The 72,089-nt window shown below is 48.6% G+C and overlaps 1 protein-coding gene across 2 annotated transcripts; it reads right to left on the minus strand.

Annotated features, from left to right (window-relative positions):
• Positions 1-28,584: 28,584 nt before the first annotated feature.
• On the minus strand, positions 28,585-48,453 carry VEGFA (vascular endothelial growth factor A; the record flags this gene model as incomplete). 2 transcript variants are annotated; one of them, XM_080615502.1, is made up of 8 exons in its annotated part: positions 28,585-28,606; positions 30,842-30,973; positions 32,118-32,189; positions 34,875-34,907; positions 35,319-35,395; positions 37,182-37,378; positions 42,432-42,483; positions 48,388-48,453. In XM_080615502.1, 8 exons carry the CDS (start codon positions 48,451-48,453, stop codon positions 28,585-28,587), a joined length of 651 nt encoding a protein of 216 aa, XP_080471628.1. The 2 variants fall into 2 exon arrangements, with proteins under 2 accessions (XP_080471628.1, XP_080471629.1); XM_080615503.1 differs by lacking the exon at positions 32,118-32,189.
• Positions 48,454-72,089: the final 23,636 nt, after the last annotated feature.

The following is a 72,089-nucleotide window of genomic DNA, read 5'->3' on the forward strand; positions in this document are numbered from 1 at the left end:
CTGACAAACTATATGGCACTTGAATGAACAGCTTAACAGTAAACACAGAGCAGGACCAAAGGTGAGGTAAACAGGAGGCCGTGAAAAGCAAGCAGCATAGCCCAGCAGCTCTCAATGATCTGGGAACAAGGGGCAGAGTTAAGGTCCAGGAATTGGACTGAGGCTGATGTTTGCTTGCCCCTGAGATCACAGGACACCGTTTTGAGGACCCTTTCCACAAGGTTCCTTTAGGAAATTCACTGGCTGTTAACAGCAATGTAGAAGGGAAGAGCAAGACGAATATCCACTGCCTGGTCATCCATCACCCTGGCCTTGTTAGCAGGAATGGGGTCCTCCTGTGGTTTATCCTCCCTCCGCGAGCATACCTCCCTGGGTCAGGAGTTTCCTTTCACCAGGTTTGCACAACACACAGATCCAGCGAGAATCAGTGGAAATACTTACTAATAGATAAGTGTTGTTTTTCTAAGAGCAGGCTTGCATTGCTCTTGGCAATATTTGACACAGCCAGCTTCAAAATGCTTGCCCTGGCCCAGGAATGTGGAAAAGCTCAGCAAGACCACACCAAGAAGGCGCCTCATTCCTTGCAGAGGAGGCTGGGATCAGTTGCTACCTCTCAACAGCCAAGACTACCTGCAAGACCTGAGCTCACTTGCCTTCCCCCCAGCACCTCCATGAACACACGTGGCTTCACGGTGCAGTGAAGAGAGGCATCAAGGGCGCAGCCATAGATCCAGAATGACTTCACCAGGTGATACGCACTTGGAGTGCTGCATCTGCATCACACCAGCGCAAATCTGCCAGCAACATGTTGGTGAAGCTGCTTCTGCATTATAGAACCACAGAATAGTTTGGGTTGGAAGGGACCTTCAAAGGTCATCTAGTCTAAACCCCCTGCAATGAACGGGAGCATCTTCAACTAGATCAGGTTGATATTTGTCTCCATACCACACCTAGAAGGGCCACAGCTGAAACCAGTGTCTACAGGCAGAGCAGGCTGGAATGCTTTTAAACACAGCTTTTCATCCTAAAGTATGTTGTGATTAAAAGCATTGTTTTTAATAATCAGATATTGATGTCAGTGGAAATTTCCTCTGGCAAAATATATCAGTATGGGCATCTTCTTTGTTCTGGGTTGAGAAATAAATCTTCATAAATTTATAAAATTCAAAATTTTATCCCAGTTTTCATTGTAAAGCTTTTAACTGCATGAGAGCTTCTCAGCTTGCACAGACTTGAAATATTGGAGTTTTATTTCCTTCCTTAAATCATGATGGACAGCTGTTATTTATTACTAATTAAAACACCTTATCTTTATTTCACAGATCAAAGTGTCTCCTGTTTGTTTTGTTTTGTAATGAAGCAGTTTGACACTTTCTGTGTTTGACACTTTCTGTGTTTGACACTTTGTCAGACTGTTTCATTACAAAACAAACAAAGGTCACTTTGATCTGTAGAAAAAGATAAGAATTTTCTAATTAGTACTGTATAACGGCTGCCCTTAATTGGGTTTAAAAATAGCAGAATAGAAGGCTTCAAACCTGTTGCCATATCTTCTGCACTACAATTTTATCCTAAAACAGGCAGCAATCATTGTAAAACATGAAAAGGGCATGAACTAGAATTTCTAACTGATGTTTTGAAATTCCAAAATGTGAATGAAATACAAAATGCAAAACCCAAGATCCCAAACTGGAAACTCTGTGAGAATCCATTTTGTAAGGAAATTCCAAAAAATATTGATTTGACTTGCAAATATCTTTCAGAACGCCTCTTCCCAGGGAAAAGTTGAGGGCCTTACCCTGAAAATCAGCAGGCTAAGAAGAACTTACATCACTGGCCCAATTTTTTGGCATGTTAGGACAACCCATGGCCTTGGTGTTTCCACAGCTCCTCATCGCTTCTAGACACTGAAATAGCCACATCTGTGAGATTCATATCTGCTGCTCTGAATGAACATTGCCTCAAGCAGCAGAGTCCCAGTCTTGGCTGGCACCTAACCGTACTGCAGATGAATAGCAATAAAGCATCTTTTGGCAAGGCGACAGCACTTCTTTCCCCTCGGGTTCACGTTTTGATGCAGCCTTTCCAGAGACAACCACCCCTGAATTTATTCCCCCTAACTTTGGGTTGGGCACCAACTTCAAACACCAGATTCTGAATCTCTGCACCAGCACTGTATCAAATTTTGGGTCAAATCCAGACTTTCAGCCCTCTTCTCCAAACCAATTCTCCAGCTGGGCGATAGCTGCCTAAGGGAACTGCTTCATGCTTTCTGATCGCAGCGGCTCCCAGCGGCAGTGATTCACCCAAAAATCTGTGTCTCGAGGGGAACGCCGATGTCTGCAGCAGATGGGCGTCTTCCCTGCTGCTGACTCCTACCGCTGGATTTTGCTCCTGCAGGGAGCCAGATGAATGACTACCAGCTTTCACATGTCCCAAGGCCAGAGGCATGTCTCATTTCAGCCAACTCACCAGAACACCACCGTGCGTGCCAAATAGAGCCGTCTCTTCTGAGAGCATTGAGGAGGGTGGTCTGTCCCACTCACCGCTGCACAGGTCCCCGGCACAGCTAAAGGACCTGCTCCACATGAAAGGGATGGATGGAAGATGGAAGGGATGGCAAGGGAAAACAGCAGTGTCCCTCCCAGCAGCCCATCTCTGCTAGGAGCCAACACCACATGCTTCCTGGGAGGTAGTAAAACCCTCATAGTGGACAGTTATGCAATAGGCTTCCTTGTCTAGCTCGCAGCAATTACTGTCGTGCGAGATGAAGATTTATATCCCATGTAGGTTTTTATCCCAGCTGGTGTAGGGGTGGATGATATTTTTATTGCTCCTGCATGGAAAATGTGAAAGTAATGTCTTCCCAAGCTCTTGGCCCCAGTCGTATTTTCAAACAGTGAATTCCACAGGTTACATTCCGAGTAACACAGCGTGTTCCTTTATTAGTGTTGCAGGTGCAGTATTTTAAGTCCTGAGCTTTTTCTTTCTCACTCTGGTATTTTAACAGAGGTTAAATAGCAGGGTCTTGTATGCCTTCTCCCTGCCATTGTTCTTTTCATACCCCTGTCACATCCCTCTCACTAAATTAATGATCCTGATCTTTTCTTTGTGAAATTCTCCTAGGTCCTCTAATAATTTGGATCATCTATCTTTAGATATCTTCTATTTCTGATATGTCTTTCAGAAAAGTGACAAAATCTGTGCACATCTTTTCAAATGTAGGCATCATTTCGGTTCATAGGAAGGTATTATAATGCAACCTTTTCAGTGTTAACTTGCTATTGCAATCACTGTTGCTCAAGGAGCCTTAAAAGGACCTTGATGTTTTCCTGAGTATGAAATAATTAATTTAGGGCCTGTCATGTTACATAAGTAGTTTAAATTCATCTTTCATGTTGCATTACCTTGTACCTACCCATGCTGAAATTAAACTGCCAGCTGCCTGCTCTGGAGATCCTCATACTCTCCCCTTTCTGAGTCCTCTCAGCATCATATATAGCCCTGGAGCCATGTTGAGTCTTACAAAACCAATGCCCAGGGCCCAGAGAAGAGCAGCAGGTGCCACACAGCCCTCTGGCAATCTTACAGTGAAGTGCAGCGGGTAACGTTTCGGCCATTCTCCCCCCACTGCTGGGGAAACAGCCACTGAGTGCTGCTACTACACCACAGGCAGGTCTGCGGGGAAGGTGATCTGAGCCCACAAAGAATCGTTGCTATCTGAGTGGCTAAATCCTGACCTCTGCATGCCCACAGGGATCCTCAGGCACTTTTAGTCCAATTTCTGCTTTATACTTGCTCGGTGCCAATAATAACATTTCTGCCAGTCTTCTCTTCGGCAAGTCCTGGTGATTGCTGAGCAAGATAAAGCCAAGTCAGTCAAGCTCAACTTGAGAGTGCAAGGCTTAGCGATCCCACTCCATTGCTATATATTTCTCCATGAGTTAAGCTAGAATTTGGCACATAACTCTAGCTCTGTACATTGGCTCCCACCTGAAACTGTTGCCTGTGGGGCTGCTCATCTCTTTACGTTAGCTATTTGGTTTTAATTGTGATCACTGACTCAGCACAGGCTGGAGGAGTTGCATCAGCAAAGTTGAGAGGAGTGGAAAGTGAGTTGGCTGAACCTGGATCACGAAAGCTCTGTACGTTCTTCACAGTGACAAGAAAGAGCAGAATTTAGAAGACTATTGGCACGGATCTATAGCTCATCAAGATTTATCTTTTGGCACAAATTCTTGCTGTTGTGAAGGGGGTTTAATTAGAGTTATCTATATAAACTTGGCCAAATCCTCAGTAGTTATAAATCAGCATAGCTTCAATTACTTCAATGAAGCTGTCAATTTACAAGCTAGATAAGTATCTAGCTTGTAGTACATTCTTGAACCAAACCAGATCACCTCCTTTTCATAAACACCTGGCTGGCAGTTTTCTATCCAGGGTCTTTGCGGACTTTTCCATCTGGAATCTAGCAGACTCCATGTTCTTGCTGTCTTGCTGGGCATGAAGTAACACCTGAGTGTTAGCTCCATAAAAAAAAAGCAGCACACATGGTTCTTTTACAACAGAGACCTATTAGCAAGTCAAAGCAACAGCTTGGAATGGTGGAGGCACATACGTAAGGAATCTGTGGTATTTGTAAGAAATGCAGATAGCAGAGGATTTGACTTATTTCCAAATACTACAGCAACTGTTCCCTTTAATGCACAGGGCTCTGCTCAGCCGATTGCATAGCCTGCAATAGCAATGTATTTATGGATGGCTGGAGGCAAATACACAAACCTTGCAAGAAGCTCTTGCCCCATATGCTACAAGGATAATAATTGTTCCTTCAAATCACCTTTCACCAGCAGACTTGTGGGCACTTTGTAAACAGCAACTTCAGCATCAGGGAAACCCTCTGTGAGGCAATTAATTGGTGTTGCTGTACTAAAAGAGTGATTCAGTAGGTTTCTTTAGGACAGTGGGAAAGGCAGGAATTAAACTCCGCTAACCCTCTTTTCAGTTCCAGGCTACAGACAGTTACTTCCCAAGCCTGGAACTAGAACAAAAAATCCTAAGTCCCATCACCAGCTACAGTATCTACTTCTCTTTTTACTGGCAGAGTAATACCTGCATCTCTCAAGCCCTGAGTCCTCACTTTAAACCCTACACTCTTTGTGGAATGTCACACAGAAAGATGCCTCCATTTGTTTTTAAATTATATAAAAACAGGATTCCCCTGATCATGTGGTGGAGAGCAGCTTTCTGCTCTTCTGTTTGCTTTGGAAGGCTCCAGAGGAGATTCCTGAGACGAGAAAGAAGCCTGAGTTCTCAGAGACAGACTACTCAACTATCCTGTTTGGTCAAAAGTTGGATAAATTAATTGCAGTTCAATCTGAGTCTCTGCTGCGTTTCTAGTGATGATGTTTCAATTCAGTCTACAAAAATAGTGAGTCTCATTCCAGGTGACTTCTTTGCCTGTTTTCTGCTTTCATTTTCTCTACCTCAGATAGATATTTTTGCTGTCTTCTACTATCCATTGCACCATACCCCCCACATCTTTCACCAGGTCTTATTCATCCTTATCCTAACTTTTTTCACTTTCTTTCTAATTCTTTCTCTAAATTCAGTCTGACTTCAATGTAAACTCTCTTGCCTGGCTTCAGGGTATCTGGATATTTTGTCTTTTGTTTTCCCTGATGCTGTTTACTGCATCTTTCCTTACCTCAATACTCCTGTGCAAAGTTCCAGATGGCGTTAGCTGTGTCTGTTCTCCAAGGTGTAGGAGCATTTCCCACTTTACCTATCGAAGTCCATATCCTGGCCTCATCCTGATTTTCCACTGGGACAAAACCTGGATATACTTGATTCTCAGTCTCTCTCCACTCTGCTCATGCCTGAATGTCCACAGGAACACAACCAAGTTGCCCGGGCAGGAGGATACATCTCAGTCATACCTCTGCTCTGATCACTCATAAGGCACAGGACCAGAGACTATACCTTAGCATACATCTACCCATAGTGTAAACCAGGTTTTCATAACTATACCTGAACAATGCCACAAAAATGCCACCTAGTCAAATATCTATATCATCTCTTCTTGCAATAACTTCAACCAGATATTGCACATGAGATGTGCTCAGCACCTCTAAACATAAGATCAGCTGAGCCAAGAACTGAGGTAGAAGAAGACCCCCCTCAATCAAAAATACAAAAGATGGTACAAATATGGAGCCTATCATGACACAGCAGATCAGCATTAGATTAGGTACACACCAGATCTCCTGATTGTCCCCACTGGTGCCCTCACCACAGACTACATATAATTTCTCTCTCCTTACTCTCTTCTCATCCACCTCTCCATCCCCCCTAAGCCACTCGTCTCCTTTTATTTTAAGAGCTGACTCTGCCATTTACCATCTATAAGGTGACATACGAAAACTTTCTTAGAAAACAGTCATAAAAAGAAAAAGAAAATGAAAAAGAAAGACCCAATGGAGAGCAGAAAATTACAGTGTCTGGGCTGTATTTACAATAATTATAATTATTATAAAGCACAATAGGGTGTAGAAACCCATAATTCTCCTGGTGCTTTCTGATTTTTAGATCTATGTTTAGAAAGCACATGCCAGAGAAACAGTCAGAAAAGGAATGCCATGAAGTCACTTTCCTCTCTGTGTTGCAAAAGCATGGGGTGGAATATTTGTGTCTGCAGGAACACTGGAACGAACGTCTTCAGAAATGAGCCCGTCATTGCCTCAGGGTGACGTACCACCTGCTATATTGAGAAACGAAGCCCTCTCCTGACACCACTTCACAGGAAGCTGACCTCCTTTCTCTGCCTCCGTTCATGTGTCATTTTCCTAGGACCAGACATTTCTCCCATTTCTGATGCTTTGCTGACCCCGATGCCAGACTCCACACCAGCAGCTGTGAACCCCAGCCCAGAGTAATGCAAACTTGGAGTTGCTCCCTTCCTTACATGAACAATTCGTGGTGGTATCTATCTGAAGACCTCCTAGTAGCACCTGAGGCAGTCTGACTAACATCTGCCCTATGGGACTCCTTTCCTCATTCCTCTCCCACAGGCAGAAGTATACAGGCAATGGAAGCGGTTTATTTTGCTCACCAGGTATCACAGCCAGAGAAAGTGGCTTTGAAGAAATGCCATCATGAGTAGGAAGGCTTGTGATGGTCATTTGCTCCTGCAGATAGTTATCTAGCCTACCAGAAAGTTCTCTTCCCTGCCCAGAAGAGCTTTCCCCATTTGACAACAATACTATTGCTCATTTCTGCAGCTTTGCTCTTAAATCCCATGCAATCTCTTCAAGGAAAGAGGCTGAGATCTTCAATTCTAATAGTAGGTCTTTTATATGCATAAAAGCTCATATTCTTACCTAATCCTGCATGGCTGCTCACCTTGGAGCCAAAGCAGTTCGTTCTGATGTACTCAGGGTGACAGTATGAGACTTGTCTCCTAAACGAAAGAGAAAGGTCTCCCCACACAGCTCAATTATGTCCACAATAATCTGTGTTGTTGGAAAGCATATGCTTCAGCATCCAGTACAAGCTGGATTAGTTTAGTTCCACAGATCTCCCTACTCTTTCCCACATAGGTTCAGATTCTGCCCTCCATACCCTGACTCTTGAGCTCTACTGTCCTGTTCCCCTAAGCAGCACATGTTCCAGCTGGTATGATATACACCAACATCTTCTGCAGGGCCACAAACACAGCAAAAGCACCGTTAGAAGTGCTATGGAAGTGTTACACTCTTTCAGGGCTACCCAGAGAGCTTGGGACACCTTTTTAGGCCAAATAGCTGGAAGCAACCACTAGACATGGCTATCACTGTTTCTATTGCTATTGTTTTATTGCATGTCCATGGCTGTTGCCAATGGACAATGAGGACCTTTAATTGTCTATACTAATGAGTGGGTGATAATAGCACCTGAACGTGAAAACCCACAATGAGTTATGACTGGGAAACCTGTGAGTAACAGAGCAATGTTTAGTGACATCTGGGTAAATAGGTAGGGAATCAACAGGGACCGGCTGTGAAGGAAGAGGTGGACTGTGGTTTAAGACAGGAGTGAACACATTCTGCCCCCAAGCACCAGTTGTGGCTGGGGCTAGGTATAGGAATCAGTTCTGTTCATTGCACATGTTATATGAGTACGTACATGTATGCTTGTGTGTGTGTTTTTCTTTGAATGTTACACATTTTTGCCCAGATAAGGGGGGGTAGGACTGCAGCATGAACATCTGTAACCAGAAGAAAATGATCCTTAAAATATTTATGCTTACCTGAAAAATTCCTCCCAACCCTGTAATACATGTCAAGATCAGGCTCGGATAAAAAGTCATAGGATTACCTCGAAAGTGGGCTGTTTCGTATGCCCTCCCCAGGCATCCCCTCTCATCTGGTGCAGGCACAGTGGAGAAGAAGGATGAAGAAGCACCGAGACACTCGGAGAAGGGCTTCTTCTCAAGCTTTGCTGTTTCCTAAGGGGCAGGTGGAGAGTTTTGCATGGAGCTTTCAGCAGCCAAGATGAGCTCACTGTGAGAGATGGGAAGGTTGCCAAACCAAAGAGTCTTACCCCAAGGAGGGCTGAGTGTCACACCTGCCCAAGTGTTCCTGCTCTCTCATGAAACTGGCTCCCACCCCACCTCAAATGAGACAGCCTGAAATGGGGAGAGAGGGTGATCAGATAGATGCACATAGAGGTATCTCAGATATGCACCTGCCACTCAGACAGCGCCAGGGAGACGCCGGGCAGAGAGGGAAATGTTTTCTTTTTCTGACATTTCTAGCGTGGATAACAGTGCAAGCAGAGCAGAGGAGCCCAGCGATAATGGCTTCTGTTGCCTTGAGCTAAGCTGCTTAATTGCATGGGACTGGCTGTTCTAATCAGGGAGAAAGGTGAAACACCTCCTTGCTTGCCCCAGCTGACTTCCTCAACAAGCAAAGCCTGTGAACAAAGTGCCAGGTGGTCCCCAACATCAGAAATAGCTGAACGGGGCAAAAATAGTCCCACTAATGTAATCCTGTGGGAAATAGCATGTGAGCACACATACACTAAAATAGCTTGCAGACCAGGCTGAACCTAAAGCCTAGTAAGCCATGGTCTTCCCAGCTCACTGGAAGCACATCGCTCCTAACTTATCTCTTCTCCCCTTCATGCTTAAGGGGCTCTGGGGAGCAGCAACAGCTCCCAAATGGCTGCTGGTACCTAGAGGAAACTGCTGAAACAGCTGAAATCAGGATCCTTCTTCCACTTTGGCTTCTCACAGTTCAGGGCCATTTTCTTTCACCCCTGTCCTTCCCCTGCTTTGCAAGACCTTGGCTTTTTTCTGTTTAAAGAACTTGTAATCACCATAAGATATAGTGTTCTGCCGGGATGTATAACTAAATATCTTGATGTACTCCAAATAATTGTGGGTAGCAGAATGAAATAGCTAAGCAAGAATGGCCCCAGCCTGGACTGGTCTGATTTGTATGTCCTGTCACTCAAAGAACTCAACTGTGCAGCAAAACTGGATGATACAGGGTAAAGCCTTGGAAGTGTGAGATCAGGGCAGGGCTGAGGGGTCTCACTGACCTACAAGAATGTGTCCTGCAGCAGACAGAGAAGCGTAGGTAGTCTGGTTTAATTTTACTTTGGAGCCACACTCAAGGCAAGGCACGTATCCAGGGGTGGGTTTTGTGCCAGTCCAGGCCCTTTGCCCCATGGCAAACTCTACATTAGTCAGGGACAGAGTACAGGGGGACCAGTGCCCTGTGTGGAGCCTGACCCGTGGTCTTCTCTCCCCAGTGACTGATGCAGAATCAGATACCACAACCTCCCCAGGCTTAGTGACTGATGCTGTGGTCTCTCTGGACAAGGAGAACCCACCTGCAGGTACACAGGAATGTGTCACCACATCACTCCCGTGGCTGCATGTTTATCACCAGCATCAGCGACAACACCTGCCTGCCCCTGGCTCCAGTGGTCTCACCACCCACCGCAGACAGTGCCACCAACCCCTTGTCTGCTCTCCAGGCCTGCTATCTGGCCCGTGCCCACCTCCCTGTTCTCCCACCCATGCCCCCAGCTAGTCCAGGCTTTTCCTGATGAGCTGTGGTCCATGCCAGGGGAGGCAAACTCCCTCCTGCAGCCTGGGGATGAAGAGGAAGGGTAGGCTGGAGGGTCCCTGTCCCTGGGACAGGTCCAGTACCATGCTGTGCCAGAGCCGTGCCATGGAGCTGACATGTATCCATAAAGCAAACACCACGAGACCTGGCTTCACATCCTTGATGCTACGACTCACCCAACACGTGGCCCTGGGCAAGCCTTTGGCCACTTCCTTCTTTCAGTCTCCCTCCCTATCTGCCTTGTCTAATTAGGTAAAAGCTTTCCTGGGTAGAGATCGCTTCTTCCTGGGCAGTGACTCGGGGTGGCTGGGAGCGCTCCTAGACACAATGAACACCCAGCAGAGCAGGCCCGCTGGACATGATGCTGTCAGCAGGAGCCAGCGTCCCTGATGCAAACTTTTATCTTGTCTCAATTAGCGAGCAGCAAAATCTCAGACCTTCTGTGGTTTGATTGGAAGGCCAAGGCTCTCCACTGGAGAACCAGTCCCCAGCCGAGGTCCCCTGACCTTAACATGCCAGCAAAGCGTGGCTTCTGCAGGACCTGCAGGATGCATCTCCCCTCTGAAAAGCCTTGCAGGCTTGCTTCAGTCACAGAGCAGAGGCTTTCTCAAGCTTTGGTGCTGCTAAAGGAAAGGCTTTGCCTGCTGGCTAAAGACAACATGAAGTATCCTGGAGCTCAGCCTATCTCACAGGTAGAGGCACACAGGCAGCAGGGAGAGAGTGACCCTGGTGTGGTTATTACAAGGGCTTAGGGCTGCTCGCCTGCGTCATGGTGGAGATAACATCAGCCCACTGAAGACAGCCTCTGTGCAGCCTAATTGCTCCTGCAGGAGAAGGAAAATGTGGGCCCCAGGAGCCACTCGGGCTCTAACTAATTGCCGGGCAGTTGTACTGGCAGGGATTGTGTATCCCAGAAGAAAGGCTGCTGAGGAGGGATGCCATGGACAGCCAGCACTGAGATGAGCTCCATTTAAACACCAGGAGGGATGAGTGGACAGAGCAGGACTCAGAGGACGAGGCTCAAATCTCTGTCACCTGCTTCTCCCTGGGGAGGGGGCTGCAGGTTGGGGTGCTGTGCCAAGGGTGGCGGTCACCATCTCAGAAGAAAAGGCTCTGTTGGAGGATGAAGAATTGTTGAGAGGAGGGGTGTGATGGCTGCTAGGAGTTTAAATAGGGGAGCTGCAAGGGATCCAAAAGCACACAAGGTCTCCCTCAGTCCTTCACTTCCCGCCTTATTACTTCATTGCTGTTTGCGAGTAGATTTGAAGACATTAAGAAGAGAATGTCATGAGACTACCACAGCTACAGACATTGCTAACCTCAAATGCAATCACCACAGACAGCATTGCAGAATGGCAAACCCGAGGTGTGCGGACATACCAAACCCAGACTCTCCTCACTAAAAATCCACATGCTCAGGATGTTTCCGACATGGCTTATAAATAACACATTGGCCTTAAATATTCGGAAACCCACAGTTATGTCCTCTAGGATTCAGGCCAAACAAAATAAGCGAACATTTTGAGATTATATAGGTCTCTGCCTTTGAAAGCTGCATACTAAAAGCAGTAGCAGCAACAAATGTAGTGTTCTTTGTCTGCCCAGTGGGCATACAAGGAGTAAAGTGTGTGTCAGGTAATGTCCCTGCTAAGACTGAAACTGAAGGTGGCTTGAGCATGTGAGTTCTGGGCATCTTCTCTTCCTCTCCTCCTGCCTGGAGTCTTCCCCCTGCTCTGAACAGCCCAGCAGCTTGGATTGTGACCTTGGCAAGAAGCACAACAGGACATGTTTACACTGGCTAGGACCCATGTGCACTGACCAGGACCCACACGGTCACAGTCCTGTCAATTGCAGGACAGGGAGCTGAGCTTTGTGGAGCTTGTGAGGCAGCAAGAGCTCAAGCAGTCTTCCCAGCAAGGCCTTGAGCTCAGTCGCAGAACGGGAGCTCAGATCCTCATCAACCCACAGCCTCACCAAAAGGAACCTGGAAATGATCTGAGGGAGAGCACAGATGGAAATCATTGTCATCAAGGAGGCCAAGAGCTTTGCAGGAAGCACGAAAGGATCAGATGTTTCAATGGATAAAAAAGAACATTCAGAGCTACACGAGATAGAATTAAAACATCAAAGATGTAAGCCCTCTTGCTGCAGGATACAAGCCTGCCCTGACTGACAGGGATTAAGACAAAATGACACATCTGAGCAGGCTGTTTCGTAATTACCTGCATCCACATTTCCTGCCCCTCTTCTCTGCAGTGTCTGGCACTGGCCCCATCCCAGAAGCAGCTCTGAATTAGACCACTGAGAAACCGGCAGGAGTGGAAGGAGGCTCCGCCGAGGGGAGATGAGGAGATGAACTGAGAAACCTCAACTCTGGTAGAGCGCACTCATCCCCCCTCTTGTTCTCTTTATCCCCACCTTCTCCCCCTTCACTTCTGCCGAGGAAAGCTGTTGCCAAAGCAAAGCTCTGATGACAGATCAGCCTGGTTGGGATATTTAGGTAGGCAAGGGAAAAAATTAATTTTCAGACCATCTGTCCTGTCCAAAGAAGAGCAGCCTTTCCCGAACTGAACTGACTCCATGCAATGGCAACAGTAAGCAACATGATATTAAACAATAATAAATCAAAGCTGACATCATTTGGAGCACGGCCGGACCCTCCTCTGTGGGGGTATCACTCTTCTGTGTGTCAACAGAGGGAAAAGAAAGCAGAAAGAAACCTAATCTGAATCCAGCAAAAGACGGTGGGCCTAGGATGATGTCCTGAGAGAGAAGACCCCTCCTAAAGACTTGCTGAGAGCACCATGAGGACAGGAGAGAGGGGTACAGGGAGGAAGGATGGAACATGATGTCCTGTCTCCTTTGTGGCAGATAATTGCCTAGAACAGCAAAGCCACTTTCGAGGCAGAGAGCTGGGACCATCCATCCCTGCTACAGCACACAGCACACCTTTCTGAGCCCCTGCCGTCGCAGTGAGATCCCTTCTTCCAAATTGCAGAAGAGCTGCGCACCTTGGTCCCAGACAGCAAGCCCAAGAGCTCAGACATGTATTGGCAGCAGCAGAGCAGAAGGGGAGCACTTGTGGTGGCTCCAGACTGGAGGATGTAGTGGGATTTTGACAGGGATGTGCCAAAACAGCAGTCCAAAATCATTAGGACGCTTGGGGAGACAGCCTTGACCCGGCTTTAAACTAGCTCAGGACTAATGGTAGAGTATGAGCAGCAGCAGCAGACAGCTGAGCTTGGCCTAGGAGGGGTCTGCAATGCAGACATCTCAGTGACACACTGCTACTGGTACCCACAATAACAGGCAGAAAACTAGGTTAAAACTCAGACCAAAACCCAAGCTCGTTAGGGTGTGTTTACCAAGCTGTGATCCCACCTCTGGAATGCAATGCGAACATACCCAGGGGATGAGTGGATTAAGCTATCTCCTTGTAAAATACTAATGAAGAAGTGACTTAAGGGAGTTTTACTCCAAGGCCAGCTCTAGAACTGTATACTAAGCACTTCAAAGTAAACCTATGTTCAGTATCTTACATGGGAGCAGAAAAATGAAGCCATTTTCCCAGCGATGTACCAGCAAGGGACACCAGTGTCGGGGCTGTGTGCTGCAGACATGCCTATTGCTCTTGTGTCCACTCCCCTAGGTTGGGGTATTTATACTGAGACACATAGAAATCTGCTCTCTCTCTAGTTTGGTGCTTTCTCCAAGGGCATGTCCAAGAAACCAGCCAGCAGGCAAGGGCAAGTTGGCAGATGGATGGTGTTCAGGCAGCACACCTTCAACTTAAAAGCTGAGGGCATCCCCTGGATGCAGCTCTACAACTGTGCTACAGACTCTGCCAGCCCAGTGCAGGGTTGTACACAGCACACCGGGACAGTACCATCCTTCAGCTACTTCAGCACGCATCAGGGTGGATGAGTCTGAAGAAACCAGAGTCCAAGGCAGTGGCTGAAAAATGAGCTTTGGATCACATCCCTGACAAGCCCATCAGGATGAGAGAGCTACTGGGAGCCTGGAGCTGGGCTGGCAGGGGCCACAGGGCAGGAGAGAGGGGCAGAAGCAGGAGGCCTAGGGCCAGGCTCAGAGGGAATTCAAAGGGATTAAAGTGATGGGGTAAGGAATTATCCCTGTTACCTTGTTCTCCCACCTCCCTTTCCCTGGCCATGTGCACTCCATTATAATGACTTGGTTCCAGTCATGCTGGAAGATCTTCAGGCTACGGACTAATCTTCCAGAAATGCCGTAGAGCTCCAAGAACCAGGGATTATGATGCACAGCGCTTCTCTCTGCTGCGATCACTGCAGGCACTGGGATGTGCACAATGGGAAATGATATGATTTACAGCAAAGAGAAGAAATAAGGTGCTTTAGCTTCTTCCTGTCAGTTTTAATGGGCTTCTCGTAGGTGTGTCACTGCTAATGAGTGTTGAGTCACGCTGGCCAGAGCTTTCTCTTGCACAACCTGCTTCCCTATGTTGCTCTGTATCTGCCCTCTGATACTGCTATACCTGATGACTAGGGCAAGCACCGCTGCCAGCAGCAGGTTTTACGCAGTATTTGCTGAGCTTTACCAGGACGGGACCTGATTGTTTCCCTTCGGCAGCTGTTTGTTCGGCCAGCTCACTGTTTGCTCGCTGCGCTCCCTCCCGCCCCTCCACAGCCCTCCGCGCCTGCCCTTGCCTCGCTCCGCGCAGCCGCCAGCGTCGGGGCCGCTTTGCTCCCCTCTGACATCACCCACACCCCACCCCGGCTCCCCCGCGCCCGCGGACCCACTCCCTGCCCCTGGGCTCAGGAGGAGGCACCCACCTCACCCCATCCCACCCGAGCTGCGCTGCCAGGGCCAGCGCCGAGGCTGCGGGTGGAACCGGCTCCTTCGCGGTGGTTCGGACCCTCTCCCATGCAGAACCCTCGCGACGTGGCACCAGCCCCCTTCGGCCCTGCCTGGGCATAGGCTAACCCCAGCAGAGAACACACCAGGTCGAGGCAGGGATGGCTCGCACCACAACCAGGTGGAAGCAGATGGGAGCTTCAGTACAACATGACTGGCACCCGTACACGCTTCATTTTCATTTCTCTTCCTATTGCTCTTCCAGGCTGCAGGAAGCGGAGTGACACGTGATGGGCAGGACCTAGGCACTCTACTTAGGGGCATGGATCCCACCAGGACTTCTTGATGACCTCTGTGCACAGAGGAGCATATGCTTGAAACCTCCTGTACTAGGACTGTGAGTCCAAAGACACTGTGTAAATAGGTAGCATTCCCTTGCTGATTCAGCTAAATGTACTGGCACATCATGGGGAAAAAGCTGAAGTATTTTCACTGACTCACACAGGTCCAGAGATCCTGTTAGGTCTATGGCAGGCTATGAGAGCAGGTACAGCCTATCTCTGAGTCTCAGTACCTTGGGATTGCAATGGGTGGAAGAGGAAATTCCTTGTGGGGAGGAACTTGGATCCTGCCTAATGCACCAAGGAGAGCAGAGACCTTCCACCTTGTGACAGGCGCAGGATGCAGGGCTGCTCAATGCAGTGCCTTACGCCAGTTTAGGCTTGTCTCTGAATCCGGCCTTCAGTCTCCGAGTGGCTCCACATGCCAGGGCACAGTGTCCCAGCATTAAAAATACCAAGGCTGACAGATAATGTTTATTAATAGCACAAGTGGTGTTTATTGCTGAGCAACAGTCAGCAGCTCGGAGGTTACTGCTGTTACAAGCCAAGGTCTGAAAGCATTGCCACATTGCTTTGGTCTCAGGGGAGAGAGGCTCCATCTTTGGTGGCAGAAGCCATGGGGATGGGGGATGAGGTGGGTGCCTGGCCGCCTCGGGGACCTGCTATGTGCAGAAAAGGGGGTTACAAGCAGAGCATCCTGACCTGAGGCACAGGGCAGCCCCTGTGGACTGGGAGACCCCAGCTCCTCGGGGTGACCTGCATAGCACACAGCAAAGCTTGTGCAAACAGGTGCAGAACAGACTTGACAGCACTGAGCATCCGCTTTCTTCCCATCACCTGCACTCTGCTACGCTGGAGGCACCATCCCCTGTCCATGAACAGTTCTGGTCTTCTGGGATCTCACTCAGACCTACATGTGCTCCCTCCTCCCCCTGCACCCTTCTCTGCTCCTGCCTCTCACTCCAGGCACTTATTTCCAGTCCTTGATCTTACCCTCCCTGCAGACTTTGTGTAATGCTTTGCACTCTCCAGGTTCCTCTCCTCCAGAGCCACACTCCATAGCTCTTACCAGTTTATGGCTAAAACACTTCAGCACTAAAATGCTACAAGCAACAAACCACTTTGTTCTGTTTCTTCAACTTCTTTTCCCTTTTCTGTGTCATCACATGCAACATGTGGGGGTCTCCTAGAGAACATTAGCCCTGGCTTCTCTCTTTACATATTGCTTCAAGGGAAGACATTTGCAGCCGGGAAGCTGCTCCATCCTGCCCAGACAAACTGCTGCACACCTGGAAACATTACATGACTGCTGAGCACTTGTCTTAATCAAAGTGTGACTTTCCTCTGGAGCCACGCAGAGGGCTTTGCACTGCACACAGAACTTTGGCTCGCCACTCGCTGCTTGCTATCGTGGAATCTCTGAGCTCTCAAGAGGCTACCAATTAATTCTGCTTTAATGCCTCGACATGAATTCACTCACAGATCATCCCCCAGGGTAGCTCAGTCCTGTTATCACCACTGCACTGTTATCACCGCTGTACTGTTATCACCACTAACAGATTGGGAAACTGAGGCACAGATCAGAGCAATGATTATCACCGCTCTTCACAGGGCTGTGAAGACAACCCAGGATTCCTGGCTCTGGCACAGCACCAAGGTACAGGATCTGCAGTACATACTGCACACAAACCTGTAACTTTTAGCTAGTTTCTTTTACACCACACCAAAGCACAGGGTTTGGCAAAAAAATCTTCTGTAGAGGCTGAAGCTTTGGTTCATGTTGTCTAAAACATCCTATCTAAAACTCCCTCCATTCTCTGAAGTAGCCTCCATGCAGGTTTCCCATCATTACTCTGCCTTCCATCTTTACCTGCACCATCTCACCCTTACCAAGTTAGAGACCAGTCATCCAGCGCTAGCTAACACCCCGGACTCAAAGGATCCACTGGTGTTTCGTGCAGGGCACGGCCTGCCTGACCACCTAGACTGGGAGAGCAAAGGGCCTGGTTCAGAGGTACCCACAGCGTGAGTTTTGCCGCTAACATGTTCCATGTTCTTATCGTCTGAACAAGAAAATAAGGAGGCTCTGGATGCATCGTAGTCCTTGCATACGGGCAGGTCTGCGTGGAGATGCTGAGCAAGCGCACAGACCTCTTGTGCTCCCAGCACAGCAAAAGCGAGGTGCCTCCTCTCCTCCCTCAAGGACCCCAGCTCGGGTCAGGGAGCCAGGCCATGGATGTTTAGTCTGGAACGGTCTGCGGGACACGATTTGGTGGTGTTCCCGTGATACTTCACACAATAAGCTTAGAGAGGACAATGCAGTTGCTTTGTGAGACATGGTGATGCTGTGTCTTGTGACACAGCCTATTAGCAGATTGGCTAATGCTGGGTGTGCAGCTGCTTTCTGTCACGGGAAAGGCTGAAAGCAGCCAGAATCCTGTGATACCTGTGAATCCTGCTTCTAATTACTTACAGCAAAACACACTGTGCTCCTGGTTCTCCCATACTCGAGTACCTTGCACACACATGAAAAATAAGTCAACCACCAGAATAAAAATCTCCCTTTATGCCTTACTGGAATCCTGCTCAGTAAACAGGATTATGCTTGAAACAGGCTGTGATAGAGACATGAGGACAGACAGACAGGTGCACACGTCTTTTCATGAGAACAACTTGCTAAACAGCTGAATGGATTTTGCTACCTCTGCATAACCCCAGATGCCTCTGCACCCCCTCTTTGAAACATTCTTCCTTTTCACGGGGTCTGTCTAGCAGCTTTCCATCACTGCCTAGTTTTGCTGGGGTGGGATGTGAAACGGCCCTAGGAGGGAACATAGTTTTTCCCGTAATTTCACCAAAGACAAGATTTCCCCTTCTTGCTGAGGGTGGCTTGGTGGTAACAAGGATCCCAGCAGTGAACTTCCTGTGAACTGATGGGAACAGCCCTTCTCCCGGGGCGAGGAGACAATATCCGAGGGCTGTGGATGGAAAAAAGAGGTAGTTGGCTAATAAAGAAAATTAACCCAGTAGACATGATTTGCCCGCATTCTCCAAGCATGGAGTTCTTTCATAAGGCTCTCCGCAGAAAGCTCTTAAGGATAACAACTAATCCCTGGATAAGGGTCAAAGTTCTTGCTGGGCATTAAAACTTGGTGATGTGATTAAAGAAAAAGTGAAAACTGGCTGCTTGGAGCAGAGCCTCCAATGAAGAAGCCGCAGGGTGCCAGTGCTCTGCTTGCTGCTGAATGATCCCAGGACACTGAGGATGAGGAGCTAATGGGTTTGGCTCATGGTGCATGGATGTCTGAGGAGGCTGAAGGGGATGTAAAGATACTTTGGAGTGAATCAGCTCAACAGCCCTCTGAAAGGGTGCCTGGATAGGTGCAAGGTGACGTACCCTGGCACAGAACAGCCAAAACTTCACCTCCTCACCAACAGGTCTTGAAGGTCTCCTCTGGAAAAAATATTTAGCAGTTGCTGTGGATGCCTCTGATTGGATGCCTGGGTTTGTGTGAATCTACAACCCAAAAGGCAAAAAGGGCTCCATTGACTTAAAACTGGGAGAGAAACTGTAAAATCTACCCACAGGACAAGGAAGTATATACAGTCCTCTTCCAAGCCTAGCAAAGCTCTGAGATTGACAACACCAGAAGATGGGGTGGGGATTAAAAATAGGGTGGAACCTGGGCATAAAGGGATATGGTGAGAGCCTGGAGAGCAGAGCCTAAAGGGTGCCCAAGGGGACACACCGGCAGGATTTAGGCCAGGAAGGAAAGTCATTGCTGGCAAATCACCTGACCTGCTGAACCCCACAGTGCTTGAAAACTAATGCAACCTGGGGATGTTTGCCTTCGGAGAGTTTGGAGTACATTGGGGTCAAGCTGGATTTGATTTTTTCATGAGTATGAAGGATTGAAAGCTTTTTGGTTTGACTAGAAGCAGGTAGCCTTGCACACTGCATGGCTTTTGTGCTGGTGTAAGTAGCACAAGAGTCTCAGCATTGGCCACTCCAGGCTTTAGCCTCTTTGTCTGCATGGTCACCCCACACGGGGGTGGCTCCACGGAGTCAATAGCCATGGAGGCAGCCATGCGACATCTCACACCTACCTTTCTGCAACAGAGCTCTCTGCGGCACGGGGAAGCCGAAGGGCTGCTCCCCCGGTGCTGGTGAAGCTCTGGCACTCCTGCAAACCTTACCTATGAGTTTTCCAACACTCAAATCCATTCACACCAGGAGAGATGTGTCCATGGGAGTGCAGGAGGTTTCATAACTGGGAGGGTTCCCTGTGCCTGGCGCTGCCAGATGATCTCAAGCCTGCCCCACCCCACTCTTGACACAGCCTATTCCTCCTCATCTTCCCACCTCACAGAGCATCCCTTTACTGACTGACCTCATCACTTTTGCACTGTCCCCCACCTCCCCCAGCCACCAAAGTCCCTCCTGAGCTGGGCCTTGCTGTTTCCCTTCCACCCCTGTACCCCTTATACTCCTGTCTCCTTTCCCAAACAGCAGACAGAGGAGGCGCTTGCTGCCAGTACCAAAATACATGTTGGGATTCTGTCTCCAATGATGGAGAGGAGCAGGAAGACATGACTGCAGCTGGGACTGGATGGTGAGGGGACAACAACTTACCTGCTTTTGGGGAAAGTGCACAGAGATGCCTGACAATTTCAGCAAGATGGGAAGCCTTCTCCTAACTGGCAATAAAAAAATAAGCAGTGAATAGCACGTGATCATTGGTCAAGAGTCCCAAAATAGGAAGATGGAGAAATCAAGGCAGGGAGGGAAAGCAGAGCACCAGTGTCCCTGTTCACTCACTCACCACACCTTTGCTCAGCTCTACAGCCTAGGACCCACTGACTCCCATTGCAGCTGTGCTATGCAATTCCTATCTGATGGTGAGGGAGAAACAGCTCACCAGGTGATTGAACACATCTACGTGCAGGGCCACACCTGTGCCCACACTGCGGGGCATCACCACCACCACCAATGCTGGGAGCCATAGCGTTCTCCTGACTCAGCTGCACTAGGAGAAGGTTCCTCCGTGAACTCCCCGAGCTGGCACCATGCAGCAGCGATTGTGAATTCCAGCACAAACTGAGAAATCCTCCAAAAGGATTTAGAGAGATTAGAAATGAGCAGGAAACAAAATGAGATTTAACTTGGGAAAAGATAAGCTAATGTATCTGGGGCAAAGCTGCTTTGTGGTGGGAGGGAGGGGACACCCTGGAAAGCAGAACTGCCAGAAGAGGTTGAGAAAGAGCAACCATGGAGAGATGCTCTGAGGGAGAGACACAAGGGGTACATTCAGAGCCAGCTGCCTGTTTCCTCTTCTACGGTTCTGGAGTGATCCACCACTTCAGCAGTAGATACCTTTTGAGGGAAAGGGAGTATTACTGTTCTATATGAAAGGTGGTGGGAGATGAGGAACAGGAATGATCAAGGGCAGAACTCAGTGAGCTAATGCCAGGGGCTCTGAAGAATCATTTTATGTCACTGGCCAAGAAGAAATGTCTGCAAAGGAGACATGCTGAGACTCCACAAGCATCTGAGGGGTCAGAGAGGAAGGGAACATATCTACTGCACATCTGAAAACTTAGAGCAGCAGGGTGAAATTAAGGCAGAGGAAACAGAGGCTTAAAGAGCACAACAGAGTCCAGGCAGCGCAACAGCTCAGGCTGTGGGGTATGACCTGCACAAAGATAGGCATGTTCAGAACAGCAGCACATTTGCAACTGGTTGACAAGACCACCTAAACCCAGAAATTGCTCCTCTTGGGATGTCTCTGAGTTCGTGACTGGTCCCAGCAGTTCAGCAGGGGTGTGGATCACACTCAGTCCCACAAAGTGACTCACGAATGTCACAGCCTCTTGCACTTACATCCACCCACCCCAGTAGTACTGGTGCAGAGGGCAGTGCCACTCCCTGACTCATGAGCACCTCCTCCAGCAGCCCAGCCAGTTCTCCGAGGTGCTGTGTATCGACGAGGTCTGCGCTGTACATTCACAACACGGAGCCCTGGCAGGCCAATACCGCAAGCAAGAAATTGGCCCCAAGCCTCAAGACCAGCCTCAGATTAGTCACCGAGTAACTCAGGATGATCCTATGACTCACAATTTACGATGCCTGTGGAGACTGGAAACAATCAGATCCAGTGCTGTTGACCCCCCATTTGCCACACTTCCAGAGGTGAGATAAATCCAAATAAGTAGGACTTGGCTTCTTATTCCCCAGGAGCAACAACAACCTTAGGAGAAACGTAACCTGCTCAGGAGGCTCCAGGCTGCTCCTCCCAGACATGAGGTCCTTGCAATGCAAAAAAAAAAGCGGCTTCGAAAAGCTGGTACCTGCACTGGCCTCCGAGCAGCTAGATGAGGGGTTTCTTGGAAAAGAATCAGCCCATCGTAAAGCTCTGTTGGGGCTTTTGCTTCTGCACTCATGGCGTCAGAGTCAAGCACAGGCAGGAAGGGCAGGGAGAGGTGCTGGTGGGAGTTCGATGACGCAAATACATACTCCCTGGGTATTGATACGTTTGTGGCACAGTGCTTGCAGGTTCTCTGTAGGTTAGAAGAACAGGAAGGCCAGGCAGTGAGATGGCAACTTGGATGCCTTTCCAAAGTGTACACCATGTCTCAGGTAAGAGTTATGGGCAAGATGAAGGTGAAGGACTCTGGTCAGCTCAGGCAGCTCATGCTTCTTGCCTTAAAACCTCTGAAGAGGTGATGGAACTAAATTATTTGCTTAAGCTGATCATTGTACTCATCTTGTGCCACGTCTCTCGAGTTGTCTGTAAGGCTTGCAGCTAAGGGATTAGGCCTCTCTCCCTTTTGCTTGGATAATGCTCCCAGGGCTGCATATCAAAGGGCTTGTGTGCAACACACTCTTCCTTCACCACAGACGCATTCAACCACGATTCATTACCATCTAGAGCCAAAGCTTCTCACCTGCAAGGCACCACACATGATGGGAGCAAGCATCCCATCATGCATCCCAGATTATTTTGGCATTACACAGGCCTCCCCGGAGAGTGCTCCACAGGAATTGCCACTCATCAGCATCAGCATCATCAGGGTGCTCAGCAGAGCCCGATGCCTTTCCCAACCCGGCTCCTACACACAACACGCTCCAAGCAAGAGTACACCAACAGCTCCCAGAATAGCTGGCAAAGGAGATGTCAAAGTAACCTTCCCAGCTAAACCCTTGCCATGCTGGCATCAGGCTTGCAGCATGCCTTCCCCCTGCTGTATGCACCAGGCTTGGCCAAGAGGCAGATAGGCAGCAGAGGTACCTGGTGCTAAATGCACATAGAAGCCTGGGGCAGCAGGCTGCAGCAGACAGCCCCAATGCCTAAGGAGATGCTTGGGCACTCTCAGGTTAGGGAGGGATTGGGCTTTCTTTTTGACCCCCAAAGAAGTGTCTGGGGCATCTGAAAGAGTGACGTAAAAATGAAGAGCAGGAGCCAGCAAGATTAGCCCCGTATCACAATGTACAGATACAGCCCAGAAGTGCAGATATTTCCTAAGATGTGTCTCAGCTGTGAATCCGCAGCATCACCCACCTGGATGTATGGAGGCAGCTCAGGCAGCAAGCTGAAAAAACCTTTATGGGAAGGAGGCTTTTTTGGCCTTGGGAGACCAGCCTTAGGCACATGCCCAACAATCCCATTGCCTGTATAAGCCTGCAATTCCCTCACACAGACAGTGAGCTCCGGGAGACACTTCACTTCCCCTTTCCTGATGCAGGCAGCCAGCAAATAACTGCCATTTGAGGGGGAACTTGACCCTTGTCCTCCCCATGTGGTGCAAAGCCCCAAGGGTTCCCCAGCTCCCCAACCAAAGGAAAAGCTTTCCCCAAATTTGCGGTCAGGCGCTCTTTGCATTCCTTTCACTCCCTCCTTTGCTGCTGGCACAGGGGTATCACATCCCAGCTCTTATCCACAACTTGCCACCTCCTATGAGATAAGGGGTACTTGGCTGGAGGTCCAGGCACAAGCGCCTGGTCCCTCTGGGTTGGCCAGCAGCTCAGCCGCCCCATTGTTTTGTAGGGTGTCAGGTGCTGTGGGGCACAGTGGGAGCCAGCAGGAGCCAGCAGCTGCCTGTGGGGTGGCACGGTGCCACTGGGGATGCCACTGGGCCCATGCTGGTCCAGCCCTGAATGGGGAGCTGGGACTAAGCACGGTGCTTGCACAGACCTGGACTGCAGATCTTGTGCTGGATGACAGGGATTAGCCTTGAATCCCAGGCGTCCCAAGCACAGAGAGGGTGTCCACACACTGACCGCATGGCCTGGGATAAAAATACCTATCTCTTATTACCAAAGCTCCTGCAGGCGAATGGTGGAGGACATGTGAGACAGATTTCCTTTGGGCTCCCAAGGTCCTTTGTGAGGACTGAGCTGAAGGACAGAAGTTTTACAGGCATTCTAACATAGGCACTGCAGGCAGTGATGGACCTCAAGCAAGGGCTGGCTGACTTTACAGACCCAATCAGCAGCATAAGACATCAGCAACAAGGGGTTAAACCAGCTAGCCGGTGCCAAATAGGAAAGAGAGAAGTAGTTTCCAACCAGAAGCACCATTTTTTCCACTGCCATTGGGGTTTCCTGGGTTTTCAGCCCAGGGCACCCTTTTCTGCCTTTCACGGTGCCTCCACAATTTGAATCCCACAGAACAGGTGAAGCAGGCTCAAGGAAAACACCAGCCCGCTGCCTGCAGATAACATTTTGATCAGCCAGCCCCCAAAATGCGGATGTGACTGGAAGCCTTTGAAGCAAAGTTCTTGTGCGCAGGGTGAAGGGCTGTGTGCAGGGATCAGAGCGCCTGCCTGCAAACCTGGCCTCGCTCCATGTGTCCTCGCCTCACCTCAGCACAGGACTCAGGTGAGCCAGGTCCTGGGCAGGCTGAGGGGCAGCCACACTCCTATGTCCCAGCCCCTGCAGGAGCAGTGTCCTCACTCAGGCACAGCCTTTCCAGCCAGGCTGAGCTCCCCTCCAACATGGAGCTGCGCATTGCGCTCCTCACGAGAGAGAGGTGACAGCCCAGCCACATCCACCCTGGAGGATAAAGGAGAGGAGCTGGACTGCTTCCAGGGCCCCAGGTACCTCATTCAGAGCTGGCTTGGGCAGATTCTTGCTGCAGTGGTTTGAGGCAGCTACCCCAGCTCCACTGCAGCCACACAGAAGAGAATTTTCTGAGCAGGCAGAGCTGTCCCAGCTGAAACACGCCATCCACCCAGGCACGGCCACTGTCTCAGAGTAGGTGGCTATCATGTCAACCTGGCTCTTCAGATGTCCGGCTTCTCCTGAGCCCTCAGAGGTATGAAAAGAGTGGGATGCAGCATACTCTTATCCTCCAGGAGCCAGGAGTGACCAGCCCAGCCCACCATGCATGGCAAGGTTTGATGTGTTGCCACTGACAGCTCGGACCCACTGCACCATCCATCGCTCGTGCTGAGATTTCACATCCAGCTCAGCCCAAGGGAGCAATAGTGACCTGCTGGTTTCAACCTTTTCAGTTTGATGACTTGTAAACATTCCCCAGGCAACAGAGACAATGCAGGTCTATTGAGGATAGACTCACTGTCTTTGTCACCTTGCACAGCCATTGTGAAACAGCCCATAGATCCTCACAAACCAAATGCTGGTGATGAATACGCAAAGGAAGCAACTTCCTGGGTTCCTCGCAGCAGCATAGAGAGACAGCCCCTGCTCACCTTCTCACCTCTCTATTGCACTCGAGATGTTACTGAACAAGATGAAGCGGAGCATCCTTAAGTACTTGTCATCTTTCCTCCATTCTGCCCTTTGCAAAGGCTGCGACTGCAGATCCACCTCTTGAGCTACCAAAGTCCATCCCAAATGAAAGTCAGATCCTTCACCTTTGCAAGAGCAGGCCTGATGCAACCATGAACTTAGTGGTCTACATTAACCCAAGTGGGTCGCTTCCCAGACATCCAGAACATCCTGTATGCTCCTTTCCAGTGTGACCAGATGACTGACATGATACACTCACCTCCATGGCTGATAAGGAAACACCACCGCTTCCAAAGAGCTTTTCCTCCCAAAGACCCCAAAGCATTTCACAAGAGATGCAATGGTATCAAAATCCTTCAGGAAATGACGAGCACATTCAGAGCTGGACAGTTCTTTGTTCAGCGATGTCCAGGATGGTGAGGTCCTGCTAAGCCATTGCTGACAGTGGGTTACACACACTGCTCCAACTGCAAACACCAAGTCCATCACCAGTGACAGGCAGGCTCAGAGCATTGCTTTCATCTTGGATTGTAAGCTCCACCAGGATCACATCTACTCATGCTTGTACAGTGCCCAGCACATGAGGCTTGGCTCCCAAGAAGACAGAGGCAGGCCTGGGACCATCATCACCATGCTCCTTGGCATCAGAGGCTGGGAAGGAACCCAGAAGTCCTGCCCCTCATTGCTGCCTGTAAGACCACCCTCTTCTCACTGAGCAGGGAACTCGGGCCAAGCTCCACACAAATATTTTTGTGCCTACCTCCTATTCATCTCACCAGGCTTTAAGTACCTAGATGCTTTTGGAGGCTCTGGGCCCAAATCCAAGAGTCCGGCTGGCAGGTTGCTGGTGCCCCGTATCCTCCAGAGGCAATGCTGGAGGGACTGCTACACAATGGAAGAAAACCAAGATGCAAGGCAGAAGGAGAAGGCAAAGGAAATCAAGGTCAGAATTAAATTCTTTAATACAAAAAAAAGTTTGTTTGTCGTCGTCGTCGCTGTTTAAGATATATCTGTAATTTCTTTGTTTAAAAATAAATAGGTACTAAGGAATATCTTGAAAAAATTCACTAGACACAATATGTAGTGTTAATATCTTTTTTCCCCGCAATTATTACAGATAAACAGTAGCACCAATAAATAAAATGATAACAAATATTAAAATTAAAAAGGAGAGAGATTCAAGATGTAGAATTTTCTATTTTTCCTGTTTCTTCTTTTTACATATATAAAAAAATCGTAGCGTCTATTTAATCCGAATCACACATATACATAAACATATATATATATACAAACACATAGCCAAATATATATATAGTATGTAGATGTATATCTAACTCTTGTCTCAATAGGAATGTGTAGGGGTAGGTGTTAGAGAAATTAATTAAATAACTGCCCATAACATGCTACTGACTCTGCCAACAATTGGGGAGAGATGGGACGGGACAAGGGGAAGGTTAAATTTATAAACAACCAGTACAAATAAAAAGAAAAAAAAAAAGGAGGTACGGCTTATAAATAGTTGAAATTAAATATTAACAAAGAATACTGAAAAATCCCTACTCTCTCATTAAATTATCTGTTTAATTTCTAATTTAAAAAGGGATATTAAATAAGTATATAAAACACTTTCTCTTCCCTCCCCCCGATCGGAAGCCTCTGTCTTGCGCACGATGCAGCATGAGTATTACACATTGCAGATGCAAGCACCCACCCGCGTGTTTTTCCTCCTCCTAAAAGCCACCAGTCGGATGGGGAGTTCCTAGTGGTTAGTAGTCACTTGTTGTGTCTGTTTTTAGACTGTCTTGTCTTTTTGGAAGCTTTCCGTGTTGTACATTATCAGGCGTTGAAAATTCAATTGCAGATGATGTTTGGCAGCATTCTGACACAGACCGAGTACCTTTTTGATTATTATTATTAATAATAATAATTTTAATCACAGAACTAGATTATATATATCCACATAGATGTACAAACACGCTTTCAGGGGGGTGTGTGTGTGCGCGCGTGTGTACGGTGGGTTTCACATACACCACAGCGTATATTGCAGATACACACATAGCCAAGATTCTCAGACACGGCTTAGGGATTCCGGCTGCCTTCACGTTTGATTCCCCAGCCCAAGACATGGAAAAGGGGCCTGATATTTACAGCATGGCATAAAAAAAGAAAAAATCTTGACGTTCTTAAGGGTCATTCACACCGGACACATAAACTGAAGGCAACAAAAAATGTATTCTTTTCCCCCCTTCAATCTTGGCATACATATATATTATTATTTTTTTATATATATATATGTATAAAAATAAATATATATATATAAAAAAGAGAGAAAAACACAAACATACATACACACAGACACAAATGCACACATTCGCATACACACACACACACCCCTACTGTGTATATACTTTTGATTAATATCCCTTTCCAGAAATGTTCCATAAGCATCTTGGATGCTCTTGAGTGGCAGCTCTGTGCATGAAGAAAGCAGACAGTGCTGAGTAACTGTGTGGCTATGCACCGGTCCCCATTCTTGCTTCAGCACACTGTAGGCCTTGTGTCCTTTTGCAGCCACCAAGGGCGGGAAATCTAGACTCCTGTGATACTTCCTTGCATGGAAAGTTAGTGTGCATCAGCTGCCCACCATCCTTAAGAGAAGCCAGCATGTTTCTCTGGCAAAGTTTCTACAGCGAATAAAGTCAATGCAAAAGGTACACTGACATCCCATGTCCCAGCAAGGCAGGCAGGTTATGAGACGAGTAAGGGCGAAGGTTGGGGGAAGAGAGGGAAGGAGGAATCCTTGATCACGGAGATGGCCATTTCCTTGGCCTTTGACCCATCGCACCCTAGGATGCCGCTCTTTGGAACTCCCTGCCCATCCTCTCCATCACCTCTCCTCCCTGTCCCAGGCAAGGAGAAGGTGGTTTGTGGTACAGCACACTCTACAGAGAAACAGCGGAGGCCGCACAAGTCAGTTAGAGTTAAGAAGTTTACACCCAGCGCTTCTACTCAAGTCCAGTCTTAGCTTGCTTCTTACGCCCCAAGTAGCCCGCTTGTGTCCACAGCAGTCGAGTATTATCCAGTGAAGACACCAATAACATTAGCAATGTTAAAAAAAATAATCAGTATATATATATATATATTATATATATGTGTGTGTGTGTGGTTAAGATATACATATATGTATATATAGATGTGGTTAAAATATATATACATATATATATATGTATATGTATGTATACACACATATATATGTATGCATGGCAAAACCCATCAAATACACCCCTATAGTCTTCCTGGCTCTGTTATTTAGCAGCATGAAAAGAAAAATAAAATAAAACAGTTCAAAACCCAAAGGTGAATTCTGTGCGGCGGGTGCCTTGGGGAATGTTCCTTCCGGAGTCCATCGTCCGTACTGAAAGTGCTGTGCTCTACCGATCCTTCATTTTTAGGGTTCATTTGGATTAGTGTTTTGTTTTTATTTTCTGTCCAGGCGAGAAATCAGGCTCCAGAAACAGGGCTGTTCCCCTTTCTTTTCCGCTGCTCACCGTCTCGGTTTTTCACATCTGTTAGAGAGGAGAGGGGAAGGCAAAAAAGAGAGGAGGGTTTAGTGTTTGTGACGAGGGTGCAGGTAGGACAGGGAAGGGAAGGAAGGGAGGTGGCTGATGTGTTTAAGAGCACATGGTGTTAAGACATGGCATGACGTCACTGGTGGGGTGAAGTGCTGTGCAGATGAGGCAAAACACCTGAGAACCTCGACCCATGAACAGGTCAATGAGTTCTATTCCCCCAGGTTCACTTAGGGCAGGGGTAGTGGTACAGGGGGAAATTTAGGAGCAGAATCAGAGGCTTCCTCACAGATGAGCCGAGTGACTTGTTTGCACCCTCACACCATGCACACATAAATACACACAAACACACAGAAAACCAAAGCTAAGCAATGCATGCAGAAAGACGCATTCCCTCAGCTCCCCACCTAGCCTCTTGTTTAGGTTGGAAGCAGTGCAGACAACAAGGCCTCATGCAGGGAAGAAGGTAAAAAGAAAGTGCCTCTCATTTGACTAGCTGCCATGAGCAGGAGTTAGCACCAGAGAAAGCAGCAACAGCCTGAAGAAGCAGCAGGAGAAACAAGAATTTACGCTCCCCTGTAGGGTCTAATTCTACAAGAAAGAGCACGAGCAACTTCACCTTAACTAGCTTTTTATCTGGAAACAGATAAGCTACCCACTCCTATGACTCCTTCCTATCTTTCTGGCCAACACAGCAGCTCTGGAAACCTCCCTTAATGCCAATTATCCCACCGAAGAGAGCAACCAATAAGAGAAGCTAGTAAACTCCTTCTGCCATCATGACTTCTTTGGGGTATTGTTTTTAATTTGTATTTGTTACTGTTTCTCACCTTTCAAATTCTGCAGAGTAATCTCCAGCTAATCTGGAGTTTGGGGAAAGTAGAGAGGGAAAATTAGGTCTGGTCTCACACTTCAGGGGTTGCTGGGAGAAGGTTAACTCCAGAAGCTGCTCTATTCTGGCTTCTACATCAATTATTTTCCCACTGAAATAATAGCATCCCAGAAAATTCCTCTGTATACAGAGCAGTTTCCACCACAGTGGCAGTGCCAGTGCCACTCTGGTTTGGGCACAAAGCATTTTCACACCAGAAAGAAATGCCTGCTACTTGCATCAGCCTCATTCACCTAGCCAATTCCAGGTAGGGAAATGGAGGCAAAGAGATGCCTCCTCTTTCAGGGTGTAGCCACAGAGGATGCTGGATCTCTCTCCCATCCAGCCACTTCAACACTCTCTTGACAGGAGGAATCTCCTAGATCTCTGAGAGAGGGACCTGAGTTCAGGGTCACAGCCTGAACTCATTTTGCTCATTAGCAACCCTATTTCCATGTCTCTCTCTGGTTAGGTAGAATGATCCCACACCAGAGGTGCACTCACAGCTGGTGTGAGTCAAGAGACCCCAGAGTTCACCAAAGCACTCAGTTGAGAATGAGGATTCCATTTCTGTACGTGTCTATGCCACAGATGGTGTGTGACAGGTAGCACTCAAAAGACACATGCACAGCATGGATCTCTGAACAAATGCTAACCACACAGTGTCTTCGTGTCTCCCACTCAAACTACAGACTTCTGCCTGCCTTCACCCAGAGACAGACTTAATCCTGCCACATTTCACTTAACGCTGAGTGCACCCCCCGAAACACAACTCTGGCCAAGACATGGTGAGGGAAATCTGAGCAAGGGGACAGGGTACTCTCCCTGGCTTTTAGAAGAGCAAAGAGACAAAGGAGAATGCGGGGAGAGCCTTGATGGAGGCTCCTGGCCTGGCTTTCCTCCTTCTGCATACAGCAGTACCTACAAGCCACATAAAAAGGGCTTGGAAGGCAGGGGTGGTCAAATCCTAGTCAGCTAAGGATATGTCTCTATCCAACAGTATGCTCAGAGTTTGCATGCAGATAATGTACAGCAGGCTACAGACCCTCCTCATGGCTACCTCAGCAAGAGGAACTCTGTTACTTTGTTCTACAGGAAAGGATACCTTAGATACAAATGCCCTGTCTCCAGGAGCCATCTCCATTCAAGTCCTGACAGCACATCTGAAACGCACAGCTGCCCTCTGACACAGGGAAACTCTGTCCTCATCTCAGTTAGCCCTTCTGCCCTCTGGCCCACGTAGGACAGCGAAAAGAAGTAATCACACAGCACTGGTGCCAGAAGTCAGCAGGAAGCAAGCTCCCCCCTCTTTCTCTTTCTCTGTCTTTCTCTTTGTGTATTTCATCCTTCAGGACACAAACCTGCAAGTGCGCTCGTTTAACTCAAGCTGCCTCGACTTGCAACGTGAGTCTGTGAATTTGCAGGAACATTTACAGGTCTGGGGATCTTGTACAAACAAGTGCTTTCTCCTCTCTGAGCAAGGCTCACAGTGACTGCAAAAAGGCAAAAGGAAAGATGTCTAAGCTACAGCGCTTCAGCAGAAAGAAAATACACATGCAACACCCTAAACATCAAAGCAATCCCTCTGCCCCCTCCCACAGCCCCCATGCCGCCCACTGGAGCGTCGTGGGCTGATGGATTTTCCAGCAGCACCCCGGCAGCCCCAGGACAGCACCCCCTTGCATTAGCGTAAAGAGAAAGGAAAAAGGCTCTCTGCACAGTATTCACAAATGCTGCATTGGATCCATAGGCACAGGCCAGAGGTAGGAAGAAGGGGAAAGCAAGGATGGGAAGGTGAGAGGCCCCAGCCAGCTGTTGACGTATCAATGAAAGGCGTTCTCTGAAGTGGGCTATTCGAGTAGAAAGAGGCCAGCCGCTAAACGAGTTAAATACACAGGGTCTCTCCTCCCCTGAAAAGCAGCTGGGCTGCAGCATCAGATGATTACTCCTGCAGCCAGCACTGTCCTCCTTTCTGACAGCCCCATCCCAACCTTGCCACTATAGGACATAGGAGTGTCCTGTGAAGGGGTCGTGAATTTACAATGCAGAATTCTGTGAAACACCGTGAGAGAGGCAGAGTGAAATGGACAGAGAAAGACAGGGAGAGAGAAGCCACCAAATGCAGCAGAAAGAGAGAGGAAAGGAGAGAGCGAGCCCGCCTGGCTCCCCAGCACCCCCTCTCCAGCTTCCCGCCGTCCCACCTCTCCTCTCCGCCTGTGACTCCACCAGACACACACGCGCACACGCACGCACACGCACACATGCACGGCAGATGCCAGCCTCCCTGTTGCCAGTCACCGTAGCAGTGAGGGCACAAGATGAGTTGGGGGAAGCGGACGAGACAGTTGCAACCAGAATGTGTGGAAAAGAGAGTGCAGGGCGCTTGCCCGCCCGTCTGCACTCCAGTGCCTTGGGAGAATTGTCACCACTGACGATTAGAAAGCCAAGCAAGCTAAAGCCACCTTCCCTGAGATGCCCTCAGTGCCAGAGCGGTGCCACCACCAGCGCTGCCCCTGCAGGATCTGCAGCCCACCAGTGACTGGGAGACGAGGGTGAGATTTGCATGAGCAGCAAGCAGGCGGATTGCTTTGGGGAAAGGGAGGGAAGAAAGTCTACAAGCAGAGGACACAAACGTACAAGCTGAGTGGTTTGTACCGGCCTTTCTTGCGCTTTCTCTTTTGACCCTTCCCCTTTCCTCGCTTTGATTTTCTGGAAGAAAAACAAAACAAAAAAACAGAGAAAGAGAGAGAGAAGGAAAGAAAGGGAGAGAGAGAGAAAACGGAAGAAAACGCAAGGAAGAGGAGGAAAAAAAATACAGCCATGTGCCTTGCTGGGAGAGGGAAGCACATGGGGCAGGACTGGACGGCAGGTCCCAAGGCCGAAGCATAGATCTCCACCTCGCACACACATTCACCGGCCCTCCTGCCAGCACCGCAACCAGCCTGCCCATGGCCAAGCCAGTGCCAGCGGACTCAGAGACCACAGCCAGCAGGGCTGCTGCCAGCAGAGGCAGATCTGCTGCCCCTCCAGATCAGAGGGGCAGTGGGGAAGAGACAGGGCGTGAGGGGAAGGAACAGAAAGCTTTGTGAAAGCATCACACAACCGCAGGGAGTGCAGACAACCGTTCCAAGCGACAAGCACAGGCGCACACTGACTGACAAGAGGCAACCTGAGGGTAGAGGCTCTCCCCAGGGAAAAGGAAACTGCTCTGACCTGGTGCACTGCCCAGCACCAGGCCTAGGAGGGGGCAGCCAAGCTCCAACAGCTCTACTGCCAGGGTGGTGGTGATCGTGCCTTGGGATGGAAGCAAAGAGGGCCTCGCCTCAGCACCCTGCAGACAAGGGGTGAGACCTGGTCTACACAGCAGCACTGTGTGGGAGAGAGCTATCTAGCCTGAAGGCTCTGCTTACCCACCCCACCTCCTGCGTGTGGTTTGGAGTGCTCCAGGAGATCTCACCGGATGTCTGCTAACCTCCCCTCTGGCAGCCTCTATCCTGGGCACTGGAGGGGAAAAAGGGAGCCCTGACCTAGTTATGACACCCAGGAGATAATCAGCAAGCAGCTTCCAGATTTTCCCTCCTTTCCCTCCTTCCCGTTGCCTTCCACGTGGATCTGCCAGACAGATGAGCAGTTGGAGCCAAGGCACTCACTCCAGTCTGAAAAATCCACCAGTAGCTCCTGACTGTTGGGCAGGCCTCGACAGACAGACCTAGACATGGACCTCTACAGGCCAGTGAGAGCACAGGGAGAGAGGGAGGCTGGAGCCTGTGCTGCTCCTGAGCCACATTAGCACAGGACCAAAGAAGAGACATGCAAGGAGAAGGCCCTAGGCAAAGCACCAGGGCTTGTCAGGCAAGTGAGCCCCAGCATTGCAGTGGTTCAGCAAAGGCTCCCTCATTCCCTGGCACAGCCCACCTCAGGAGAGAGCTGTGATGGGGACATGGAGGACAGAAGGGAAAGCACCATAGGTGTTTCTTAAGCCCTGTTCAAGTCGTCTCACTGGAATGAGTGTCAGAGCATCAGCTTGCTCCCAGCCTCTGCCCTACATGTCAGGAGTCACAAGGAGGCGGTGAGGGGAGGAAAATCGACCTGAAGGGAGGAGAGGGGCACCAATATAACAGGGCTTTCAATCCAGCACAAATCAAAGCACACCAGTCTCTCCCATTCCTTCCCTTCCTTCCCCAGGGAGTGCAGAACCAGCAAAGAGCAGGCAAGGTGCTGTTAGAAGAGGAAAGGGAATGCAGTGCAGTCCAGGCTGGCTGCTTCACCCATACCCATCCTCACCAGAGTTCACACAGACCCAACTCTTGCACACCTTCAAACCACAGAGCCACGCAGACCGACCATCCCTGGCACGGCCCTGCTCAGAGAGGAGTGCCAGCTGCACCCAGCCCAGTGCAGCCAGGAGCAGATTTCCAAGGGGAGGAGGAGAGGCTGGAAGGCAGCTAGAAATACACAACCACCAGGAGAGGGGTGAAAGAAGTTCTCTCACTCTCCCGCTTGCTCTCTGTTCAGCCTCATCTCCCAGTATTCATTCACTTCCTCTCCAACTCCATACCTCTGACCAGCAGAGCTGCTACCCCAGCCATGCACAGTCCAGCTGACTCTCACCAGAGAGGTCACTCTTTCTTTTCAATGTTGTTCCACATTTTGTGATTATCCCTGCAGCTACTGCAGGACAAGAGCTTATTTCTCTACTTTCCACATCGTTTTTACTTTCGGGAAGAAGGAAAGGGAAGGTTATGCCTTAACCTCCTTCAGGTCACAAGAGCAAATCCATCAGACTGAAAAAACTCTCATAAAAGCCTCCACCAAGACCCAGACAGGACATCCACCTCCCTTTACACCCTCCCTGGCCCCCACCCAAGCAAAACCAGAGCCACATCCTGCATGGCATCTGTCCTGCCTCCACCAGACCTCTATCGTCACCTCTCCGTGTAGCCAGCAGAGTTCCTACCCAAGCTGCTGTGAAAGAAGCCAGCAAGTACTCACTCAAGCAGCAAGAAAAAAAACTAATCATAAAGAAAGGCAGCAATGTGCAGTAACCAGAAACACCCCAGGAAGAGGGAAGGGAGATTAGGGGCTGCACCTTGAATCCATTCTGGTAGGACACACACAATGGGACCTCCCTGACTTAGGATAAAGCATTAGGAATGACTGCCATGGCCATGGGTGATGCAAGCTCCAAGGCTGGGGTATGAAGGAACAACCATCAGATCTGGGTTTCTGTGCCCACCTGGAACGGATTCAGAGTGTCGCCCCATGCACTACCATATGCCATTTCCAAAAACACCTTCTCAAAGTAAATACCTCCAACCAAAGAAAAGGGCAAGGGGCAGTGGGGAAACACCAACCAACCACCAAAAGAGAAAGGAGGAAAGGCTTGTCACTTACTTTTCTTGTTTGTTTTTGACATCTTTCTTTGGTCTGTGGGGGAAGAGAGAACAAAGGCCTCATTAGAAGGGAGCTTACCACATATGTTTCCAGTATTATCCCCAGTTCCCACCAAGTCCAAAGAAGGACATGTAGAGCTGGCATTGCAGGATGCCCATGGCAGGTTTAGTGGTCCTTCTCAAAGTGTTTGCTGTCCTTTTGCACCTCACTGGCAGTCAGTGCCAAAAGACCCCAGGTTGCAGGCTAGCACTGTCCACCTGTGATATCTGGAGATGGAGGAGCCGCACCAGCAAATTACTTCTTTTCCCAGGCTCAGCCATCCCTCTGCAAACCAACTGAGGAGACTGCAGAAGCCTCTGGACAACAGTCCCAACCCAACGGCAGAAAAAGGAAAGGCTCAGAATAAGTTTATTGCAAGAGGAACCAGTGCTGCTCCATTCTCACCTGCAGTCACATTTACTGTGCTGTAAGAAGCTCATGTGCGCTATGTGCTGACTCTGATGGGGTTTAATTCTCATGATCTGGAATGAAAGAAACAGAGAGGGTCACTGCCCATTCACTATTTATAATCACAGCTCCAAATCAGCCTGCTGCACAGCAAAGCATTTGCACCCCAGGTGCTCCTGGGAAGAGCATGGCAGAGTTTGAGCTGGCTTTGAGGCCCCATTCTTCCATTCAGGAAGGTCTTTGATCACAAGCAAGCAACACCACCAGACTCGTGCCAAAGCTCTGTTTGCTCATGTATTCAAGGTGCCAGCACTGGTGGACTGCCTTGGAGAAAGGCATGGAAGAGGGCGTAACACCATAGCAAGGTTCTCACTGAGCTGTCCCTGGTTGATGCTAGAGGGACGGTAAAGGAGTATCCAGCCTGCTCTCACGTAGAAGCATGCTTTGGTTTAACACAAGGGCCCAAGCAAAAATTCCGTATCTGACTCCTTTTACCTACACCACCATTCCTTCCCAGCTGACATATCACTTTGTCAGTGACTCAACACACAATGTAAATCTGGTCATCTGTGGTTAAAGCAGCCCTGCAGGGCCAGACATTGTCCATCACCCAGTCCCAGATGTCTCCAGGGTAATTATATTAGAAGCGATGCATGTATCATCACAGTTTCTCAACCCAGAACCTGACTGAACCACGAGTTCTAGCATTTGCACCAGAGATCTGCTCAAGTGCCTCTTACCCCTTCCAGGCATGCAGGTATATCAGCCCAAAACTGTGATTCAGCAAGGAATGGTAGGAAGACCATCCCCAGCTACACCATGCTCAGGCCCAAGCTAGAGCCTGCAAGTGGAAAAGCAGTATAGGGAACCATGGAAGGACACAGACAGGTTCCCCATCAGAGTTCAAACACAGCTCAAATGACACGTAAAAACAGCTCACTGGTTAATCACTTAGTACTGCATGTCTCTCATCCATATCATAAAGTGATGGCAATATTCACAGTGGCCATTCAAGAGGCTGAAGGACAAAGTAGATGAGGGAGCTATGGGTTATAAGGGTAATGGACAGCAGCACCACTGTGGGCACAAGTTAGGATCCAGGCTGCAGACAAGGGAGGTGACAAAGCTCTCTAAAGTGGAGTTTGCATCTTCCCATGTGCCCAGCCTTTTCTATCACAGCCATCTCTCTCTCCTCCAAGGAATGAATTCAGCAGCCTCCAAACAAAGGAGGAGGATACCCAGAGGCAGAAAGGCTTTTCCACTTGACACTGAAGCAGTGTGTTTCTTAGAGCCCCTTTCCACCCCTGCTGTGCCAACGTAGCTAATGACCCAAATCCTCTGCTCTGTTGGTAAAGGCTGACCTCACATGCCCTCCGGGAGAGAGTACTGACAGGCTTTCCCCTCTTGCACTACCCAGCTGCCTTCAGACCAACAGCTGTGTGGACCAAACACAGAGTGAAGGTGCAGCAGGGGCCCAAGGAGTATCTTCTTTGAGGCTTTAAAGTTAAGAGGATCAGAAATGCTCCTTTGCATTATCTTAAACATGGAGTGCTCCTTTGCAGAAATGCTCCTTTGCATGCTCCAAGCAACTCTATTTGGGCACTGGCGAGGTCAGAGCCAAAAAAACAGATTCTTCCCTTAGCCTTGATTAGGCATGGGCAACTCATCTTTTAACCCTGCATGGTGCAATGCTGGGCACAACGGTTAGGAGAGGTTAGTTCTCCTGATCTGATAACCTCCAATTCCCTGTGGTAGGGTGCCCTTCCTCTGAATTAGCTGGGAGCTGAGACTTGGAGTGGCTGTGATGGCTGACTTGCTTCCTCTCACCCAAGCATGCCAGCTTGCAAGTTGGGCCCTCACCTCCATCGTGACGTTGTACACATCCACAGGGACACATTCTAGGCCCTCATCGCCGCAGCAACCCGCACATCTCATCAGAGGCACACAGGATGGCTTGAATATGTACTCCACCTCATCAGGGTACTCCTGGAAAATGTCCACCAGGGTCTCAATTGTCCTGCAGAAGCTGCGCTCATAGACTTCCAGAAATTTGATAACTAAAAGAAGGAATGGAAAGAATAAGTTAATGCAAGCTTAGCTCAAGAACGTCTAGTGTTTCACCCCTTAAAATGAGACAGACAGTTGCAACATATCTACCCCATGCTCTTCACCAACAGTCCTGCAGGCAGGCCTAAGTTCTTTGTCTCTACCCCCTACACACACACACAAATCAAGTGGGGACAGAAGGAGACAACCTTCTTATTGCTGCTTTAGGGCAGAGGCAAAATAGACCACAGCCTCACTTATATTCCCTGCTATCCCCCATACTCTTAGATATGCTGCCATTAAGCATACTAGCTCAGCCAAAAGGCACCTGAAGCTGCTGAGGATGATCTGCACTCTCGGTTAAAACCCTTCCCCAACTTGCCATTTATCCGTTTTCAAAACAGCCAGTGGATGCCCCAGTGGCTTTTAGAAGGCAAGGGAATAAGCCAGAAGCATCCTTTCTATAGCATTCAGAGCAGAGACCCTTCCAAGAACAAGCAGAAGTTTCTGAACCATGCATTCACGTATCTTTACTCTTCCAGTCAGCCACTTCTTTTGCTCATGCAGAACATTCACCTCAACAGGCCACCTCAGGGCCATGACAGCACTTGCTACAAGTCACAGCCTCCGTGTCTCCACACTGACCACTTTCCCAGACCAAGGAATCAAGCCACCCACTGAAAGACTGAAAGCAAGCCCACAGCACCCCCAGGATTAACCAGACCATACACTTGGCTACCAAACCACAACGAGGCAGTGTGGTACGGGGAACAGGGGGGATCTGCCATGATCTCCCGCCTTCCCTACTAATGGAGCAAACACTAGCTGCTTGTGATCTGCACTGATTTCACAAGCGTTTCTCAATGTTTCCCAGGCTCTTGCCAAAGCTTCATTCTGTTGCTTGGTCAAGGGTTGGAGAGAATTAACGAGATGAGAAATAGGATAGATAAGTACACACACACAAAACCCAGCTGCTAGTACAGTTCTGCAAACCATGAGTACCTAGAGCCCTCCAGGCCTCCTAGCTCTACCAGCATGCAGGTAAAGGAGGATGTCCCAAATGGAGCAGAGGATAAGAGTACACACAAAGAGATAGTACCTGCCCATGCTGTTATGCACTATAATTATCCACCTGTACAGCATGCAGTCCTACAACACCAAGCTTGATAACTCAAGAGTGATAAGAGCAAACTGCTTGCATCATGGAAAAAAATGGTCTCCAGTAAGCGTTTCTAAAGTGCCCTGAACTTGTGACAAACTGGCATAAAGGTTACTTTGCCACAAAAATGCAAAAGCTGCAGGGCTTGGAGCTCACAGCCCGCAGTTAATTGTTGAAAGTTAATTCTAGGTCACGCAGAGCTGACAGTGCCACAGTGCTGAGAACAGGTACAAGAGGGGAGGAGCTTCCATCCAGGGAGTCTGAAGTGTCAGAAAGCGTGAGCAGCTATTAAAAGAGAAAGTGGCTTGTGAAAGGGAAATGTAGCCTGGCAGGCACGGACTGCTTGTTGGTATTCCTTGTCTAGAAGACAGCATGTTTCTGTTCCTTGTCCTTTCCCTTCCTCTTTCCTCTTCTCCTAACTGCAGTATGCCTCCTGTCTATTCTTCTATCTTGTCTGTGGCTACCTCCTTCTTCCTGTTCCACTTGAGAGTGACCTTAGCCACTGCGTTATATTCTAACAAGTTGAACAATTTAATATGTGGGAAATTCTGTAGGCACAATGACAGTGGCTGAACTGCACTGTTGATCATTCACACTGTGCCAGCAGGAAGGATCTGGGAACTCTGGCAGAGAAGGCACAGTTCTGGACAAAAATGCTTACAGACCTACGTCAAGGGGAGGGAGGGAAGAAAAGAGGGAGGGAAAGCGGCAGTTACCTGTGCAGATCATTTGATCTACTGCTCACTGCAGTAGTCTGGGGCATAAAGGAAGCAGAAACCGAAACAGAGTCGAAAACTGAAGTGAACCTGATTAACGTCTGCCATGCTTCCAAAATGTTTGCACTGCACAAACAGCTGGATTACACCAGAGAATACTGACTACAGATTGGCCACAGAACAGCACATTCAACTTCTTTAGCTGAGCCTTTGCTTTCACGGCTGCACCCTGATGACTATACTTGAGATCTGGGAGATTTGGCAGGACCAAATCCCTTTCTTAAAGAATCTAGGAGATTTTGCCCTTACTTTAACATATGATGATTTTCCAAAGTCTGAATCAGCCTCTGAAAAGAACGCGGGGAATCTTTCTCCAGCTGCCAGTCAGAAGATCCTGCTATGGAAGGCTTTGATTTTGCTGGACGCAGAGCATTCACTCAGACACTGTACAACGCTCCATAGTTCATTTGCACAGTTAGCACCCAAACCAGAGCACATGACTGAGGCACAGTCATCCTCACAGTAAGGCCCTGCCCCTGCTACCATACCTACACTTACTCCCATGTACTGGGAGTCATATTCCACACTTTGCTGGGCTGATTCAGATTGTGCTTCCTTTCCATTGGTTGTGCCAGGGGACGGAAGAAGGTCTGTCTTTCACAGGGAAACATAGGAAGGTCACTGAAGGACTAACAACACTTGGCCTGCTCCCTTCCTGCAATTCGGGCTTCAGCCCACGTTTAAAGTTAATCCCGCATCTAACCCACTCTCCTACCCCTCAAAACACCTCCAGATTTGAGTCAGAGGTTCTTCTTTGTCAATGGAGGGGGAAGTAAGGTTAAAACTCAGTCAGGGCCGACATTAACTCTTCAGGGCAGGCATAGCCACAGCAGGCAGGATTACGTCCAAATTTGGAGCAGTTGAGTGGGAACATGCTATACTAGAAAAGGAACAAGTTCATGATCACTTTGCCTCCCTTGCCATCAATGGCTTAGCAGCAATGCAGACACACTGTTCTTTTAAAAATAAAAGTGCAGCCACAAGTGCTGGTGGTTTCTTTTATTTATACCAGAAAATCTTTTCTCGTGGAACAAAGAGTGTTTGTCTGCCTCCTCTACAACTTCCCGTGCCACAAAACATGTGGAAGGCTCTTTTGAGTACAAAAGGGTAGGGGCTGAAGCTAAAATTACAGTCTCCAACCAGAGTGAATCCAACCCAAATAAAAACCTGTTACAGCTCGACATCTCAGAGCAAGCACGAAATGGCCAAAGACACAAAATCACCTTTTACCCCAACCCCAAAGACTCCAAAAGTTTCAGTGGAAGGAGCTACAGGGCTGTCCTTGTGGAACAGAGGCACATCATCGTCTCCTCTTTGCAGAAGAGAAAGTGAGGTACAGAGAGAGGACCTCCAAGGTCAAACAGCAAGATGGAAGTGGAGCCAGTAAGGTAATGCCAAGAGTCTTGATTTCTAGCTCACAGATATATCTGCATCGCAGAACCAGAAATAGTACCAAGGCAACAGCACCAAAGTCTCATTCCTCACACTGCCAGATTAACTTCTCCCGTGATCTCATCAGCCTTCTTGGGACAGGGAATTAAATTGTTTGATTCTTCTCCTCCCCAGGAAGGTAGTCGGACAGAACAAATGGCACAGATGAGGACACTAGCTCCTTTCTACCAACAGCAGAGGACTGGTTACCAAAATAAGCCTCACAGCAGGCTCCATTTTGATCCCTCTGGAGTCACTGAACCTTCTTCTGTTGACTTCAGCAGGAGCAAGGGTCAAGCGCAACAGGCGGCAGCCTGCCAGCAAATTTTGCCCATGCAAAATGGACACCTATCCCCAACAGCTTGCCACAAGCCCCTGGCAATGCACACTTAGCCTGTCACACCAATAAAGTTACAGAAATTGAAATCCACTGCACCACCACAGAAAAAGCCAACGTGGGCCCACACTGCTAGAGCCCTCTGCTGACCTCCAGCTGGAATAACACGGGAGGTCACCACCCGTGGGGACCCTGCAAGACCTTCGCCAGACCCTGCTATGCAGCCAGTGGTCTGCTCCACTACGAAGGTATGGGGAAAACACGGTCGGGATGGTCTTAAAGCAGCTGATGATCACCTCAGCCTGAAGGCTCCAGAGTCCACAGCCCTTTAACCCCACTTCCGAACTGAGGACTGCGGACAGAATGCCAACCTCCTGCAACGCACTGGGGTCCACAAGACAGGGCTCTTGTGGGAGGCATCACTAACTATCCTGGGGGCTGACCATTCTCCTGGTCTACACTTACTTGCACAAACCAACAACGCAGAGGACAATGCCACAGCCTAGCCTTTGGGCAGCTGGACAGACCCAAAATCACAACAGCTGCTGAGGCACCACCTTGTTTCCTCACCAGGCAATTGCCCTGCCCCATACTAGACCACGAGCAATAAACTGAGTAGAACCTATTGGATCACACTGCTGTCTCCTGAATCTGCTAAGCCTGGTAGCTCAGACTGGAGTGAAAGGGTGTATTTTTCAAGCCTGGCTCTGTACAGCACTAAGCAATAACCTGACTGAGGGGTACCTGGGACTGTCAGGAGCCACGACTCCAGAAAACCACCCTGGGCTGCCCTTTTTTCCTTCTCACCCCCAGAGACCTGGCTGGAGTCGGGGAGCTGCTTCAGGCTTTGTTCAGGGATCAGCCCTGGCCACCCAGCCGGGCACCACCACCGTGAAGATGACAAATCCCTTCCTACAGCACTGTGGCGAATGCCTAGCAAACTGTTCGAAGCTACTCGGCTCTTTGTGTGCGCGAGCATGTGTGTGTATATATATATATATAAATGAGCGTGTGTATGTGCACAGGCGCACGCACGCAGTTTTCCTCAGAGTTGTGGGAAACCAGCAGTGGGCTGGGCCGGCCCTGATGCACGCCCCAGCCCCACGGCAGCCCCGGGGCCGGCCCCACGGCCACCCGATCCCCGCAGCCCGACCCCGCGGCCGCCACAGCCCCGCGACGAAGGGGGGGGCGCGGCTCATCGCCGCGAAGGGGTTAATGGCGGCGGCCCCCCGCTCCCGCCGCCGCTCCCCGGGAGGTGGCGGTGTTGGCCGCCGCCGGCTCCTGGGGCTCGGGCCTCCTTCCCCCGAGGCCCCCGCCACCCCGCCCGCCCCCCGCCCGCCGGGCAGCCCCCCCGTGCTTACCTTCATTGGGTTTCCGCTCCCCATCCCCCAGGGCAGGAGCTGCCTTCGACAACTGCAAAGATAACAGAAAATCGGTCACCACACGGAGCCGCGGCGCGGTCCCGGGGCGCGGGAGGGCTCCCGGGCAGGAGGCGGAGGGGACGCCCCCGAGGTGGAGCCGTTATATTCCCCCCCAGGCGGGCACAGAGGCGCCTTTTGTTCCTCCCGTCCCCCGAGGAGCCGCGCGGGACACGGGCGGGACAGACCGGCCCCGCGCCGAGTGAAGGGGCAGGCGGGACGGCGGCGGCCGGGCCTCCAGCTCGGCGGCCGACGGAGGCCCCGGAGGGAGAAACGGGTCCCTCGGAAGCGACCCTGGGCGGTTTTAAGCCAAAACCAGCAAGCAAATGTGGGCCCAGGGGAGAAAAGTAACAGGAGTGACCTTCTACTGCTGACTTGACCAGTGGGGCCTGGGGGGCATCGCTCTTCTCCCCTGGCTTCCATTTCCCCTGGGAAAGGTGAATCCCCTCAGGAAGGCACAGGGGCATGAAGGGCGGCCAGGCACGAAAGGGCATCGCTCCTCTCTCAATGTCACAGATGTCTGTGCTGAGCAGCGGTGGGCCATCGAGGTGTTAGTATCTGTCCAGGTGTTAGGGCAGTTAGCTGTGACAGCAGTGCTTTGCCGACAGCACCGCCAAACCACCCAGGTTTCGGTCCTTTCTTCTGGAAGGGCGGGCAATGCACACCCTCACCTAACGGTGCTGGTCCCCAGCCCCTGCATGGCCATGCTCCCATTCCTCTGCTCCCTGTGGCTTCCCCTGGGCAAAACCCAGGCAGGCCCCAAGCTCTGCGTTCACTCCTTCTGCCTTCTGGGGTGAGGGGCATTTCCAAACCACTGACACAGGCAGGAGTGGCGACAGGTAACCCACCCCCAGACCGGGATGGAGAAGCATGACACCACTTTGCTAAGGAAGTCTTTTTAATTCCAGGTGAACCAACAACTCCACTCTTCCTGCTCTGCATGAGGGCTTTAGCTCTGACGTAACTTTCCAGCCAAGTCAGGTTTCCCCCTGCTGTTCTGTTCTGAACCAAAACTGAAAAATGCTCAGCTTTCTTCACTTCTCCAAGCTATATTGCCACCTGTGTGATGCCATCCACCCCAGAACCTGCTGCCTTTCAGCAGAGGCCCCACAAAAGAGTGGTGATACATACAAAAATAGTGCTTCATCAGCAATATACTGCATTCAGGCTTAGAAAAAGGCCCTCTGATGTCGTAGCTAGAGATAGAACAGAACTGAGCACGCCAAAGTCCACCCCAAGCTCACAACGGGAATCCACCACCTATGATCTTCAAGGCAGCCCCATGCATACGGCAGCACCACCCTCTGAGCACCCCAAAGGGTCAGCTTTCAAAAGGAGGGGGCAAAAGAGCCAGCGAAGCCCTAGAAGCCCCTTTCCCAGCCACTCCTTTGTGTCTATGCACAGTCCCCTTTGTCTAAAGTCCCCCTCACCAAACTCCTTGTTACTTATTTCAACCAAAGTCTTTCTGTACCTGGGCACAACTCAGCAGCCCAGCCCTGTGCCACCCTGTACGTGGATCTGTTTCTTCTCTGGGGAGGAGAGGGCTGCGTGCGCAATCTCAGCGCTGGGACAACAGCTTAAAAAGCAGGTTCCTAGAAACAGTTTCATTCCTGAAGTGTGAAGGTCACTGCAACAGCAGGAACAAAATGGAGGCAGTAGAGGTTGCAGAGGCCTTCCAAAGCCATTCAGTGCCTGACAGCCTAAGGGTCAAAAGAAAACTGCATCAAGGGCAGAAAAGCCTCAATCAGTGTTGGAGTACAGGAAGAGGATCACAAGCCAAGTCAGTTTATCCAAGTCACAACACCCCCAGGACCTTTTGCAAAGGGATTTTGGGTTCACACACAAAATGATCGTGATGGACCGTGCAAAATTAGCTCAGAGACACTTTGAGGGTCATCCTACCCATTCCCTATGCCAGGCTGCCCAGCCAGCTGCCAAGCCCTCTGTCTCCTTGCACGCACACATGGTGCACGGGTGATGGGAAGCAGAAGCAAGCCACACACTTCCACTGCTCACCTGCGCCCAGCCAGCACTTCACCCTGCCCCTGATGTACTGGAGCAGGAGCCTGAGCTCCCACGGAACTCACCTAGCCCTGGGTTGTGATCCCACCCCAAGGACGGGAAACAAGATGAGCACCAAGTCTGTAGAGGGCTTCTTAACGTTCCCAGGGAGCTCTCAGCAGAAACCCAAAAGGGTTCCCAGAACTCAGTAACATGTTCTGTGCTCACTATACCAAGAAACTCTCCTGCCCTTTTGGCAGTGCCTTTCACCTGTGGCTAGTGCCCTCAAAGCCCATCCACCAGAACAGCAGGCAAGGCAGGGGCTTTTGCCTCACTTTAAACCAGTCGGCTACATATCAGTCAGGGCAATAGGGAATCAGAAGCGCTCCAAGGGACAAGCAGGCCTGGCATGCCCTTCGGTGGGAGCCTGAAGGTCACACTCTCCTCTGCTGGCTTTTGGCATTACCCAACAGCTCTGCAATACGATTTCCTTCAAATAGATTTTCAGCATTTCACAGAGGTGTGGAAGCAACTCCTGGGCTCAAAAGCAGGATAAATGACCCCAGGAATGGGGCTGACCAAGGGGAAACTCCTTTTTGTGCCCTTCAGAGGTTGCAGCAAATGCATATCCTGCAGTGGAGTAAAACTCTCCCTAACAAATAAACCTGCACCTTCCCTGTCCCCCTTCTCCCCAAGTCCCTGTCCCAAGCACATTATACTCTGAAGGGAGAGAAAAGGTTAATCATGTCATTCCTCTCTAACCATCACCCCCCTCACCACTACCACCAGCACTCTTTCTCTTCCTTCCCCTCCCCCTAATCTGTGCAGGCTCATTAAAAGAGCTTTGTAACTGTTTAGGACTGGAACAAACAATCCATCCACTTTGAGAGGGACTCTGGGACAGGAGTTAAGGCACTTTTCGTCTTAGGCGCTAGAAATTCTCAGCGGTTTCTGCTTAAGGGGAGGGGGGGACGGGACTCACTGCACCCCTTCTCTATTGTATGTTCAAACAGAGGTCAGTAATCCTGAAAGCTGCCAGCACAGCCAAGGCACCTCTGACACGAAGCGGGGCGGACAGGAGAGCAGATTTGGGGTTGCTCAGGAATCAGCGAACCCCTCTGAGATGTCAGCACAGGCTTCCTTCTTCCTGCTCCAAAGGAGTGCTACCTCCCAGCCTGTCCTCTGAGCACAGACCTGGAGCAGCAATGGGGAAGGTGACCCGCTGTGCCCTGGCTGCCTACAGCCTAGAGAAGCAGGTTCTGGTGGCTCCCCATCGTGGCCTGGCACAGAGACACCAAAGGCAAGGAGCCTGGTGGGTGTGCGATCATTAGCAGTCTAGTCACAGACTCATTCTCCCTCCCTCCTTGTCTGATCCCTGCCTCTTCCCTATGGCAATACAGCTGGTGTGTCCAGGTCCCTCTGCAGTTCAGGGCAGGAACAGAAGAGTTCTCAGACCCTCATCAGGGGTGACCTGCCACCAGGCTGCCACCAAGACCGCAGACAAAGGAAGATGGGGAATGACCAACCATACCCTGTTCTTCAGGAAAGGGTGGGGGGGCTGGAAGGGGACAACAATGCAACCTCTCTGACCCCGTGGAGCTGGAGGACTGCACCACAGCTCAGCACAGCAACACATGGGAGGGTGGCACTGCAAAACCACCTTTTCCACCCTCTCCGGCACAGAAAGGCTGTCGCCACCAGCAGAGGCAGACACCTGTGGCATCAGCACCACCCAGCCCCAACCATGGCACAATTTCCCACTGTCCCTGCCTGGCTGCAGAAGCGACCATAACAATAAGGAGTCATCCCCCTGCCACCTTCACCCGAGGAGCATCCCTTCTCCTTTGCCTTCAGGAAAGCTGCCCGACACACACTGGACCCCGCTTTCCCAATGCAACCTCTGCCAGGGCTTTTATTTAATTCTCTCCAACACGCCTGGCTAACTAGATAGGTTTTATTCAGCACGACAGCCAGATTAACAGTACAGATAAATATTATCATCAAAGCACAAAACCCTAGACCCGGCGTGAAGAGTCATGCCTTCTGCCATGCCCAGAGACATTGTCAAGCTGCCTACGTGAGATCTACTGGTATTTCTAACGTTCTCATCACCGTGGTGCCCAGGCAATCAACGGACAAATAAGGACAGAACCGAAGGGCAGACCTCACCATTGATCTGCCTGAACACTTACATGGCCTGCATTGCCCAGCCATCTGAACATCTCGCAATCTCTCATGTATCTATCCCCACGGCATTCCTCCCCCAACCCTACTGACACCCCGTTAATTCTTTCCTACTTCTTTTCCCACCGTTATCCTCTCTCTTTTCTCATCGGCATCATCCTCCTGCCCAGGAAAAAAGGTAGCACGAGGCTTTTACACAGCTCCTGAGGACAGGACCTGGACTCTACCTGATCCGCCGTTTCCTCCTCTGGGGAAGAGGAAGGGGAGGGGAGAAGGAGCAAGGGGAGGGTTAAAGGGTATTATCACTAGACACGGGTACAGAGTTGTCTAACCTACAGCCGGGAACAGACACTGCTGCACTAGTTTACTGACGAGCCGGGAAGCAAAGAAATCCCCGGTTTAGGTGACGGTGGAAAAACTCCTGGAGAGTGGAAAGAATCGTCCCATGAGCCAAATCTGGCAGGCAGGCAGGCAGCACGGAGCTGCTCTCTGCCACACTCGAGAGAGAGCTGTGCCTCGGTTCCCATCGAGCACAGCCCAATGTGCGGCTGTCACTGGAGAAAGTAGAGATATAACAGGCTAGAAACAAAGCGTGCAGTGCCTGCATGACTTCGGTTACAGCTGAAATGGCTCCTAATTGGGGAGTTACCTTCCAGCATCGGTGCTGAACAAACAATGTGAATAACTAATTACTTTGCAACGTTTATTATCACGATTGCGGGAGATGATCTGGCCCGCGTTCTCTCCAAGTGCCAGGCAGAAATGGCAGGAGAGAACTAACCTGTTATAGCCTTTAAAACGTAATCCCTGCCCGCCTAGCGAACAGCCACTTTCACGTGGGCACTCTGTCTAAACCCTGTAATATCTCTTGGCAACACAGCCCTCTTGACTCTTTAGAGAAGGCAGATTTAGAGGAGAGGTTTGCACAGAACGCTGCCTTTCTTCTTTCTTAAAATAATAAAAAATAAGAGAAAGAAAAGAAGGAAGAGTTAAAGAGTTGGTTTCTAATCCCTCGGGAATGACAATGAGGCAAAAGTAAAAGTGACCGAGGAGGAAGAGAAGAGAAAAATGCACGATTTTGTAATCTCGGTGCAGCAGATATGTATTGTGATTTTTTTTTTCTCCAATCTGGAAGAAATTCAGGATCCATTTTGTCCTCTTTGATCTCTATTTGTTTTTCCAGCTAGGTATTTTGAACTCCACTCGGCGGCACGAACCCGAGCTGGGACCTAAGGCAAATACCGCCGAAACACCCTTTTGCAATGTCAGGAGACCCGAGGACGGGAGGCGAGGCTGATGCAAGAAGCCAGCGCGCTGCCTCCCTACTCCGCGCCGCAAAGCGCCCCGGCGGGACCCCCGACCCTGCCGCCACCGCCCCGGTGGGAGCCCCCCGCTGGGGGCGTGCAATGCGCGCACACGTGCGCGGGCACTCCGCACGGCGCTACCGGCCGCTCCGGGGTGCTGCGGGGAGCCGGGCAGCGCTTCTCCCTCCCCCGCTGCGGCGCTGCACGCACGTGTGCGCGCTGCGGGAACCCATCCGCACCCGCTGCCAGCTGCGCGGAGGCATCGCACCGAGCAGGTGGGAGGCGGGGGGGGGGGGCGTAAAAATAACAAGAGGGGGGCAAAAGTATTTTCTATCGCGTCGTCCCACACACCCTTGCCCGCCATACGCGGGGCACAAAAGCCCCGGTCCCGCGCAGTCCCCGCCGCTTACCTCCGCGCTCTGCAGATAGAGCAGCGCCGCCAGCCCCCAGTGGATCCAAGTGAGCAGAAAGTTCATGGTTGCCGGCGCACGCAGCGGAGCGGGGCCCGCCGCGCTCCGCCTCGCCGCCGCCCCGCCGCCGCCGCCGCCCCGCCGCGCTCTTGCCCGCGCCTCCTCCGTGCCCGCCGCCGCCGCCTCCTCCTGGGGTGCCGCCGGCCGGGCGCTGCGAGGTTCTCCGGGAAAAGGAGGGCTCCTCTTCGGGGTCTCCGGTTTCACCCCTCCATAAGCCCGGCTCTCCGCCGGCCCTCGCTGCTGCTGCTGTTGCTGCTGCTCTCTGTGGGCGCTCCGCCGGGCCGAGCGCAGGCTCCGCGGCCGCCCCGCCGCCGCTGCTCGGCCCCCACCGCTGGGCAGTCCGAGCTCCACAGCGGCGCCCGCCCGCGCTCCCCGCGCCGGGGCAGCAGGCACCCGCCCCGCGCTCGCTCGGTTTCGCGCACTCACGCCAAAGTTTGCGCGGAAAGTTTCAATGCATCTCTTTGCCTGCGTCCCCTTCTCTTCGCGGTGGCTGCCTCTGGCGGCTCCCCGAGACGGGGTCGCCTCCCCGGGGTGAAGGAAGGGGCTGCTCCTGCCGCCACTCGGCCCGACCTCTCTCCGCAAGTCGAGGTGGTGGCGGCGGAGGGGACGAATAGAGAGCTTTCCTCCTGCCCACTCTGTCTCTCTCTCCCTCTGTTCACCGCTTAAAAAAAATCAGAATAGTAATGTAAAAAAAAAAAAAAAAAAGGAAAAAATCCAACCTGGCTTTAGAGAGGGAGGGAACTGGGGCGGGGAGAGGCTCTGCAGGAAAGGGAGGAAAAAAATCCCAGCGGATCAAAGTATAGGTGGGGAAAAAATAAATTAACCGAGAGGATAAAGCAAGGCGGCAAGCCAACAGCAGGTCCCGGTGCCCGGGGAGGGCTCTGCTCCCGCTGCGCGCTGTCCCCCGCCGGCACGGCGTGCGCTCCTCGCCCCGGCGCGGCGGCTCCGCGCAGCGCCCGCTCTCCGCGCAGCGCCCACCCCGCCGCCCGCTCGCCGGCGCTCTGCAACTGCTCGGCGCGGCCGCGGGGAGAGACGCTCCGGCAAAGTCCCACCCTCCTCGGCGATTCCCCTCCCTCCCTCCTCCCCTCCCATCCCTTTCCGCGCTTGGCGAAAAGGCCACGGAGGTAAAGGGGTGCGCGCCCCCTCCGCCGCTCTCCCCGCCCGCCCCACGCGGGACCGCAGCCCCCCGTGGCTCAAGCATTTCGCCGCCAACCTCCGTGCCCTGCCGTGTTCCCGCCGGCCGCCGTTACTCCGCCCGTTCTGCCTTGCCGATGGATGCATGTTCGGGTCAAAATTCACCATGCCCGTGGGAATCGCTCCAAAGTCCAGCAGAGCCATTTGGGGGGAGGCGGCACCAGGGGACAAATTGCCATCACAGTCATTATCTATCCTTCCCACTCCCCTTTCCCCCCCCCCCCCCCCCCCCCAATTCTCCGAGGGCTTCGCTTTTCAGATACAGGGATTTCTTCTCACATACGTGCCAAAGGGGTGGAGGAGGGGTCATCCTCAGCTGGGTTTTATTTCTCTGTATTCAGTGTCACCACCCTTGGCACAGGGGGCCTTGCCTGAGCGGTGCCTCGGTGCGCAGAAGGTTGTCCCCATTGAAGGGGTGAAGACTGTTGCCAGACAAACCCCACCCTGCTTTCTGGGAAGGTATTCGAAGGGCAAGCTTTGTCTCACTGAGGTTACTGCAGGCATTCTCCAACTGAGCTCCTTTGCTCTGGTCACACGCAAAATTTCCTCATACGGGATGCACAGTAACAATATGCTTGTGTCAATGTATACAAATCTTCCTCCTGCCACCGTCCTCTGAGGATCTTGGGTGGTGGACCAAGTGGAAGTCCAGACTGGCAGATTCCTGAGGTTCACCATGGGCTGGAGGAAGGGGAAAAAAGGACACCGAAGAAAGAATAGGCCGTATTATCATTGGAAAGCAGGTATTCCAGTGCTGTACCACAGACTCCTACTGACACAGGCAACGCGTTGGCTCTATAGAGGCACCTGCTGGCTGAGGGAAACCACGAGGCAAAAAAGAAAATACAATTCTTTGCTCCCAGTAGATCTTAGACCTCTTCTTCCCTTTGTTTATTTTTGTTAAGATTTTGTGTCAGTGCAGTCTGTGGGGATGTCACCGGGTCACACTGACCCCGAGGAAGGCTGGGACATGAGTGGCAGGTCTGTACGAGCAGGGAGCAACTCCAGCTCCCGTCTGGCCCCTCCATTGCCCCGCTGCAGGGTTGCACCCCGCATAATGATGGCCCTTCCTTCCGGGCAAGGGGAGAAACCCAGCCTAGTGGAAAGCCTGGAGGAGAATATAATCCCTTTCTCCTCAGGGATCACGTTTCTACAGAGTGGTGGGTGTTGTTCAAACATTGCAAAAGAATCCCTTTTTCTTTGCTTTCTCCATTATTTTTTTTAACTAATTGTTGCAGAGGGTTTCTGACAAAATAAATATTAATAGAATCATTGAATTACAGAATGGTTTGGGTTGGAAGGGATCTGAAAGCTCATCTTGTTCCAACCCCCTGCCATGGACAGGGACACCTTTCTCTAAACCAGGACGCTCAAAACCCCGTTCAACCTGGCCTTGAACACTGCCTGGGATGGGGCAGCCACAGTTTCTCTGGGCAACCTGTGTCAGGGCTTCATCACTCTCACAGGGAAGAATTTTTTCCTAATATTCATACAAAATAACCAGTTTCCCATATTCAGACTGCAATTGTCAAAAATATTCTCTAAGAGATAGTGAGACTTCAAGTCCCCACTCCTGGGAAAATAGGGGATATTTCACTAACTAAAGACAAAGCCGAATTAAAGCTCCTGGAGGCAAGAACCACTTCCGACTCTGTCACAGTTTGCTGTGAGCAGCTCCTTCATTATGCCAGGCCTCTGCACTTCAGGTCAGCAGGAAGCAGATAACTTGCTAGGTGCTTTTTACTCTTTAATTGGTGGAAGTTCTTTGGTGCCATTTCCCCTCACGCTGGGTGAGCAGTTTATGAATGAAGGTGGTTCTACTGCAAATAGCTTGCAATTTGAACACTTCTCTGGATGGACAAAATCCCTCCAACTGCTGCACTACCGAAAGTCCCCCACAGAAATCTCGGAGAAATTATTAAGTCCATGAGTGGCAAAGGGTAGCCTTATCCCCTTAAAGCTACAATGTACTGTAAATAATGTACAGAACCCAGCTTCTAAAATTACCACTACAGGATTGCTCATCTCGTCTTACGTTTCATCTGGATCCTGTGATCTTCCCACCTGCTAACATCCTGTTACCAGGAAAGCGGTGTATGTGAGGTTTGTGCAAATGGTCATGTACTTGCCTGAATTCTGGCACCAGCAAGGACATTCATGTGCCTTCCATGTTAACGTTACACCGCAATAAATACTGACATTGCTATAGAATCCGCAGCGTTCGTGCTGAGCACCACTCACCAAAAAAGCAAATCAATGCATGTCCTGGCTACGCTTCTTGTTATCTTTCCCATGTCAGTGACTCCTGAGACAGAAAGAAAGACAGCATCAACAGGCAGGATTTTAAATATGGAATACCCAAAAGTGCGAGCTCCATGTTTAGGCACTTAAGGGAAGACGTGTGATTTGCAAAGGGGCCGGGTGATGACTTATTTGGAGCTGTGAGACGCTGAGAACTTTTAAGAACCTGACCATAATTTAGGACTTCATCCTGCAGATTGAGTTCAGTGGAAGCTTTGGCGTCGACTTCAAAGGGCATAAGATCAAGCCCTTATTTAGGGGCTCAAAATACAAAATTAGGAGCCTAAATTTAGGCATCCATTTTTTAATACCTTGACCCACGTTAGCAGTACCCTTCGTCTAATCCTTCTGTTTGACCTGAAAAGAGGGGAAAGTCAGTAACTCTTTCCTGACTTAGGAGAAAGAACCTGTGGCTGACAAGGGGGAAATGCAAGAAATGAACTCCCCGCACTTGCTTTATTTTATCTCCCCCCTCTCTGATCCCCAAAATAACAGCTGGGGCAATGTTAGCAGAGAAGCTCAGGCCCACTTTGAAACTGGAACAGAAAAGTGAGAAATGCGAGAAATGCGGACGTTAAAAAACAAATAAAACAATATTTTCTTAGAATTACATCTCGTGGGCAAGTCTGGGGGGAATCTGGATTTGGATAACCTAAATTGGGAGAGAAGTCAGGGAAACAAAGAGTAATTTTAAACATTTTAGTGCCAGAGCTATTTCTTAACACACAGCTCACTCTCTGGTTTCAAATATAGTCCCTCAGCGCTGAGCCTGGAGATCAGCACAAGGAAAACCGATGTCTTGTTCTAGCAGAGATGATACGAAGGCCAGAATGAGGTGAGCTGTTGAGAGAAGCAGCCAGGTGAACGGATCCTAAATGTCCTGAGGTATTTCAGGTGCATCCTTCCCTGTAGGAAATCACAGGGACACAAGATGCAATAGCCAGGCTATGGCCGAGTCGGCTTCAGCATGGTCACAAGACAGTGAATCAATTAACCTTATTATTGTGATTATTTTTGTGTCGGTTGCACTAACAGGGAAGGGAGCAGCTGTAGGTATAACAAAAGGTTGCTCCTCTGAGATGCTCTGCCAACGCTCCCTCTACTGTGGTATAAATAGAATACATGCAGCGGGCAAGGGCAGCACTAGGCTTGTATCTGCAAGCATTAGAGATGCCCATGCACCACCCACTGGCAGTTTCACTTGCCTCTGTCACTCAGGAGTTTATCCAAAGATTTTCAGCTCCTGGAAAGAGAGAAAAACGCTCATGAACATGCAGCACTATCACTCACTCTGGGTTGATTTTGTACCCTGGGTGCTTCTCCCACAGGCAATAATTAAAGCAGATGATAAGGAGTTGCCCCCCCTTTCCTTACTCTCCATCCCTACTTTCCTCATGTCTCTCACTGGATATTTGTACTTTCCTGTCTTTTTTTTTTCACAGCAAGCAGCAGAGGCAGTGACAAGTGAGTGGAGGTAACAGGACAGGTCCTCAGCCATCAGTAGGATTGTTTTAACATCTACAGAGAGATCAAGAGACTCAAACAGCTTTCTTCCTGCTGAAACTACATGTAATGTCACCTTAAGGATACAGACGTCTTGACCCTGACTTAGATGTCCCCAGGTAATTGAGCTGGTAGGAATATACACACATGATTATTGCGATAGTACTTCATCTTACACTTACATCATAGTCCCTGGAGAAGCATGAGATGGGGGAGCCTCACATATTAAATCATTTCCTGAAGGGCAGAATTCATTTGGGCTCATTTATTATCATTTGTCCTGGAGCTCATATTTTGCACTGAGCATAGGGAGTGGGTGTTATTCATGGCTATGGGTGTAAGAATCAAAGGCCAATCTCAGAAAAAGCTGTTCCATTGTTTGAGGTTGATTACTTGATGTTTGTCCCAGGTGCTGGACACATGTTGCTTGCTGAAGGAGATATAACTTGATCTCAGATTTCAACATTTTGGTATCTACCAAACAAAAATAAAACCAAACTCAAGCATGCGTATTCTTTCCCTGCAATGCAAATGGCTCTTAGCAATATTGACCTGAATAATAAGTAAACCTGTACAACAATCAAATCAGAATTACATCAATGACACATCAAATGAGTATAGTAACAGGGATACAGAAGTTGGACAGTCAGCACATGCAGTCCTCTGCAAAGACAAGCAAATGGGACTTCAATCCAGGTGAATCTACAAAGCATCTATCCTGTGTGTGCCACAGCACAGGACCATAGAGTCCCTCCCAGCACCTCACACCGCACTGCAGAGCTGTAGCAAAAGGACAAACACCACAAATGTAACATGCCACAGAAAGAGGGAAGTACACAAGGCTCTCTCCAAGCCCTGGCAGTGGCAGGCTGTGGTTTGCACCAGTGTCCCACACGACTATCAGAAGTTGTGAGCACCAAAGGGGAAGGTAGTAAACCCCAACCGGTGGTGTTTATCTGATAAAAGGAAAATCTCCCGTTACCCACAGGTCTGACAGCCAGGATAAATGTTGGGGACACGGGGACAGGACCACAGATACACCTTGTCACAAATCACGTCTTTCCTCTGGCCACTCACTCACCAGTGTTCCCCTAGAAGGAACCCAGAAGCCTCCTTCTCCTTCAAAGGTAGGAGGAACCCTTCCTACCTCCCTCCTGAAGTGTGGGATTATTGCCACACAGGCACGGGTGTGTGCACCCACAAGCACTGCCCATCCTCCTCTCAGATCTGCTTGGTGAGATTCAGAAGGCCGTCTGCAATGAAAGGGGGAGATTTGGGAGTTACAACTTCCTTAGGGTGAAAAGCTCGGGAGCAGTTACCAGCCAGCCATTTGTGGTTCCCTATCCCAGCGTACCAGAGGGGCATGAAATGTGTACGCACCAAAGCAATACCTGTGCCTCTTCCCCAGCAATTAGGGTCTGAGGTAGGGAACCTCCCCACAGGTGACTCCAGACTCCTTGCACCATTTCCTACTCCCATCTCCTTCCCCACAAGTAACTTATGATCATCCCAGTCTTACCTCCATGAATGATCTGGGGCCAATCCCTTCAGGAAATCCTGCAGGCTCTAAACCCCAACCAAAGGATGCTCCAATCAAATGTACAACTGGATGCCAGTTGAATATTTTCATACTTATGCTAGATTAGTATCCAGTGTGTAAACCACAAACCATACATACAATTGTAAAGCTCCCATCTAAGAGGTTTATTAATGTTTGGCTCTACACTCCAAAATCATGGGGTTTAAAAAAAACCCCAAACCAACAGACTCAACAAATTGTTTTGGGTAAATGGAAATTTGATAACTCTTTTGAATCACAGCCTACACAAGACAGTATTTCAGTTTCATCAGGACCTTGAGTAGAGCATATTGAATACAGTTCAGTGAGCAATTTCACTGAGAACACACTGGGTTGCTCAAGCAGGAGAGTTTTCTTAAATTCCTCTTGTCTGTGGACTCCATGGATGCTCACACACCTTGGTGGCTGCATGCCCAGAGTCACACCTTCACACACCAAAAAAGGCTGGGCAATACTCCAACTAATAACAGATCAAAACAGGGGCAAATAGGCTGTTAGGAGGTTCCTAAATTTTTCAGCTCTCAGTCTCCTGTGGGAGTACTTCCCTGCTCTGGAACTGAAATGCAGTTCATACTGTACCTCTCAAGAAAATGATTTGAGAGAGAGCCTTCCTCATCCTTGGCCAATCTCATTAGCCTCTTCCTTGCTAATTGTGATTTCACAAATTCCTTTTTCTTCTCAGCATTTCACAACTGAGTTCTTAGGGCAAAACTTGGAGGAAGGAACTTTGGTCCAAACAACTTCAGCTTGAGACAACACTTCACTAGTGTCAGTTCTGGGAAAATTTCATTTACACCAGTAGCACGAAAAGTAGCCAAGGCTTAAAATGCCTGAGATGCCAGAAATGCCCCTTTCTTCCAAATGTGATATTCATAAATAAAGCTACTTTTGAAGAAGACTGGCAAAATCTGAATTGGGTAATAGGTTTTCTGATGTCACCAATTCACAGAAAGGTCAATGTTAAAAGCCCAGATGATTTAAAACAAAAACCGTAGGGGCAGCTACTCATACAACTGCATCCATCAACAGAATTAAAGTTCAAACATATGATCAGTTTCATCACTTCCAGCATACTTTCTGCTCACCTAAAAAGAAGTGGGTTGGTTTTTTTTTCTGGAACTAAGCTGTGGGTCAAAGAGCTTAGCTTCTGACATCTATAGTTCTACAGAGAAGTTGCTTTTCAATATTGTCTGTATTCCCATATATGTTATTTGTCTCCCCAAAGAGCAATATTAACTCTTCCAAAGCAAGATGGACAGAGGAAGACATGTGAGTTTGCAAATCATCAGTGAAACTACCATCTCTATCCCAGTAGCAAAAAAATATAGTGAAGGTTTGCCCCATCCCCTTCCTGAACATTTCACAAGGTTTACAGTAAGAGGGGAGCAGCATCTAATCCACTCACATTTTATCCATCTGTATTATGTTTCAGGACAGCACAGGACCACCAGGACAGTGCCCCAAACCTGCACAGGGCAATGCTCTCTTACCATTACAATGTGAGGCAGCAGCACTCAGAAACAGCAAGCTGTTTTCCAAGCAAAGGAAAATACACAGTCCGTGCTCAAAAAAACCTTGCTATGAAGTACGTAGCAGCTTGTTTTCCCTGAAAGTGAGCCATAAAACAATCTTACAGCAATGCATTTATATCTGAATAGCTTATGTCCAGAGCCAACCAGTTCGCAAATACAAGAAAAGCAGGCTGAGTTGCAATAAAGCTCCCCTTACCTTTTAGAAATAATACCATTTCTTTTCATCTTCCTTTCATTTACCCCCCATAAGTTTCAAAAGCCCCAAAACACCCCCTCTACCCTGGACTAAACACTTACGCCACTTTACTTTTTAATTCTCCTAACCCTGATGCTTGGATGGGAAAAAGCCCCTCCTGCCATTCAAAATACCTTAATGCCAACCTTTTTGGGGGCTGGCTTATATGTCTCCGGGTTTCCACGTGCAGTGCAGTGCTAGGACCCCAGGACACACCTGACATCAGGACAAGAGTTTTTTGAGGCAACACCTCAAGTACATATCACTGGCTGGTAAAGAGGTCTGTTAGCAAAACAGCTTTTGCTTCACTCAACATCAGCCCAGTTAGGTGAAACAACATGAGCTCCCGTTTTCAAAGAAAATGATTGCACAACCCAGTGCTATCTGTGAAAACAAATAATTAAGCAAATGAAGCCAGGCAGCAGATTCAATGCAACAATAAATGTACTTCATGCAGCGCCATGCCTGGCTAGCTAGCCCTGCTCTGGAGACCAGCTGCCCACTTTCACCCTTGCACACTGACACATTGCACTGCATTTCACTTGGCGAGTTTGCTTTGATCCTCTGGTGCTCAGCAGAGGGACCCTACAAAGTTCTGCTGAAGCAGCATTTGTGCCTGTGATTTAGCTGGACTTTTCTGTTTGAAGGGAAGGTGGCTTTGCAGTCACTGAAGGGAAGAGGTGACTTCCAGAACAGAAATACCTTATTTGTTCTTACTTCAGGACTTTCACTGATGAACACATCTGCTGTGTGTGTACCCATGTTCCTATCCTGCCTGGGACTGAGGATAGGTCTGGACAAAGAACGCATGGCAAGGTGAAGATGCAGAAGCTGCCAGAGGAGGTGCTGGTGGAAGGTCTATAGCTCGTCACCCAAGGGATCATGCCTGGAGGATTCCATGGGAAGAGGACAACCCAATCAGTTCACAACGTAACAGAGCACCTCTGACACATTAGAGACATTGGGAAACCCAAGGGCTACACCTCAGAGAATGAAGCAGTTGCCAAGGGAGTTGCCTTCTTTAATAATATACATCCTTGACCCAGATGTAGACCATGGGCAGACTGGCCTCACTGCTGGACAGCATCCTATGGCACAGAGAGCGGAGGCCAGTGTCTGGGGGCTCGTGCCAGGTTTCGGTCGAAAGTGCTTGCCTTTCATTTTACTCTGGACTGAGCAGTCGGAATGGAGGAGCTGCATCTGCCAGTGCCGATTTCATCTGGTCAAATGTTTGGTGTACTAAGATGAGTCAAGATTCATTAAGCAGCTGCCGAGGTTGCCTGAGCTGGCTGCATTTTTCTCCAACAACGTGCACATGTGCTTCAGAGAGCGGCTATCAGGTTGGTTACCACGCCGGCAGCTCATCCTGGGAGGATCATGCTGGTACTTCTCTTTTGGCATCCTGCCTGTACTTATCTGCCCACATGGGAGAACGAAGGTCTCTGATGGGGTCACCACTAGGGCAGGCCCCCAAAGCAGGAGCAATCATCTCCTCACTAGACATGGCCAGGTACAGTAACCAGAAAAAAATCAGGACATGGGCCACAGAGAGGTCCCTACATGCTGATAGGGGAAGTTAGCTGGAGTTAGCTGGAGGCACTCAAGCACACAGCCAGAGCCAGCCAGCACAGCCACTCTGTGCCATGTCATGAAGATGTCCAGTGCTCTGTCACTGCAGACACCCTGGGGACAATCATCTGCTGGCAAATGGGAAAAACTTATTCAGGGAGGTTTATTGCTGGCTGCTCCTGTCCTGAAGGCACCAAAGCATGTCTGATGCCAAAGCACTGCAGAATTAAGAGCAAAACAGCCATTGCATCCCAGGAGACTTGTGACTAGTGCAAATTTTACTCTGACCAGCACTTGTAGCACCTAGGCTGACACAGAAGGTGATCCCACAACAGCTAGCACGCATCTGCAGGCACAACAGAGGCAGAGAGGCAGAGTGGGGTAGGAGCGATCAGAGTGGGCCTTCCAAACCACTTTTCCTTGATGGAAACTCACTCCCTATTGGTATTCTGCACTAGATTAAGACTACTAACTACAGAACTGAAAATAAATTATTGATTAGTTAAGAGTCAAATGAGAGTGACTCAATGTGATTTGTTACGGGCAAACAGAATAAAGTCCAAACTGCTAATGTACAAACCTGGAGTTTTAAAAAGGCCAGTTTCCAAAGCTGAAAACAATTCGGACTTGAGCTAAATGAGATGGGGGAGAAACACAAACAGAAGAAATGGAATAGTTGGGAAACTGCATATTTTTATTGGTGCTGAAATATCACAATTGAGAAAGAAGGCTGGTTTGGAAGAAAAATAGAGCAGTTGGAATGATTAAATATGCAGACGTTGGTGTCTGTATGGATTTGTGTGTATGTAGGTAGGAGGAGGGAAAGAGAGGAGCTAGCAGAAATAACTAATGTGACTGATAATTTAATTGTTTGGAACTGTAGAGAAATGATAAGGGGCAAAAGGACAGGAAGATATTTGTGGACAGGAGACATAAGGGCAGTAAGACAGCTTTTTTTAAGCAGGGCACAAACAAAGGATGTCATAAAACAACTCTTGTCCATTTCTGTGTGGAAATAGTGGTGAAATACCTATCCAGTAATGATACAGAGAACAGTTGTAGCCAACAGATATGACTGTTGCAGACTTTGGACAGTAATGACATATTTCCTTCCCAATAGGGACTATGGAGCTTTTAAAAACGTGATAGATGTGTAAGAAAACTGAAGGAAGAGATTTAGTTTGAACACACCAAAAAACCCTGCAACTCAATAGAAAGAGCTGCAGAAAAAGACTCTGAGGGGCTTCGATACATATTGGAAAACAAGTTTCATGGGCCTAGAAACAAGGTCGCATTGTACCAGTATTAGAATGAGTGTATAACGAAGGTTGTGTGGCGCTGCAGCAAGATACCCAGAGGGCTGGTGGAGCCTCCATTCCTGAGCTTTTCCATTAGGAGAACGATGTAAAGGGGATAGCATAATTCATATCAGCAAGCCTAGATACGTAGAAAACGGATCTAGTTCGAATAACAGCACCTTTTATCAGTGAGATTATGAGCTTGCTTGACAGAGGTAACAGGGTGATGTAATTTACTTAGACTTCTTCAGGCCATTTTAGTTCGTGCCATAGGATGATACAAAATAAGCATGGATCTCATTAAATGGATTTAAAGCTGGCTAACTAGTAGGTGTCAGGAAATGATACTGTGAGTGAAGAGTCACCATTTGGCAAGTGGTGCTTTTGTCCCAGCTCTTTCAAATCCAACTCGGAAAGACAAATGAAATTATTCCTATTGAAGTCTGAAGATGGCACAAAGATGGATCTATTAAGTAATGAATAGGATATGTCTTTGGTGCAGAACAATAGTGCCTGGGCTCATGCAAACATGATGCATTTTAATGCAGAAATGTATGACTCACAGCTGGGTAAGTAAAATGGAGACCTCCTACCAAAAGGGGATTTCTACCCAAGCAAGCCAGAAATCTGGAGAGGACTGGGAGGTCATGGAAGTATCTGCCAGGGTGAAATACAGTGTCAAGGGTAACAAGATCCTGGGCTGCAAAACAGGAAGTATTAAACAGGAAAAGGGAGGTTGCGTTATCCCAGCCTTTAGCACGAAGACAACTACTCCTGGGATCACTGCATGGGCATGGGGGATTCAGGAGAGTGCTGAGAAGAGCCAGAGGATGACTGCAGCACTGGAAAAGATGCCATGGAGTAGAACTGCCAGGACACAGCCTATTCGTTGGATGAAAGAGAAAGTCATGGGTGATCTGGTTATGGCGTATAAGAGTCTTACAGTGGAGACAGCGATGCAATAACAGATGGCCCTCTTTGGTTTAGCTCTCTGGGTTAGTTACAAATATTAAAAGAGCCAATGGGGAAAATGATGCAAGGCAATCTTGGAGATTAGAAATGAGGCAAAAATACAACTGAGGAAAATTACAATAAGCTCTGGTGGACTTTTAGAAAACTGGAAATCTTTCAGTCATTCATTTTCTAGAAAAGAGTTTTAATGTTTCTGCTTAATTTAACACGGATGAAAACAGGAAGGCTCTTTGCCAGGTGTTACGTAGATCAGGTGAGGTGGTCACCACAGTCCCTTCTGCCTTATGTTTCTGAATCTGTTATAAAAGTTGATGGATTCTGTGAGTATATTTGTTTCTAGCTCTCACTGCAATAGGGATTTGTGCCTTCCTGCTTGTCGATCAGGGCTGTTTCCTCCCATCCATTAGCGATTCCCTTCCTGATGGCCTGTTTTCCTTCTTCATCTCTGTAGCCAGAAGCAGCAGTCTGCTTCGTTACCTTCCCTCCTGTTTTCCACAAGGTTCAAACTCTCACAGGCCACTCCTCTGTGTGTGTGTCCCCCAGCTCCATTTCAGATCCAGTGTGCCTGAGTTCCCCACATTCCTCCAGCCCTGCTCCTACTGTTACATCCCAAGAGATGTCTCTGGGGGAAGACCCTAAAGATGCCCTAAAGATGTCCATGTCTTTCTTTTCAGCTCCAGAGAGCAACTATGCAACTGCCTCAAACTGCCAGTCAGAGGCAACTTTTGGGGCAGCTAAAGACAACTTTTGAGCAGGTAAGGCAAGTCCTATGACAAACAACTTGCCCAGGTCATACTCCAGGTTTGTGGCAGAGTGGGGAAGGATCTAGAGCAGACTCCCACCTCCCGCACCATTATTCAAACCCTTGGACCACGTTTGGCAGGTCAGTTGGTTTTTCCCCTGTCAGGGAAGCGACTGAATTTCGTGCTGCCCACACTCCCCCCTGCTGGCCACACTGGCGCTCGGCCCTGCCTGCAGCCTGGCCCACTGCTACTCTACCAGTTTTCTGGCTACTTCAGATTCTGGAGGGAAATGCAGGAAAAAGATCACAATGGCACCCGGTCCCGTGGCTGGAGGTGCTCGGGCTTAAATATCCCTCACCCATGTGTTTCGACAGCGCATGAATTTCCACCTGGATGAGGAGAGCAATGAGGAATGCCTCTTTTTTTGGCTGATGCTAGCAAGAAAATAATGCTCGTGTAAATACAGTCACCCAAGCCAAGGAAGCCTCTGCCGGCAAATGCCCCTGTAGGAAAGACTCAACAGCATCAAAGAGCTACAGAGGGCCATTGGGCAAGCCTGCAAACAGAAATGTCATTAACGTGAATGCTACCTCACGCTTTGCATGACTCAGAGCTGAAAGTGGAAGCACAATCCCATTACCTGCGCCCTCTGACAGTATGGTCATAACCCCAGCAGAAAGAGACTGCTAAAAATTAACTTATTAGTATTGTTGTTGTTTTTGTTATTACTAAGAAGCTAGATACAGGAGTACTAAATCAAAGAAATGGCCTGTCCCCTTCTGCCAGCCACTGTCTGAAGACAGGGCTTTTCTGCTGAAGATAGAGATTAAGGAGAAAAATGAGTGAAGATTTCCATTTCTGAGATAGCTGGTAATAATTAACATGCAGCTAATGGAGAGGCACGTTAGTGGGGCTTTCCAGCGAATGTATTCTAGCTGCAAGAAGATGGAAAAATTCCAGAGTGAAATGCAACTGGTCTTGCACCTCATATTTCTTGTGCTCCTCAGATCCCATCAGGCCATTAGAAGGCCTGACCCTGAGCACGCTGAAGTTACTCTAAGCATTTTCTTTGTGTGTAGAGGACTTTGGGGCAAGGCTGCTAAACTCAAAAGAAGAAAACAGGGATTATACTCCTGTTGGAGGGAGCTGAAGCTCAAGCAGCCCATGGGGTACCTCCATCTCTCTGGCAAGATCTTTCTGCCAAAATAACCCTGTTAACTCTTGCTGGAGCTCCTCCTCAACCCAAACCCACTCTTTCTTTCAGAGACTGGTTCATCAGGGAGCAGACAGCCCAGGCTTTGTACAGAAGGGATTCCAATATGCCTACCAACACAGCAGGCCAGTGTGTGGTCCGGCCTGTGAGCTGAACATCACCACAAACCACTCTGAATAAAGCAATAAGGGAGCACAGACCTTGCTGTAACAGGGACAGCACAGCCCCACTAGTGATAAGTTAATTTCTTAGTATATCTCTGGCCTATCTGCTAAGGAATCCAGCACTGATTTGCTCTGGTAGGACACCTCTCACACTGTTAGTCCATACAACACTACAAGTTTTCAAGGAGGGAAACAAAGACTGACTTCTCCCAACAACTGGGATTAGACACATTTATATACAAAGAGTAAAAAACACCATCAGTTTGTACTATCGTTTACTGTTGCATATGCAGCAGGAATAGCTCAAGATAGCGTAAGAAAAATAGTTGAAGTCGTACAAACATATAGATTCTGGGGTATTTATGAGACAAGATAGCACAGTGAGGAAGGACAGATAAGGTGGTGTAGGAAGAAAAGAAAATTAGAAACTTTGCCCAGGGCAGTTGAGAGACTGAGGAAAACACAGATTTGAATGAGAAAGTTTTATACATCAGATGATCCCCAAAGAGCATTTGTGTCTTTCCTCTCCTTCATAAACACAGAAGCAGCAAAAATAAGGGAAGGAAAAAGCACACTGAAATATTAACTCCCATTAGTAGCATACAGAAAAGAAAGTCTCGCTCCATGCAATTTCTTGCAGCTCTGTACAGGCAAAGACTCACATGGGAAAAGAGACTGAAGGACCATTAGTAATCACAAAACCCAATCTCCTGTAATTACCATCCAGCCTTTAAACAAAAATGCTTCGCAATTTGCCAGTCGTAACCGTAATTCTATTGTCTTTGTTCCCAGTCCCTCGGCTCACAGTTACAAGACCACTCATGCAGAACGCCAGGTTATAATTCTGATAGCTGGTGGAGACAAAGAGAAAGTCCACCAGGGAAAGATAAATATTGTTCTCTGAAGATCACAACCCAAATCTACTCAAATTCCAAAAGATAAGAATCGTTAATAATTTCCTGCTCCAAGTGGTCAGCCCTGGCCTCTCCTGCAACCTCGTGTTCCCATGAAGATAACATTTTTAATAACTATTTAAAAAAAAATACCCAAAACTAAAGCACTTTTCCCCTGAGTAAAACTTCTGTCCCTAATTTAGCCAATGTTGGCTTTAGGCCATCACACTTGGTTCTTCTCTAATGGGTTGCATGGTGCATTTAGAGAAATGCAGCTATATCTGAAATGTTCGAGCACTTTATTTTAAGCAAAACACAGTTTCCATCTACCTCCAAAGGACAAAAGTATTCCAGCGAGCAAAAGCTACCCATTCATCTTACCGGACCACAGACTTTTTCCTCTGTCCCCAGAGAACCAAATAACAATAAGGAAATTTTGAAGCAAATCCTCTCCTTTAAGGGCTGATGAAACTCTTTGACCACAACCATGCAGAATCACGGAATCTGGAATTGTTATCTACCAGTGGACTCCAGTGTTTTCAGACTCTCTCACTCCAATAGCTGCACGTTTATAACCCTGGTGTCATCGTCAAGCATTTCCAAGACCCTTTTGGTTTGCTGATACATTCGCTACAGTTAGTTAGAGAAAACATTTTGCAGGAGCTGCTCTCTGGCTCTTCTGGCTCTAATAAGATCCCCACATCAGAGCAGCTGCAGAAGTGATTTGCCTCATAAGAAGAACTGTAAAGTTCCTGCATCCCAGGACAGGGAAAACAGGACCAATCATTAGTAGAACAGCATCATATCATGGTCTACAAAGTATGTGTAGCCATGACCGCTCCTTACAGCAGAGCTGAGCTTCCTGTGCCTGCCTGGTGCTATTCTAGGAACTCCCACCCAGGGCGTTTCCTTCTGTGCCAGCTCCACACGAGCCATACAGGTATGAGAGAGAAAACTGGTTCTGCTCAGCAGAAATGTGGCAGAACTTTGCTTATTGCCATGCACCAGAAAGAACCACTTTTGGGAGCCAGATCCAAGGGCAGGCTTGCGTGGTGGGCACTGGAGGTCAGGAAGTTATCGCTTTATTTGTAAACATGAGAAAACTTCATCTGGAGTCAGTGAAAACACAGAGTCCCGTGGGGCCATTTTCCTGAGTCAAAAGCAATAAATTCAAAGAGCTCATCCTTACAGAGAAAGGAAATTGGCAAAGCACAGCAGTATAATAATACCTTTCATTGTATATCTACAGGCCCTTTGATCCCTGGATATTTACAAATATTAATGAGTCATGCTTCTCAAGCACCTTTTTGGAAGGTATTATTAGACCATTTTCCAGATGGGGAAACCCACAGGAGAGAGAAGTGATCCTTCTGTAGCCACATGGAGCGTCCATGACACAGCCGAAAGCAGAAACCAGATATTCTTGCTTCCAGTCCTTTGTTTTTAATTATAGCAACATTCTTCCTCTCATATTTTATGTTCTATTTTATAACAAGTCATATATGAATACACCTATGTAGGACATTTCTTGCTGGCTTACTTTCCACCAGACACACTGATATTTTACTCTTTACACTAAATGAATTTTAACTGACTGCATTACAGCAGAAAACTCTGATAAATATACACTGCTGTCACACAGAGAGTGTTCCTCACACAAAATAGTAATTGAGTTTACAAGCAGCAACAGGACACCGAAAATTTAAGAGCAGATGGGTCTTTAATGTTTGAGAGGGAAATTTTAACAGAAGAAGAAGAAAAATGCGCCATACATATGAGTGAATGCCAAATAATGTTGTGTTGGTCAAGTTCAGCAACTGTAAAGCTACAGTATCTTAAGGGCTCAAATTTAAAGAGCCAGAACTCAATATCTGTGGTTTGATGAAAGAGCAGAGGTAAAAAAGAAACAAAAAAATCGTCAAGTATTCTCACATATGTGAGAAAGCAGCTATCTATAGGCTCCTTTGTTATGGGGGAGCTGATAAAACACATCACCGAGCACTGCTTTTTTGCTCCTGTTGTGGATAAGCAGGACAGTTGTCACTGGTTGACCTAACCCATAGCAGCTCTGTGTTCCTCTAGAACACCATAGCACTTTCCTTTTTTCCCTTTCTTTCCTTTTTTCCCTTTCTTTCCTTTTTTCCTTATGTTCCTTTCCGTTTTTTTCTTTTCTGTTTTTCTTTTCTTTAATTTATTTTTTTTTTACAGTGTACAGATCCTTTACATGTAACAGCTCATGCATTAAAGCCAGAACACTATCACAGAGTTTAGGTTAATGGGATAACTTCATTTACATACAGGACCAGTACTTATTAGCTTACTTCTACAGACCATTTCAAAACATTCAGATCCTTCTGTCTCCTCCCTCTGAAATCTATAAATTCTTCCCACCAAATCCATAGATAAGGGGATGAGCCAGGCCTCTGCACTGATTCTGTTTCTTACCGGCCCTGAAGTGGTGTGGGAATTTGATCACTTTATCATATTTTCCCTGGTTTTCTCTTCAGCCTCAATCTTCTCTGCCCTCGCCCTTGACTTCGCTGATTGTCCTTTCAAGAGAGCAAAGCAACTGCTCTGGATTTTACCAGGGGACATTTTGCTGGTGGGATAAACCTGTCCAGATGTTGGCATTTACATTAGAGCTAGACGTCTAGACTTATTTTAACAGTCAGCAGAGAGAAACAGGCATTCTGGGACATGGGTAATCTCATTTTAAGGTAGATGTTGAAAAGCACTCAGATGAACCAAGTCCTGGAAGCGCCTATCTCTCTCCATTGGCTATAAAGATTGCCTGGAGCAGAAGCTCAAACATAAACATCAAAAGTTAAGAGAGATGAAAGTGCATCGTCTCAAAGTGCCTAATACAAAGGGACTTCAATAGTCACCAGGCTTTGGGTCTTTTGGAGTTCATGAAATAATATCTATGTGTTTTGTATGATGTGATCAAATAGTAATAGAAAATAGGGACGAGGATTTTCTATGAAGGAATTACAGCATTATACTCCTTGTCTGGGAGTGGTAACTGTTCACATGCCTGAAGATAGCTAGGCTTAAGCCTCAGCCTCAAACCCAGCAACTTAGGTTAAAGTATTTCTGCTGCCACCCCTCTCCCCCAACCTTCCTCTTCATGTTCTTCACGTTAGAAGACAGCAGACAATCACTTGTGCAGATTCCTGGATTTTCATTTCTTTAATAGAAGGGCTGAATGTCATTTTATGCATATTCGTTTTCAAATTTAGCTACACTTGCCCAGTGTCAGCATCTCAACAACATCATTAAAGACACCAATATCACCCCATAACTGAAAAGCCTGTTTTGTTATGAGGACTCGTTCCCCAAAAGCAGATTTTCCAAAGATGCCTGAGCAAAGAGGGAGCAGCTTTGTGAGCTTGTTCTAAACTTCCTTCCTAAAAAAGTGGAAGTGTCTGGGACATTTTGCACCCTGAATGATCTTCTAATCTCTGCTCTTCCAGTCTTCAACACTGCTTTAATTTAGCTTGAGTCAAAGGCCCAGTAGAGTCCAAAATACCTATCCACAATGCTAGTTGTTCTTCCTTTCAGACAGTCTACCATAAGGAGTAATTTCCAAGCACTCCCTCTTTGCGTTATGAACTAAGATTGTTTTTCTCAGTTTTCTTTTTCTTGTTCTCTAGGAACACTTATTGGCAGAAGTGTCTTTGTTTCTTAGAAGTTCATCAGCTCTCGCCATCTGTTTTCTCCCATGATGTCACCACTCTCACTTTTGCCTCATCGCTATTTCCACAGAAATCACTGGATGCCTCAAATGTCTGACCTCCACCAGGAATTAAAATCCAGAACTGAACAGATATGAAAAAAAAAAAGGATAATGGGAATCAAAACCAGGGAAAACAACCGCTCAAAGTCTCCAATTGCCTCTAAATGTGATTCTTCTTCTAAATCTCTCTATTGCAGTATCATCTTTTAAGAATGTTTTAAATTTGACCTCCACAGAAAAGCTGTTTCAATTTATAGGTTTTAAAAGCTAAATGTTTAATAACGTTTTCACAGCATTTTTAAAAGGAGTGCTTTCTCTTCATTCTTTCATTCAGACTCCTATAACCTATAATCAGAGATGGTGTGAGAACTATTGACAATTCTTACATCATAAGAAGATGAAGATATTTTAAACTGAAGGATTAATTTCTTTTTCTTAATATTGGTGCCTAATAAACATAGGAAAATAATAACTTTGTTAACAATTACTCTGTGAACTTAGACACGAGACATTTGTTGGTTCTCAAACATACATCAAAATCAAGAAAGACACCAGTGCATAAACTTTGCTGCTTCTAGCTGAGAAACAAGCAAACCATTCCCTCTTCCCATTTTTGTTTCTTGTCCTGATCACACAATGTCAATAAACAAACAAGGCCATAAACCCCCTTGTATTTAGACTTGGCAGGGCACCTGTAGCATGTGCTTCCTCTTACATAAAACAGAGCTTTTTGGCTGGTTTTTTTGCTCTCTCCAGTATTAAGGTGCCCACAACATTCCAGCCAGAAGCTCTCTGCTGCTTCTGGGGTTGTAACTATGCCAGAAATACCACTGCAAAAAGGAAGGCTTCCTTTCCATACACCAGAAATAATATTTTCCACAGATCCCCAGCTTGCACAGGTTAGTGTGACCACAGGCTTCTTCCTCAGCCCCCTGTAGCGTCTATCATGATGAAAGCATTTGAAAGCACTTTGTACGCTAAACTTCCTGGACCCGACGGGAGGGCTCAGTATGGCGTTTTGCAATCTGAGCATCCATCTAAGCGGCCCATGTTCCTCATGAAGTCCCAGCGCTGCGTATGTTGCATATCTGCGCGAGCAATTACTGCAAAGGGGTGCAGCTGAGCCTGATCTCAACACAGCTGAAGCTCAAGCACTGCCAAGAACAGAATGTGTTCAGCGCTGTTTTAAGTAGTATGGTTTCTCTTCACATGCAGGAGCTCTCCTTGTTCTCATTACCTCTCTTGAGTGCCAGACACTTTGAGGTGAGAGTCCTCTCCTTCCTTGCACATGCTGAAAAATACTTGCCTCAGTTTGGAACCCCATTTAACTAGAAATTACCCCCTCTAGATGTTTGTCTGTCATTACTGGAGGATACGGTACATCCCAAAGCACATATCCATATGTGTCCATCCAATAGAACTTTTCCTCTGTGCCTGATAATGGAGACATCTCTCACTGTATCCCCAGTTTCACCTTCAGATTGTTTCGTGGGTCTTTGATTTTATCCTTTTACCTCCCAGAAGGAGATCCCTTTTCTCTCCATCTCATCCTTGGGAAAGAGAAGAATGAGTACAAATCTTTTTATCTGGATTACGTGTTTGTCTCGTTACTAGCATACCTATCTTGGTGGGGGAGAGAGGCTGTGGTGGAACAATTTTTGTGCTTGGTGTTTAGCTAGCATAAGCCAAGCAGAGGAAAATGAGGATGTAAAGTCCCAGAAAATAGCATTTGGGTTCATCCCAGAAAGTGGATTGATAAGATGATCATTGTAAAGATATAATGGCTGCATTACTGTTTAGTCACCATACCCCTCCAGGTGGCCCTTTCTAGGAGTCCCGTGTTCCCCCCATGCAGTTTCAAGCAAGGCACCCATCAGTGCCGCCCTCTTCTTCAAACATTACATAACTGTAACTGATCCTTTCCAGTAGTTATGGATGAGCACACTGCTTCTGAAGGCTAAAGCAAAGAGGGCCCCAGTAATCTCCAGCTGCATTATTTGTTTCCATGTATGCATACTCAGACTATCCTCCTCCACTTCCCTGTGTCCCAAGTCCTTGGTTTCAGCTGCCCTTTCCCTCATCAGTTACTCTGTATATGTCACTTTACCCTGCAATACTCTCCATCCACCTCCCACCATTCCCCCTTACATTCCCCAGCTCTACCAGACTTAAGTCTTTTAAGAGGTTAGGGCGCAGATTTTTCCTCATGTGCGTGAACCACAGTGGGTGGAGTGGCTGCTGAAATCTTACTGGATCCATGATATGGGCAGTGGGGTCTGTATGCACTTAAAAACAAAATCTTGAGGGAAATCCTGAAGCCAAGCTAAGACATCAGGGTTTTGCTCAAAAGGCCAATAGATCTGTAGTTGGGAAAATGAACCCCTGGCACCAAAAAAAAGATAAGCGGGAGATGTTGAAAGTTAGGCTGTTTGCCTAGAAGTCCTTCATCCTAATCCCTGCCTCTGACTCTGAGGGTGACCTGGAGGGAGATTGTTAATTTGCCTCTAGAGGATGAGAGAACTTCAGGAGGAGGAGCAAGGAAGATCATTAGCATCTCATTTCTTTGCTTCACCTAGCCTGGCAATGACCACTTCCCTCACAGCTACACTGACCCAACTATCTGTCTCATCGAAAGAAACCAGAGTTCAGTGTCTATTCTGGGAAATACAGATGGGAGTGAAGGGAAGGAGGGGGGAAACCCGTTTCCATGGTTTCAAGCTCTTTCTTTCTCGATGTTGCTTCCCTCCTTTTCAGCAGCTAATTTCTTCAACTTTGGGGCTCAGGCCAGGTCTGCCTCATGTGGCATGGCAGGGTCTTTCACACCTCAGCAAGTCCTTCATCGAGGGACATGGCAGGCAAGCGAGTAGTCTGCTCCTGCTTGCGCTGGGGCAGGCTCTGCCACGTGTTGCAACCCAGCTTTCACTGCGCTTTCAGGTTGATGTGCCCCACTGTAGCTTCCTCCTTCTCTTCAAGCTGCCCCTCACACAAATGAAACTCAGCTGCCTTGGCTGGCTGCCTTGGCTGCCCCAAACCACTGGGGATGTAATACCTCTAGGGTAAGCCACAGGTCTCCTCTGTCCCTTCCCCAGGGCAGTAGGCTCTTTACAGTTTCACTTATTTCTCTCTCTTAGCCTCACTGAAAGGACATCCCGGCAACCCCATCTTTTCAAGGACAGCAGCCAATCCATCCAAATCCCTCAAAAGCTGCACTGGAGTATGTCCTGCTGGTGACATGCAGGGTGTCCTCCTGGCAACTCACTCTGCTGCCGTGCCCTCCATCCCTCCCAGCTTGTGGGACAACCTCATGCCACTTTCCTCCCAGGCACTCCCTCACTCTTTCTCCTTACCCTTTCCCAGTAGATGCTCCCCACTGACCAAAGGCAGACAATCCCCCCTTGAGACTCTGTAAAGTCTCCAGCTGGCTAAAAGAGATCTTCTGTACTGCCCTGAGCCTGTGCTGTTTCCTGGGAACATCTCCCACCTGCTATTTCTGGGAAGGAATGAATGTAGAGGAGCTCAGAGTAGGGCTCATGGCTACAAGTCCAAACACAAGAAAAGTGAAAGAGAGACTGAAAAGCTAGCTGTCATTAAAATATGAAAAGGATTAAGTTTATCTTCTCTTTAGGAAATGGAGAAGTGGGAAGTGCCAGTGTAAGGGGCCTACAGTGGAACAAGTTTTGTTTGCAGGATAAATGGCTTTTATTCCTGGTGAGGAAGGCTAAGCCATGTTTACAAATAATGCTGACGGTCCAGCCCTGACTGTCCTCCAAAAATGCAGCATCCCTGCTCCTGGATTGCCTCAGCACTGAATTCCCAGAGGCAGAGAGAAGCAATAAATCAAAGGAGCAATCCAAAACATGACCCAACTTTTGAGCAATATTTTCTTGTGCCTTGTGGTACATAGAGGGATGCTGTCCCCACATCCCACTGACAATTGCTCTGGTAACAAAAATATTATTGTCTGCACTGTGATGGACAATAAAGACCCCTCAGGCTCATTGTTTTAGAGTCGGGATTTAGCCCAAGTATCCTTACCACGCCTCTGCCTCCAAATGCTGTGATTCAGTAACTTGGCTGTGAGCTAGAGAGTCGCTCCCTCCCATCTGCAGCATGGGTCAGCTCTGTAGGTGGGACAGAGGTGATGTGAGGACCTCGGGCTGGTCTGCAAGACAAGAGCAAGTTACACCCCTGCAGAAGACAGTGCTTCAGAGCCCTTTAGGTGAGAAAAGTGGCAAGGTGACCCATGTGTCTCCTTCGCCTTCTCGCCCAACTCATTGCTCTGCTCCTGCGGACTCCATCCCACATCCCTGAGTTCCCAGGTCCTGTGTGTTCTGAACCCTAGAGGGTACTAGAGAGCAATATTCAGCCTTCTGAGAAGCAGGCTACTTGCCTCTGGTCCTGGAGGTGTCATTTGTGAAACTAGGAAACAGTCCTGTGTGCCTTGGAGGAACCTTGGAGGCACCAGGGCCTAAGCATCTCTCATCCATCATTGCTCTCTGAAGGAACCCAAACAGGCCCTGTTCAATGCAGGGAACATGCAAAGCCTAGAAAAGGATGTACTTTCCTGTGGAGTTTCAGTATAGGCGTCTCTGGGCTCTAGGTGATGATAAAAGGATGTTAACACATGTACCACGTGTTAACACGTTAGCACCACCCCAATTTTAATAAGCAGGCATCCCTTCATACTCAGCTCCTCTGTTTTACAAGACA

Source organism: Psittacula echo, assembly GCF_963264785.1.
Source record: "Psittacula echo genome assembly, chromosome: 4".
NCBI lineage: Eukaryota > Metazoa > Chordata > Aves > Psittaciformes > Psittacidae > Psittacula > Psittacula echo.